Raw genomic sequence first — 72,089 nt, forward strand, 5'->3', positions numbered from 1 at the left:
GCGAGAGAGGGAGAGAGAAGGACCCGATGGGCCAGTGCGCAGCGAGGGACCGGCTGCCGGTAGCTCTGTAAACGGAATAAGGGTGCGGTTATACTGAAAGCAATTGTATACTTTCCTCGACTCACTAGTTCGCATTTTCAATTTGTCTGAGAATTGCTTGCAACAATCCATTTTGCTAAAAGTACAGTCTACGATAAATGTTGACAGAAATCGAAAATGTTCAACTCCTTGCCCTTCAGCCCTAAAACCAACATAAATGTGTCCTTGTTGGGTTCTTGAAAAAGCCCAGATTGCGTGTGTGTAAGTAATACACCCCTACTCTTCAATTCTTTTCCTACCATTAAGTTCATCCCTTCATTAAAAGCGGACATTTTCTTTGCTAAACCTAATGTTAAAGCCTGTGAATATATCTTTCAGTTTTTAAGCGACTGTGATCTACATCTCTAGCGTTTATTAATTCTGTCATTGTACACTAACTGTAAGACTACTGTAAAAAAAATGGTCAAAGCCGAAATAAACCTATAATAGGTTTCAGTGGCTCAATAAAAAAAAAGTTCATCCCTTATTTTAAGTTCAGGGGTGAAGCCACAGCCTCGAGTTTTCCGATGTCTGTGAAAAGAGGTGATCGCGAAATGGTATGTATGCACAAATGTTGATAAACAGATTGATCCAGATCAATCTCGAATCGCGTCTGGCATGACCGCAGCCTATCTCGGTTACTACCGGCTCGTTACCGTCGCGTTATCACCGACGACGCTCCGCCGTGCTCCGACTACTTAACTCGCCTTCAATCTCGTTCCACGCAGAAAAATCGACTCGCTGCGATAAACCGTTCTCTATTCGATTCCAGACGGTACTACGCGTCTATCGTTAATGCATTCCGCACTCGTCGAGTACAAGACGTTGGCATCCAACGAGGCACGAGCATTTTTTCGCATAACCGGGCCGAGCTTTCTCGTTCCACCCGATATTTTTCTCTAATTATTGGCAATTAGAGATGCTATCCAATGTAGATATTCCACGATCGCCGGCCAGATCGACGTAGAATGATCCCCGTAGCATCCTTCGTGATTTTGTAATTTGCTTTTAAGAAAAAGCAATATTTTAAAAGAGCCGGGCCTTCTCGTACCGTTTCAGACACTTGATGCACTATTAGACTGCGGCTGCTTTATGCAAAATAAAAATTTTAGCACTAGCTACATGTTTATTCTTTTAATATGTCTAAAATAACATATTGATATCTCTGAATTAAGTTCCACCTGCTCGTTTTTGTCATAATTACCATAGTTTTTGGGAAGTCTACCCTATCAACAGAAACTTCAATCGTAAACCAACAACAAGTTTTGTATTTTAGTGTGAAGGAATATTTTTTAAGTTTCCTTTTAATACAGAAATGCCTGTTAGTACGTTTCCGGTAGATGAAGCGTTCAAACCGAATTTTTATTTTTTGTCATTTGCCACTGTCGGAATTAGGCTCGTTTGCAGTTGTCATCGTCCAGACGTACAAAATCGAATGATCCTTCTCCCATGCATTGATATCTTGCGCGATCATGGTCGTCGTGGGTTCTGTAATTTTTCCGTAGATCCTGCAATCTTGATATAATAAATTCCTCGGCCGACGTGTTTTCCTCGATCGATGGAAGACAATGTTTCCCCGGGAACAAGTCGCCATTCAGAGACACGCCTTTCAATTAATCAACGCTAGAAAACCGTGTTCGCTAATTATCCGGCAACATCGATTACGACGCTCGGCGAGGAAGCGACGACGTCCGTTTAAAGCCGGTAAGAATTCCAATTAGCACTAGCGACCGGGAACGCTGTCTAAAATATATATTCTGTAACAGGAATATGTTATTCAATCTGCATTTATTCGATTCGGTGCTCGCGTTTTCAGCTTTTTTTCACCGATGCGAGAAGATCGGTAATTCCTAAACGGATGCCAAGGTTTATCTCGCGATGGCTGTCGTTATCGAAGAACCGTAGATCCTCGGTTGCAGATAGGTTTCAAGTTTTCCATATCTGCTCACCGGGACTCTTTTTTTCGCAAATTTTCTCTCGTGCGTTCTCTCTCTCTCTAGAACACCACCCGGCATAATTAACCGATAAAGAGGCCTCATACACGCGTGTCAGTCGAGAGCGTAATTACTATACGTTATCCAAGCCGGGCGTGTGCTAAACTCGGTAATTTGCGAGCGGAATCGTCGGCTAAAGGCGTTACACGTACGCGGCAAACCTCTTATCTCGTTCGATTACGCTGTGTTTTCCGATCGGAGCTGATACAGACCTTGCCCGGATATTTATTGAATTCGTTGCGACTACCGTCGCACCTGCCACCGACTCTCGCCACGGCTTATCTTCCGCCTCGGACCGTTCCTCGTTACCCTAAGAGGCGGAGAAACCTGCTTGCTTCGGTTAACCGCAACGCATCATCGCCCTCTCCTTTTAACCAGTCGCCAGACGGGAATCATTCACCGGTTGCTCTCGTCAGTTCCGAATTACCCTGCCGGAAAAACTGTTAGGATATCGATGCTTTTAACTCGAAGAATGCCACTGTTCGGGCAATCTACCTTATCACCTGGCGAACCGCTCGGAAACGAGTATACGGGTGTCCGAGGACATCATCAGCTACAATGCCAGGCGCCTCGGACCTTTGCAAACCATCGCCTAACTGCGTACTAAATGCTGTCATCTTACTCTAAAATTGTTCGACATCACGCTATCAACCCTTCGCACTTTGAGGCACCAGTAAGAATTGCCACACCATCACTCAAAACAGTTTTAATGTCACTAAATTCGTTCAATCTGAATAATTGTTGTATAGAAAAACATTTTCTAGCATCTAAAATTTCATAATGTGAGTAAATTTTAAACGCCTGGAACAATATTAGAAATATTTTTGTGGATAAACCTTCCGCTTTGAAGATTGAGAATCTCTCCAACGATTTTTTGAAAAACGTACGATTCTTTTTGGCTGTTTTATCGAACAAAAACGAGGAACAAGTTTGGCTTGCTGAGGAGTACCTCGGATTATTGTCAAGTTGGCAGTACACCCTGTTCAAACCTTGACAAGTCGACCAAAAAAAATCGTGGATCACTTTTTCATCGTTGTAAAGAGTAAGCTTCAATCTTTAAATCCGTGATGTATTCTGCTATAAAAAATTTGTTTGATCCTATTACATATTATCCTTATTACTTAAATATTGCACCACATTTCACAAATATGTATCGACGATTCCGATTTTACTAGTATGTGGGATGCAACATTTATATTTGCAACCGAACGAATCGATTACGACCGATTCAAAAATGGACTTGAAATTTTGCAGCAAGGAATTTGATTAACCATAATTTAATTCAATTCGATTAAGAAACTGTAACCTCCTCTAAATGCAGAATGTATTGTCGACCGAAGCGAACAAGCGAATTCCTGGGCGGAACTGGAGGAATTGAAATTTCCCGGGGGCGAGTTCCGCGATATTCCCAGAGGAATGAATTCGGCTTGCGGGTGTCGGAGGGTGCGGGGAACGCGGGCGAGAGGCGGGTAAGTGCGAGTTAACGACGTAACCAGCGTTCGCGTATATTTTATTATTTAATTTCAGCCGACGGGGGCGTTATGAGACATGAAAAAAGTCTTGGCGATATTGTAGGTGGATTTCCAGCCACGAGAACACGCCCCGCTCCCCTGCCCCCCTTTTCGGGGGGTGCCACGGTGACATTATTATTCGTTATGAACGGGTTTACGAGGCCGCAAATCATAGCCGTGTTCATATTTCGAACGGCAGCTCTCCTCGTTATTCAGTTTAATGGCGGCGGTATTTGAATTCCCGATCCTCCTACCTCCCCTCACCCCTTTCACCCTCTCGACCCGTTCAACCTCGGTTTTCTACACCCGTCTCGCACCCTTCGAGCTCTACTGTGCCCCTCTCGCCCACGCGTTACAATGTTAAACGATAAAGAATGAGGCTGCGCATTGCGGACGTTTCCGCGTCCCGTTCCTGCGCCCCTACTCCGTCGATTTGACGACCTTGTTGCGATGAGACGTCTCCGCGAGCTGCTGCGATCCTGCGTGGATGGCTCGCAGAATGCTCTTGCATTGGTCGTTTCGATTTTCGAAAGTTCTCGACGGCCCCATATTCATTTCATTCGGACTAATCACACTTTTTATGGTACGATACATCGATTCGATTAGCTTCTTACGACGTACAGTGTGCATTCATTTGCCACCACGATTTGATTGTATATTGCAGAATGCTATCGTCAATATGTTCATTTTCCATTAACTTTCCACCATACATTAACTTTCCTTAGGAGTAAAATTGGACATCTAAATAGAAACTGAGAATAAGGTGATTAATCTGTTTTAAGGATGTCTCCCAAGGATCGGAGTGCTAACAGTTGCCAAGAAGTTTCCAATTCGACCAGAATCCCCAGAAGAGTCTTAGCAAATTTTACTTACTTAGAGAGCCTCTGCTAAGACCTCTAGGAGTGTCGGGTTACTGGAAGCCGTTGTGTAAGAGTAGCGGTTCCTTTTGGAAAAGAATCCTGTCCCCGGTTTTACCACTGGTAAAAGGTGCCGACAACGCCTTCCGAGTAGTATCGCGAGCTCTGCATTCCTTTGAAAATGTTTGGTCAACGTCATCGAACGTTTCCGCACCTGGGAAGGGGTTGACGTGGTGCAGTCCTTCCTGTCGTCGCTCTTCCTTCGAAATAGCTGGCAAGTATCGCTGGTATTTTCGTCTCGAAGACAACACTCCGTCACCAGTGATTCCAATGAAATACCAGGCGCGAAGAACATATTAATATCGACTGTGAATGTTTAAGAGGCTCTCATCGGATGATCTATTGGACATTGAACCGATCGGGCCGACGATAGCCAACGCTTGAAGCGTTTGCAGCAAATTGGAAACGCAGGCGCGTGCCTCGCGGCGCGGTGCGAAAATTAAAGACCATAAATCATGCACGCGTCCCGCTTCGGCGGCCCATGAATATTAATGGAAATCATTGCGCCGTTTACAGGCCTATTAATCCGGGGTTAAAGTATTCCGTCTTCGGTGGTGTGTTTTATCAAGCGTGCGAGATGGGGTTCGCCCTGGCGCGGCACGGCGCGTTATTAATCCTATCAATCATTGACACTGCCGGTTAATTCTCTCACCCCGCCCTTCGACACTTATTCGCTCCCGAACGGATACGTTAATCGGCGACGAAGATCGATCACCGTGATCGACGCTCCACTATCTCGTCAAGAATCTCCTCGCCGGGATTAGGGGAATTACAAACCTTTCTCTTGCATAAACAATTTCATACATTTTGTCGGTGGCTTGACCAACTTCTCTGTGTCCCCTCGTCACACTTTGCTGTTTCAATCCATACTATGAGAATCCATGTTTTGATAAATTATCCCGATTTTTGATGATAGAGTTTCAAAGTTTACTGAACACTACAATATTGTTTTCTCCATAATTGTGCCAACCCCATGCTTCTATTCTCATTAAGAAAGTGTTATGTTATGCCGCAAGGTTCCTAATTACACAGAAGCTTCCCTCTTGAATTCCTGAAAATTAAACAAAAATATTAAAGCAAAGTCACCCATTTATCATTATAGCAGACTTAATAATTTAGTTTTTAAAAATTGTAGTATTGTACCTCTAGCTTCAGATGCCGGTTCAACGTGTAAAGGGTGATACATTTGTAATTAAGCTGTGCATTTCATGCAATCTTCACTTATTGAAATGATTAAAATTATTGAAAGAAGTAATACATTTCTATTTAGCCCACTGTCAACCTGTTTCTTGGGCATGAGGATTAATCGGAAGAGGATGGAGTAAAAAATCGGATCGCAAACGACTGCTCAGACCACGAGCGAGACATAGATCCCCAAGATCAGTGGGGAAGCAATAGAATCGCGAATCTGCAGCATCGAAAGTCAAATATCCGCGAGGATTTGAGCGTCGGTGGCCCTCGAGTCCAGCAGGCTTGGCGTGTTCGCATGCCAGGGGGTGTCTTTGGAAACAAAAGCCATTGTTTAACGCAACGGCGGCCGTCGAACAGTGTATTCCCGGATTTACATGTCCCGGTGTGTCCGGTGTACGCGCACGAATCCCGGCCGCCGATAAAATTCAATCTCGGACCGCCTATCCTCTCTGCGAGAGGGATAAAAGCCAAAACCGCGTCCGCGGGATCCGGGATGACCGTAGTGGAGTCCAGCCTCCTCGGAGGACGTCTTTTCCGATCCATTCGCACAGAAATCGTTGAATTACGCTAAACTTTGACCGCTCGCGCGACGGTCCGGCTCTCCTAGAAAGCTCGTTAAACGGCCAACGGCTCGTCATTTTATGGTTATCCTGCCAGATTTCCCGCCGCGGCAGGAGCATTCTACAGAAGATCGATCGACGGAGAACAGTCGAGCCCTTTTACGGCTGACCTGGCTCGATCGAGCTCCCTTCTGGCCACTCGATCTGCCAAAATATTGCCCGAAACGATGATTCGCCGTGATCGACGACCGGGGCAATCTCACTGGGGGCCCTGGAAATACCACTACGGAATCGACTGAGAACCTGGAAGGAACGCCTATTTCACTCTGTTTGGTCCAGTGCCCCTTGTAGATTTGTTCCTTGCAGCCTCCTGTGTCGTTAGAGACCGTCAAAAATTGAATTCAATCATCTTTCGTACGGCCACTTTACGCATAGGTTATATTCATTTTGATCCTTCATAGTACTTATTTTCAATCAACATTTTTTGCGTAAAGTACTTTTAATATGGAACTGTCTATATGTAGAAAAAATTGTACATTTGTACCTCTAAATTGAGATGTCGATTCAATGTTTTTAAAGGATGCACTCGTAATCGGACTGAGAATTTTACAATAGAATAGAGAAACAATGGGAACGTCAGAAGAATGTAACAATATTATCGTGTTATATATTCCACATGACAATTATTAAAACAACAAATAATTTCACACAACGGTATGCAGTCTATCCATAATAATAATTAGTTGACGAACTATTATATGAAGGAAGAGGATTGTAAAGTACGTTGTGGAGTGTCTTCTATTCGCGAAAGGCTCGTAGAACAGCGGCCATGCAACGTTGATTTTCGCGGATTCGCGTCGCTGAAATAAATAAATCACGGTGCAGGAAAAGTTCGTGCATACTAGTCGGAACGTGTAACCGGTTCTTTCCACAAATCACGGTTATTTTCACGGGGCGTCCCTTTCCGAACCGTGCGTCCGTCTTCGAGGAGAGCGGCGGGGTTGGACGGGGAACGAACACGGGGCCGCGGCTTTTCTCGCTTTGGTTATTACCCCGGAGCATCTCTTACGGCGTTCCCGGCCCCGGCGACAGTTATGAAATTTCTTTAGAATTATTTCGCTCGCCTAATGCCGGCCACGTTGGAACTTCACCCGGAATAAGAAATAATATTCACCCCCGCGACCCGTCGCCGTTAGCTTCTTGGTGTTCCCGCGCCAGTTTCCCTCGAAGCGAACGACGACGCGGCGCGACGTGCCGCCCGGGATTTAATGCGGCTTTATGAAAACCGTCGCCCGAGAACCCTTAATTGCAGCCGGAGAGACCGAAAAATTATGCGCCCTTATAAAAAAAACCCACCCCCTACCAGACCGACTCGCGCCGACGATGTATACACGGATTTACGCGGGGATATTAACGCGGGAAACTTGAATTTATTCGTCAATCGTTCTCCGGCCTCTTGATCCTTATTTTCTTCGTTCAACCACCCCTTCTTCTCCTTCAGAAGGCGTTTTAAGGACCACTCCTTGATTCGTTACCTTTAGATGAGTATCAAGCAGATCAACATTTTTATTAAAGACAAACATTAGTCTCTTTTACAAATCTTTACAAAACAATTTTATATTTTAGTACTTACTCGATGATATTTTTAGAGTTTCAAGGAGATTTCTAGTTTTACTAATGATTAGACTGCGGGTTTTGAAGAGCATCAATACAGTAGATTCGAGCTTCAAGAATGATTAAAGAAGAAAGTAAATCCGGAAGCGACCACTGTTCCTACTAAAAGATGCAGACAATTTTTATTTTGCATAAAAACTTCATAGATCATCTCTGTTCTTCATTCAACCCCCTACTGACATCTTTGCCAGGCGTGCAAGGGGTTAACACCTTGAGTGAGTTTCAAGAAAAGAACAAGTATAATATCCTTCCAAACTTAATAGTCCTCAAGGTACTCCATCACAAACGTGTTTCTCAATTCCATTTACAAGGGGTACAGCGACGCCTTGATACAACCAATTCCAAGAGGAAGATTGGTTGAATTAGAAGTGGAAGTCAGTTAAAAACCATTGGCAATGTCCCGAAGCGCCCGGTATAAATAAAACATGAAATTTCGCCGGGTCTCGGGGAAATTTCCAGGTGTTATCGAGTCGCTCGAATTCCGGTGGAATCCCGTTGTACACGGGGTTGTCTGGCCCCCGTGGGAGTAGCTCTTGTCCTCGCACGATCTTTGCGACGATACGGAGCGCCGTGAAACTCGTCTGCAATCGTATGGAGGGCGAGAGAGGGAGAGAGGGAGAGAGTGAGGGAGAATGAGAGAAGAGGCGGCCTCTTAAACAGGCAAGAAAAATCGTTTTATAAATTCCATTCGGCTGCCGGTTGCATTTCCCTTCTGTCCTAGCTTCCGCTCTCATTTTTCGCCCGACCCCCGCGTCGGTCTCTCATCCCTCTCCCTCTCTCTCTCTTTCTCTCTCATTCTTCTCTCCCGCTTCGTCGTTTTCCCTCTTTCGGTCTACAATCCGCAGCCTATTCGCTCGATCTCTCCATTCCGTTTTTCGTTATCGCGTCCAATTCCGGCGTTGAAGATATCTGCGCGGCGATAAGGGCGGGCTGAATTTAAATAAAGCGAATCAATATTCAAATCCGCCGCCCCCGCGGCCCTGCCCCCGCGGCTCCGACGAACCGTAGTCGAGCCACTTTCTTTCTTTCCTTATTTATTTCACCGTCTCCGGGTGCTTTCCACGTCCGTTTATATCGACGGTCTCATTTATTCGAGTCCCTTTGTCGGACGAGCCGATCTCCTTCTTCCGGTCGCCCTCCATTCTCCCTCTCTCGCTCTCAGCTCTTTCTGTCTCTGCATGTCTCTCGCGGGAAAGCCTCGACTCCAATAGCCCAAATGATTGGTTTGTACTCGCCCAATCGCGTTCGCTCGAGTCGATTCGCGAGTCAGCGAGCCGCGAGCGGAATAACGCCGATACTTTGCCTAGACGTTTCCAATTATCGGAACAATGGCAATTCCGTCCTGTTTCCATCGGTCCGGATTGACAACCGGCCGCGGGAACAGGTGTTCTAATAACCAAGCCGGCCAATGCGTAGGGGGATTAACCCTGTCGATACCGCACATGTGAACGGTAGGTATGATCCCTGTGTACGAAACAGCCTGTCGCGATTGCATTTTTTGAACACATAGAAATGCCTCCTACTCATTTTTCTCATATGTAAAATCGGCAGTCATTCATTAGTAGACTGCGGAAAATAAATGCAAAATAAAAATTGCGTGTGTCGATTGCAAGAGACTACAGTTGACTTATCTGTATGAGAAAAAGATGATTCATCTTCTATAAGAAATTCACATACAGATACATACTACAATTAATTAGCGAATTACGACTTCTGTTGCTACAGCAACGTTGAAAATGTATGTATAAAGAACTCTGTCACACAATTGTTATTCTCCGTCACGAGAACAAAGTATCGCTCAAATTTCGAGAGAAAAATGATTTTCCAATAATTGGAAAGCCAGCCGGAGTAGGAAAGATTAGTCGCAGTTTTTCTCCCGGTACGTTCGCCGAGCGTTTACCGCAATTTCCTGGCGCGTGACTCGATCGCAGAAGTGCGCAGGATGCACTTTGAATCCGGTAACCTGAAAACGTCTCGCGGTTTGCCGGGGAAGCGGGGAGATCTCTCTGCGGAGCGTAACGGATGTGACACGCGCGGCTCCGCTCGCGGAAGAAACGTATCTCCATGTTGGTACAGCGTTACGATTTCGACCTTGTCGAACCATCCGAAATAATTATTCCACGCGACGCTCCGTCGAAGCGGAAGAAAGAAGGTTTTATCGTTGGTGCGGCGCTTAGCTCGTCGTTGCGCGATCCACCCCGCAGCCTCCGCGGGATTTATGGTCGCGCGGCGGCTCGAGCCTCCGTATGAGATAATAAATCTCGATAAGGGAATCGTACGTTAAAATCCGTTGCCTCGAGCGAGTCGGTTCGGCTCGTCCACCTTTCTTGCTCGCTTTCAAATGCTCTGAAACGCTCGCAAACGCTCTGAAACGCGGGCAAACGCTCGGAAACGATCGAGCCGCGGTCGAATCGAGGAGGAAGTCTCGGAGGCGCCATATTTCCAAAGGGGCGTAGCTGCGCCGAGGGTGGCAGAAGGATTCTTTTCGAAATTTCCTCTCGACCACGTAAGCAACTCTGTCGCGCGATCTGTCAACCTTCTCTCTCTCTCTTCGCCGCTCTTTTTCTCTCCTCTCCATTCGCCCCCAACCCCTCCAGTTAACCACTTTCTCCGTCTCGGTTTTTTCACCGAGCTCTCCCGGTTCTCTTTCTCTCTCTTTCGCTCTCTCCCGCACGCTGTTTCCGCCTAGCACGGACTCTCGCCCGCTCCCGAGGGCGTTTTATTCGCATTCAAATGGCAGCAGTTTAATTTGCATGCTAAGAGTGCTTGCCGGCCTCCCTGCCACTCTCCCGTCCGGATTTCCATTTAAACTCACAAAATGGCGCTGACTCCGCGGGGCTACAAAATTTTTTATTGAAAGATTCGACGCGGATAGCGCGAACAGCTCGACGAAAAAAAAAGGAGGGAAGAGAACGAACCGGTGGCGCGAGGGTGGTGGCAGTGGTGGTTGGTTCGTTGCGAGGGTGGAGAAGGAGGAGGTAAGAAGCCGAGAAACGAGGGAGGAACGAGCGACGTTGAAATGAGGAAGAGTTCACGGTTATGCCTCCAGATAAAGTGCCCTTTATCTACCCCACCCCCTGACGCCCGCGATAATCGCCTGTATTTCACCCCCGAATCAGCTTCCTCAGTTTTTTCCGCGATGCCCCCACTCTCCGGCCCCCGTAACACCCGCGAGTTGCCCGCTAATTCGTATTCTTCTACTTTTCTTGGCTTGAAAACGCTGCCATTTTGTTTCCTTTCCTCTGTTAAGGGTATGTAGTTTCGAGCAAGTTCTTAATATAGATTCGTTTAATTATTCCTCGCGGTTCTTGCCCCTCGCTCGATAAAAGAGAATTTAACTTCACACAAATGCGTAAAATTGACAGAATAGGGAGATCAGGGTTGCAGAACCCCCCCATAAAACAGAAAATACTCCAACATTTTATTTCCACCAGACAAAAATATTGCAAAGAGAAATCGAATACAAAATTTAGTATATTATCTAACGAGATTAATTTGTCGAACAATATTGACGTCACCTCCGTTGCGTCTGAAGCGAGTCGATGCACAAGATTTTACGAAAATAGACTTTTCAGATTGTCAGAGCGGTGTAAACTGATTTTACACGACTTGCAAGGTTTTCTCGGAATCTGTCGAATCGTTTTGGTCCATTGATGTTAATTGCTTTCGATCCGGACAGTAATTGGTGGCGAATTTCCTATTGGAAACCAGTGTTTTCATTATCGAGCGATTAACTCGCCTCGGAATCTCGGAGTTGAACGTCGAAAAAGGTGTGCGCGGCATGTACGGTATGGACCGCCTTGAATCGATCGAGCTCTCGACACCGACAGAAGTGTGGCAATCCGCGAACGGTAATCGGGCCGAACCGTGTCAATTAGATGCCGTGGTTCTTCGGAGACCTTCGCACAATGGGCATTCGGCGCCGCCTCACGTATTTATGCGAATTGCAACGTGCGCAGTTTCGATGCGGAGACAATGAGGCCCATTGTTTATGACAAATTAACGAGGGGTTTGCGCAACCCGGTCGGCCAAGTGTCATAAATTAATTTGTAATAGCCCGCGACAGATCTTGCTTTTGTTCTTTCACGCGGGCTTGATAAATCTCGCGGAACCTCGCCTCGCCGCGAATCGTTTGCTATCGAGGGAGACAGTAAAATTCCGATCGATGGGTGAGTTGGTCATTTGCCACATCGATTTGCTCCCTCGTAACATAATGGTCACGGATAGTTGATCAAAATATGTACACTATCCTTGGAAACTGTTTTTCACATTGGGTGACTTAGTTCTCGTAAAAATGTCGATTAGGAAGACTGAATGTCGATTAGAAACAATAGAGTAGAGTAGAGTAGAGTAGAGTAAAATATTTTTACAGTTAAATAACGAGTCCCATAATATTCTACGGATGGTAGTTTGTTAGTTGATGATATTAAAGTTTATTTCTTGTAGAATTGCTTTTTTGCCCACCCGCAAATTATTAAGGTTTATTTCAAACATAAAGGGTTGAGTGCTCCAATATTATATTGAAGTACATTCCAGAGCACACTCGCATAAATTGAAACGCGCACAGTAAAATTAGTCGACGATTCGTTGGTGAAACGAGCAGGAATGCGTAGAAATATACTCCACGTGTGAAAAACTGAGGTGGGCCCGAAGGAAACCTGGAAAACGGCTTGGTCGCAGGGTAGTTTGTATTCGAAACGGCTCAAGCAGAAAGATTTGGGAAAATAGAGCAGATTTTCCGAAAGCCGGGCCCGCTTATTGGCCCAACTGGGCAAACACAACCCTGTCGATAACCGTGGAAGTGGCTCGGATCCAGAACCCCGCTGAAACAATAAGCCGTTGACTCAACGTTATCCGCTTACAAGTTAAACTCGGAGCGGGCGTTTCCGTTCCAGGATCTTCCCGAAAAATTCGGAATCGCGCTCGACTTCAAAGCAGCCCTATTGTTTACGGAGCTATTAGGGTGTTTAGGCATTAGAAGGAGGATCCGACGGGGGATTCCGTGTTGCTATCGCGTGAAGGGAACGCTGGATTTGTCTGCTGCCACTCTGACAGGATCACCGACACCCGATACCTTGGTCCCGACCCCTCAATCACGAATATGAATTGTTTCGAATCGATCTTAACACACTGTTTACCCGAAGCGTATTAGTAGACAGCGGATCTTTACGCAAAGTAAAACGTTTTTACATAAATTGCAACAGACTGGAGAGAAATAATTTATTTTAAATTCTTCTGATGTGTTTACTGGTTTATATTACACCTACTGATTATTGTCATAAATGCATAAAATAACATTCTTATTGATTACGTTATATCAGAAGGAAACTAAAATTCCTTTTTTTAAATAAATAACAACATAAACTTTTAAATTATGTAAACACGTTTGTGTGTGTGATTTCTTTTCGGAAACACAAACGGATCTGAAACTAACGCACGATAAAAAGCTTTGCTAATTTGGTGGAATGATCGATTGTAACCCGAGCAGCGATTCGCAGAGGTTAAAAATTCGATTACGACTCTTTAAAACCGGGAATCGAGGTTTCCAGCTCGGGCCAATTAATAGAATCGCTGCTCCGGTAAATGAAAAAGCCCATTACAGTTCGGTAGGGGTGAGCGACCCCCCCTGCATCCACTTACCATCTCCGTCAGTAGCTTTGAAATAAATGTACGCGGCGATACAGGGACGATCGTGTGCCGGGTTTTCGATTCGAGGGTTGAACGAGTTCAATCCCGAGCGATCGTGGCTTTATCGCAGTATCCGTGAGAACTCCGAGGGTTGCGGTGGTGGGGCGGAAACTACACGAATAGGTGTAAGGGTTGGCGAACGGGGGAGAGGGTGGCAGAGGGCACGGGAAAAGGGGGAGGTGAGGGCAGAGAGAGCGTCGGTCTCACCCCAAGCGATGGATCGTCGAAAGAAGATGTATGAAATTCCGGCGCCTCCCAGTCGGTTTTCTCCGCCGTTGGAGTAGAATATATTGGATTCTGGTAGTCAATAGAGGCAGTTAGGGGTGGCAACACCACGCCAGAGGCCGGCGGCGTTTTATCACGCGCCTTGATATACTGGGCGGCCGCTGTTAGAGGGGTTAATCTCTCACGCTCGGTTAGCTCCTATTTCTAACCTCCCCTTACCTATTTCGTTCTCGTCTAGCCCCACTTTTACCCCTACATCCCCCAACACTGACAACCCCCTCTCTTTTTCTTATCGTGACCCGTTTCTTTCCCCACTTCCCTATATTCATGTATATTAATGGCGCTGATGGAATTACTTAATCGCGGGACCACCGAAACGCTTGATCCACTTTTGATCTTCGTTTGTTGTGTGCTGTTGGTACACGATTATTGCCATGGGAATTCATAATTGTGCTGTACCAAGAAGAAGCTTGGAAATGTTCTTTTACATTAGAATCCTTAATGCAAATATTTCTACTCCCTTTAAGCACTTTAAATGTTAATATATGTGAGAATTGTTTGAATAAACATGGAAATTGGTAGTCGTACAATTTGGGGATTTCGTTCAAAATCAAGTACGACGCAGTTCAAACGAAATTAGGGTCTGTTTAAGTGATCGCTCGTCCAGTTTCGATCTCCTTGACGAAACGAAAATAAGAGTCGGCAAAACCCAATGCTGCGCACACGTTCTTCAAACAAGTTCGAAGCCAAGGAACACAACTCGAACTCGACCCAGGTAGTCACATCCGAGCTCTCCATTTTGATAATGCACCGAGGATTCCCGAAGGCAGCTCTGTAGACGAGCAAACAAACCGGCCGGTCGATTCCTGAACAAAGCATCAATTATCAGCTCGTCGCGAAGGTAGATGGCATACCTCGGCGATCCATCGGAGTGATCGCCGAACGGAAAACCGCCGCGGCGGATATTAGCGAGGAATATATGTATGTTTATCCTGGACGGCGGACATTACCGCAATTACGGCAAGCAGCAACCGTTCCCGGTTTCTCGTCTGTTCGAAACAAGGGAAGCCGAAGCTTGAAAATCGGCCGGAGGTGTTAAACGCGGCGAACGAGTAGCAAAAGATCGAGAAGACTAGGGGTTGGAGGAACGAGGGACGAGGTTGGAGGGTAACGAGGGAGGGAGAGAGAGAGAAAGAGTTTGGCAAGAACGAGAGAGGGACTCGTTAGGATTTTTCCGCGGGTGCTAACCGCTCCGGCGAGAAGAGAGCGACGAACAATGCTGTCCTCTGTAGAAGCGCAGCGCTAACGAGACGACCGAACACACCGGCTGGCCCCCGTCAATTGTTTCAGCAAACAACGAAACAATGGACAGTGGCCGAGCGATACTAATGGTCGGTTTATACGCTCCTTAACTCGCCGAGCTCCCTCCAGCCCTCCAGCCCTTCAGCCCTCCAGCCCGCGGACAGGAACCTCGCCTCTTCCAGGCCAACGAGGCTGGAGCCATATTGGGCCACCCTGGCTCTCTCTCCGCTATCTGCCCTCCTCTCCCGACTCTCTCGCTCTCTATCTCTCTCTCTCTCTGCTTCTTTCATCGAGCTGCGAGGCTCGAGCCGCGATCGATATTTAGATACTTCGGCCTTGCTTCGAACGCTTTCACCCTGTCCCACTCGGCGAACCGACGCACGATGCCCACGTTAATTAACCGCGCGATAAGGGATGATCCTTTGTGCCAAAACAAAACTACGCTGCCCCCCTGCCAGCTTCACGTCGTTTTTGGACAGTATTCCTCTGGCTCGGAGAAGAGACGTTGAACACCCCATTAATTTTAATATGAATAAGAAAGTATCGAAGCATTTAAACGAACCAGTGTTAGACAGCACGAGAGACCGCATCCTCTGGCTTTGTGCAGCCTCATTGCACTTGCTCAACGGCGGAGGATCACATAAGAAGTGTGAAAGATAGATCTTCCAAGCACTTGACCTACAAATAGACTGCAGATTTTTTGATTCAAAGAATCTAAGAGTTCATTATAATGGGAGCAAACGGGTTCATAATTATAATGGGTTCATTAGATTTATTAGAACGGCATTGGGCATGCTCGATGCGGTAATAGGGGATGTTTCTCCCTGCCAAGTGATTCGAGGTACATTTAATTAAGGGATGTCGAAGCTTCATAAAAAATATTTCGAATGATACCAACTCTAACTCTAAGCTACCCCTTTCTGGTCCATCTTTACCCCTTCTCTGCCCGAATATTACAACTATATACTCTGGGACCGAAAAGGGATGCTGACCGGCGCGGCGCGGCGCGTTCAACGATCCCAAACTCGATCGGAACGACTCCGGGCTCCGTCTAACCGGAACCTAACGGCCGTCTCTCTTGAGCAGATTACCTAATATGTCCGTTGGTCTGTGCGTCCTGTGGACGTGGTCGGCGAAGCCACCGGCTTCAGTTTCTCCGGCCCCCGAGAGCAGTAAATATCGGACGAGGCGGCAATTACCGGCGATGCGCGAGCAGAAAAGTCGGCTCGCGTTTGGTGGGCAGCAGGGACCGCGGCGCTGCTCTACGCTCGGTTAACGGAAGGTGAGAATTAACGACGGCCATTGAGGCGATACCGTTTCCGTCCCGCATCGCTGCAGAAGAACAGTAAGCACAATTCATTGGCAGGCCTTCCACCGTGGATCGTTTGTGAGAACGGCCGGGAACCGCAGCTTGTTAGAGGTCCCGCGGTAAGAAACCGACGAGGAGGATTTGAGGGAACCGGCGCGGCGCGCCAACGACACCGCGGATCGAGTTTAGCTATACGGGAAAAGGACGACCAGTTGTTAAGTTCGGCCAACGTTGTTGGTCGTGTGACTCGAGCCTTGTTTCGTGAGGCTTTGCTAACTTCGAAGAAGCTTGTACTTCTTGGAATAGGAATCGCAGGTGATCGATGACGGTCGAAGTCGTCGTCAAGGGTGGTTTCTAGCGTTCTTCAGGTCGACCATCCATATTTCTTTGGAGGAAGATATGAATGTTCAAATTAGAGATGATTCTAATGGAACAGATGATTTCGACGATTTAAGGGAGCTTTATTTAAGATGTTCACTGGTATTCTTCATGTCGAAAATTTTATATTTCTTCGGAGTCAGATGTAAATGCTCAAATTAGCGATAATTCCAACCAAACTAACGATTTCGACGATTTAAGGGAGCCATGGATATTCACTCAAATTCTTATGTAACAATTTTCGGTGGTGATCTAGTGTGCCAGTGATTTAAATTAGTTACTGAAACATTAGAATGTAAGTGGAATGTTTATGATTCTAGATCAAAGCGGACCCAAGTTAATCCTAGCCTTGGGTTAGAAATGTCGAATCGTAATTAAAATATCGTTAGAGGAGATCCTAGGCAGTCTAACGATCATTGCCATTAAAAAAATATTAGCAAGTACTAAAATGAAAAATAAGGTAACCAATGATGGTTACAACATCGTCAAGGGGGGTTTATCTTTCCTCAGAGCTTAACCTCGGTAGCTAATAATTCAACTTCGCCATTAACACTTTCAGTGGCGCGTCTCCCAAAGATGAGAAACGAAATTATCTGTCCAGATTTGTAAATTTATTTTCGCGCTGGTGTATCGGGTGTAGCAAATTTAATTGTGCGATGTGCAAGAAGGTTCAAAGGGTACTTTCTGTATCTTAGGCTTTTAATTGTTATTTCGTGAAATAAATAGCTTTGATTATATGGAACTGTTTAGACTGCTGAGGAAGCATTGAAAATAAAACATCAGCATCACCTAGCCAAAATAAAGTGAAGTCTCAGGATTCTGGAGTCCATAGGAAATTCAGACCGCTTAGCCAGTCCAATCTGAGGGCGCAGACGCTGGACCGGACACTTCATAATTTCTCCGACCATCGTAGAAGTGTCGGTATCGCCGGACAGGATCTCGGCAGTCGTTTGCGTCGCCGGTGGCAAGGGGTAGTTTTACTCACCTTGGAATACTCGTCACCCCCGTCGATGCTTGATACCCCGAAATTGTTAATAACACTTCACCCTCGTCGCGGCTCCGATATCGCTCGCATTACCATGTGAATATAGCGGTGTAGTTCGTCGAGGGGCGAGGGTGTCGTTTATATGCGGGTTGAACATACCCCCGTCCCCCGGTCCCGTCGCGCGATACATTATTCTACTACAGGCGCTAATGTAATATGACGAAGGCCGGGGAGGGTCGAGGCTTATCGTTCCTCGAGATAAGGAGACCCCGCTAGTTATCCAGTTAGCGCGTCATTGTCCGATGATTTTAGATCGGCCGCCGATACATCGCTTTTAACGGCGCGGCGTTGGGGGCCACGTGTGGACGCCTCCCTTCGCTCGTTTTGCCCGGGCGCGTCGCGACGCTCGCACGGTCGCCGTTTCCAACCTAGCCAGATACCACCGGGATACGATGACAAATGACGAACGGGACGACCGATCTCTTCCAGCCAAACAGATTCTCATTCTACGGGAGAGAGGAGATAGCTGGGCCAAGTCACCGCGCCGGAATTACTCTTGCGGCGCGGACGGCCTTTGTTCGAATACCGAAAGCCCCTCCGCGGTGTTTTCTATCTAGAACGGGGGAATATTATCGGAGGCGAGGACGTCGGATTACGGTGAGCCTGAAAAAGAGAAGCTCCGGCACTCGGAGGAAACGCTGGATGGGGTTCAAGACGATCTTACATCTATTACATCACAGGATAACACACTAGGTGTACCAAGCGTTATTCTGTGTTAATTGCATCAGTCATGTTGGAGTGACGTAGAATCAAATATTCTTCATAGTCCAGTCGCTAGATACTTTTACCTGGAAAGTATTCCGAACTTAATGAAATTTTGGCACGTCATTTGGGGGTATTCTGGGGAGTCGAATCTGAGTTTTCGACCTCGAGGACCCTGTGCTAACTTGGGGAGGGGGAAAAAACCACGATTTTTATTACCTGTTTTTGGTATTTTGCCTATAACTCAAAAACTAGGGGTCCTACGAACTTTTTCTTTTCATTTTTGAAAAGAGCATTAAATTTCCTTCAAATTTCACTGGTTCACAGATTCGACTCCCTAGAGTTCTCTCTCTGATACGTGCGCGGCAGAAGCAGGCCGCTCCCGCGCGAGTTTCGATAATGTTTTATTTCATGTGATCCTATTCTGTTTTACCGCTCGCTTTTTGTCCGTGCAGTATACAACATCACTCTCATATTAAACTACGCAATTTACGTGTGTCCCTTTTTTTGGAGTAACCCAGTCCTCAAGAAGTCAATGGGTGCAAAGATTAGTAAATACTCGAATGGTTCAAAGAGTGCAAAGTGTCCAGTCTTTCCAGGTCCTTGGAGGAACACAAAGTACACCAGTATCCTCCTGGATAGTCTTAGCTTTGAGGAAAACTACAAAGGGAGAAGAAACGGAGAGTCCAAGAGGTCGAAAATATGATTAAACGTAGCATAAGAAAACATAAGAAAAGGGAGCAAGTAAACGAGCTCTGGGAACGGAGTCGAGGTCCGGGTGGTGCGTCTCGGGACACGCGTGCAGCGATCCCGGCGTGTGCACTCGTGCACAAAGCGGTCACTCTCTCTCTCTCTCTCTCTCTCTCTCCTTCCCTGTTGCTCGTGTAGACGCGGATGCAAGGCGAGTTCAGCGTGGAACCGAGAGGCGAGCGTATATACGATCCGGGGCCGGTGGTTCATAACTCGAGGGCCGGCCCGAGAGCGCACGAATGAAGTTGTCGTCGTAGGCCTCTGCCTGCCGCGGCGAAACTTATCGGCGAGAGACAATGCGACGCATAAATATCTCACGAGCCCTCTCTCTCTCTTTCGCTCCTTATCCCTCCCTCTATTTCTATCTCTCTCTCTCTCTCTCTCTCTCTCTCTCTCTCTTGCTCATGCTTTGTGTGTAGGAGAACGTGTGCAGCGTATACGTGCACGCGCGAGCGTTCCGCAAGCCTGGCCGAGAGCGGGTCAAAGTGTCGGGTCCGGCCCCGAAACCGACGGCCCAGAAAAACTGGCGCACGATCCGCGGCCCCCACTACCCGACACGCGTCATGTTCCGCGAGAAGATCCTCACGAAACTCGTATTTATGGTCGTACTCGGCTCTTTGATGCCGGGGCTGCACGTGGATCCGCGCCGGAACCGCATGATCAATAGACTGCGGCTTATTCAGCATGGTATCGAGACGTTCGAACCAAATTTCCGGAACTCGATATCCAATGAAAAACGTGTACATTGCTTTACGCAGTTAGATACTTCGTAGAGCAGTATGGGAGTCGGAGCAGCTCCTAGGATTGATCTAATTTATTGTCACTAAGCCAAATCCAATGCAGTTCAACAATTCAGTTCATCATCCTGCTGGTCCGAATTTGGTTACCCTCTTCTAAACGCATCAAGATCTGCAGTGTCTAATAACCAGACCACGGATTTCAAGCGTTTATGATAAAAACGGGGCGATGTAATTTAACCCTCGTCCGTCTCTCATTTTACAAACTGGATCTGTCCGTCGGTGTCAATTTGACACAGTCGGTGAACTCGTTGTAATAACGGTGAAATCGATGAAATAACACGGTAAACAGTTATTTTTCGATGTTTTTTTATTCAAATTGGTGAGTTAACATTTACGTCCTAGGTTTTTCGATATTATGTGCCGCATTAATAAGAAATTTATCCAGAAATAACAGAATAGTATAATTTATTTCGGGAAAATTGACACGAGGGACGGATGAGGATTAAAACAGTGAAGAGATTAACAAAACTTAAAAAGGCTAATATATTATTTTCAATGTTTCAATCCATTTAACTTTCCAGTCCGTTCACTGTTTCATGCAATTGAGGCTAATGACCAATAAATCCTAGCTCCTTGAAGTCTACACACGCGTATAATTGAAGAGAGGAGGTCACAAGTTTTGGAATTTTGTTTTTTCTGAATGTGTTACGCCATTAAGGTTCCAGGAGCACGAATCCCGGCAAAACACAGTAGCAGAGAAGATCCCCGGGCCAAATTTTAGCGCGACCACAGCACAAAAAGGATTAAGGAAGTGGGGAGTTCTTCCATTCGAGTTCCTTGATCCCCGAGTAGAGCGTAAACGGCGTCGCAGCAGGCTCGAACCGAGGCGGAATTTAAATAGCCGCCCCCCGTTCGGGATTAACCGCCATTTTGCGCTTCCACCCTCCGAGCCGTCGGCAAACCGGAAGGGGAGAGAGACGGGGAAAAAACAAGATGGCGGTGGGCGAAGGGTGGTCTTGGCACTCGCGGCAATTAAATGCGATAATGGCGTTAATTATTGTAGGACGTGGCGCGCCGGGGATAGTTTTGTCCCCGCTCGGAATCGCCCCTGTAATTTACCCTTTCTTCCTCGCCTTTCCGTTGTTGATACTCCGCACGGGGTGAAATAACGACGACAGGGCTTGTAAACTCGCTGAAGCGGCTTCCTACTATGATAGTAACACGATCTCCTTATCGATTCGGTCTATCATGAGATTCACTCGGTCTCACTGAGTGAACGATTTACCGTTCACAGGCCGAACCGATTAATTATGCTGTCGCGTGATTAATATTGATGGTATATTTTGGATAGCCTAGATCTGTCTTGATCCGGCTGTTTCTTCAATCAGTTTTAGCTAGTTTTTAACTTCTCAGTCGACTTGACAAATCTTGTGACACGTCATACTGTCAAACCTACTGCTGATCACACTCTACAATTTGCAATTCTTTCGCTTTTCAAAAATTGACAAGTAAACTGCAAAGTAAACATGTTCTATTTTCAATTACAAAAACAGGGACCAAGTAGAAATTTCATTCTTTCTTAATCTTTATTAAATTGTTTGTATTTTACTGCGCTTTGAAATTGCACCCTTTCATTTGTTCCGTAAATGCCTAAAATCCGCAGTTTATTGATAAGCAAATCCATTTTTCTGATACCATAGACTACGAATAAAAACAGAAACAATTAGAACAAATGGATTTCAAACTAACTTCTGTTTCTTATAATTGACTCGCACAATTTTATCTTGCCCGAAGACTTGCAGTCTATCAAATTTTCACTTTCAACTGGTCACAATCGGGTTGCCACAATATGTAGAAAAAAAGCTATGACAACTGAACACAATGGAATTTCTGTTATTCTATGAAATGTCATTTGGGAAGGAAGGCAGGATCGAGGAGGAAAACTGGAAAGAAAATTGCTGCCGGCCGTGTTTCACGACAGGCGACGTATCGACTGTGCCGCGTCGACGACGATGTCAGAAAGACGTCTGGGTAGCGACGGGGTTCGTTTCACTGTCGAAAGGAGCCCGTGTAATGGCTGGACGGAGGCATTATTGCCGGGTTCGTTTGTAACCGTGGCCCCGACGGACAGAACTTTCGCCGTCGCGTCGACGCGGGCAATTTTGGTTCGAGTTTAATTACACCAGCCCCCGAGGGACAATCAGATAGAACCGGCGTACACGGCCGACCGCCTTCGACCAAGGGATGGCGAAGTGCGCGGAGAAAATGGCCGGAGCCCGGTGTCGGGCTGACATTATCGGCGAAAAACGAGTGAACCCAGCCCCGGGGCCGGCAGCCTGGGTAATTACGAGTCTTTCTTAACAAATTTTTAATTTAATCGTTTTTTCTGCGCCGGTCCACACCCCCCGCTGACAATGCCCGAGATAAATAATCGTTTATCCTCCCGGATCTTCTTGTTGGTTCCTCTTTCGGCTCGATATTAACCCTCGGATGGCCTTCATTTAAAAAGAATGTTAATGACATTCATCCTCACTCGGATTAAGTAAAGAGAACGCACAAAATTATTATACAAATATGCGTTTAAATATGATTACTAGACTGCGGATTTTTATGCATTTCTGAAGAAATTAGCTGAGTGAAATATGTAACAGTGAAGGATTAGAAAACTTCAAGAACATTCCAATGTTGTTTTTAATGCAATGAAGTCATTAAGGGATGAAATCAATTTTTATTTTATTCCTGCTTTTCACAATCAATGAAGAACATTTTTATTTTGCATAAAGATCCGCAGTCGAATGATTATATTATGAAGGGAAATAAATTTTCAAAATATAAAAAATTTATTTTGGAATATAATGTATATTTTAATTATTTCCTCGGGTCTCGATTATCCATCGGGCCTTAATTTATCCGGGCTGTTTGTTTCCCGATCAAGCCGGATAATCGAGGTCCTACTGTACTTTATTATATGTATACTCATTAATTATTATACTGATAACTTTCTTTGCACAGTCTTTGCATCAAATGCAATCAATAGATAAAATGTTACAATATTTTAGATTTTTCCTAACTCTACTTCAATCGGATAATTATGATTCGAATTTTATTTATTGGTCATTTCTTACCCTCGAAGACCTTTAAAGAATTCTAAATCGGGTATGATTAATCGAGGGGTTGGATTAAAAATTGACAACCTGAGTCTGAAAGGAGGCATTCCTTCGCGTTTACAGCCACCGTGAGAACTTGGCTCGCGCAGATAGACTTCATTCCGAAATTCAGCGGGACGCAGGTCCAAGATCTCGGTCGAGCGGGTAACTACAACGGGTCCATCGACTCGTGCACGACCCTCCCGGTTGTTACACCCCCGCTTCCTTTTTCCGTCGAACAATCGTCGAAGCCGGAGTTAATATCGTTCGCAACGCGAGATGGACTCTGTCGTTCTGATTCCTCGGAATAAGACGTTTCATCCCCTGGAACACGGCCAGCATTCACGGATTCGAGGCACTCGAACTGGGTCGTGCCTCGAAATCTCTTGAATGGGGCTCACTCTCTGTCTCTCTCTATCTCTCTCTCTCTCTCGCTCTCTCATACTTTTTCTCTCGCACTGCTTCGGTGCCACAATGCCTAGGATGGACTCTGCTCGCGGGATTTTCAGGTGAGCGTTGTGTAGACTCTTTATTATCGCGGCGACTTTTCACGGCAGCATTCAGCACCGATGAACCGGTCGCTGCTCCCTTTACGAGTCTTTCTTCACCGCAGCACAAAGCTGCGACAGCTTCTTTTTTCTTTCGACGATGCTCTACAGATCGGGACGGGAATGTCATAATTTACTGGGCCACTTCCATCCCGGGCCGTTGATGAGATTCCAATCGCTGCTTCGAGAAATATCGCTCCTCCGAGGACCGATTCCACCCTGAAATACTTGGGGAAGTTCGTTGCTCTTCAGGCTGCAGAACGCTGGAATGTGTAGCACCGTGTTTGCTACGAAAACTTGTCATTTTCTTTAACCCCTCGCTGTTTCTTCCACCATTCCTGCAACAGATAGCTTCCTGAAAGACAAAGAAAGTTGTGATTTGTACTTGTTTCAATGCCTACGCGTCTGAAAATTCAATGCTGATAGACATTAGTGACTAGATTTCAATCATTTTAACTTTCTCTCTGCGTATAGGGTAGTGAACGCACCCCGGACTAATAAAAACGTACATGAAAAGTTGGCGAGTTTTCAATGTTCTCGTAGAAATGCTATCTGTGGCAAATTTCACACATGATTAAGAAATATTGAAATTATTAAATTTATTTTTTCAACTAATAGATAGACTGCGGATCTTTATGCAAAATAAAAATTTCTTACCTGAATCGCAACAAACTGGGGTGAAATAGAAATTTATTCTCTTCCCTATTATATTTATATTTATATTTATTTCCATATTTTAAATTACACCTACTCATTTTTGTTATAAATGCATAAAATCCGCAGTCTACTCATAGAGAATTTTTATGTATCGAATTAAATTTTTGAATCTTTTCATACCTAGCGTAATGAAAGTCAACAAAACTTCACAAATATGTACTTACGCAGTCTAAATTTTTTCTTTTCATTTTGCACTGAAAACGCAGAGTGAAGGGTAACAAGCCTAAAATAACGTGAAAATAGTATAATGTTTATAAAATACAGTTCTGCATTTCATCGCTTCATTTTTAACTTGAATGCATGAAATAAAAAGAAATTTATCGCCGTTGTATTTAATGCTTTAGTCTACGAAATAAATTTTTCTGGAAAGCATATTTCAGTCCATTCATCTTGTGAAAAGTCAAGAGGATAATATTTGTTAGTTTGCTTTTGAAATTTCACACTCGATGATGAACAATATGAAGCACAGGTAGCCCTCCAACAACACGACAACCTAGAAAACACTGTTTCGCTCTAACACGGTAATAAAATTGCGAAAACCTTTGTACAACACACTAAAAAATGTTTATTTTTTATACATAGGTTTTCGGAACGTAACCCCCCTTTTTAGCTCCCCTTTTGTCTCATATAACACGGTTTCACACAACACAGCATCTTAGGAACCTATCTGCCATGTTATAGGAGTGTTACTTGTATCCGTATTCTGATTTTCTTGCGGAATGAGGAAACCTGTTTAGAAAAGTGCGTGGATTATTGCCAAGAGGGTGGCACGGTGTTTACGATGCTTTGATAATGATGGACCGTAGTCTTGATTCCGGGAGGTTTTCCCGGGAATTTAGTAATGCGGAGGGTAGCTCCGTGGACGAAACAATAATAACGCTTGGTTTACGACACGACCAAGCTTTCGTATCGGCCACCTACGGCCGGCTACACGGGCTACCACTTTGCGCTCACTTAGGCGGTGCACGGGTAACAATTCAGCGAACGTCCCTGGTGTCGAATAAATTGCGCGAAATTATGGTGGCGCGTTATGTCGCGTAAATGGCCCGATAGAAACTTGCCAGTATCAAGGAGGCCGGAGCCCGTAGGACGTGGGACGTGTCGCTGATGGATTCATTGGACCAGCTTCCAGCTTAACGAAGATCGAAGGGGCTTGGATTGGACTCTATGCCTCCCGTGACCATTCCCGCTTGACGTTTCCTCCGAAAAATTGTTGTGAAGTCGCTTTAAATCCTCCGATACGAAGACGAGACCTTGAAGATCGCGCTGTTCAACAAGTCTTGCGCGAATACGGAAGTTTCTAGTCTTCGCTCTCGGTTCCTCAGAAATTTCATCCTGACCTATCAGTAAGAATCGTTCGTATAGCTTTCACGGTTCAAGCAGGAAAAATTCTTGAAATTTTTTTAATGAATTTACGCCAGAAATGAACAAATAAACTACAGAACAAATTCACTGATCTCAATTTTATGCAAGTTCAGCCTCCTACAGTTAACTATCACAATTTCTATTTTGCATAAAGGTCTAGAAATCTATCCACAGTCAATAAATTCATTAAGGATTGCGAGCTATGATCGCGATGACGTTTCAGTTTGTCGGGGACGCGAGACGAGTGGTGTTGCAGGTTCCACGGTTAACGGCTGCGAAGTTACATTGCGTTTTCCGGCTACTTAATGCACAGATTGTACGGGACGGCTGTGTTTTGTAAGTTGATTTACGATGGAAGCGATCGTCACGGTCCACCAATTTAACAATTAACCCTTAAGTGAGTCGTCTCTCTTGTTTCTTCTCGACGAAATATATTTGTCTTTGATCCTTCCAATTAGCAAGTCAAAGATATCACGATGATCAATGCGTTCATAACCGGTTTAGGATTAACTTAGACCGGGGCCCGTTTGACGCTCGCCGACGCGACGCGTCCCTCCTTTCTTTTCTGACTAACATATCTTGTCTCCTTGTCGTTCGCACTCTCTGTTGGCGGCATACCACGCGCGACTTCCCCTTGTCCTTTAACAAGAGCCTCGCTGCGACGAGAATATTAATTAACGCCGTTGATCGATTCACGCATGCCCCGACCAAATTAACGTTCATACAGAGCTCCCGATTAAATCGGCCGTGGCCTGATAAATGACTTGCGCGCCGACAATTCTTTGGAAACGATTTAGCCACCAATTAAGAGTCCTCGACGCTATCAGATAATCAGTTGGGGAATTTTAGGACCTCAAGCACAACTCAAGGATCCTTCCGAAGGTCCTCAGAATTCTCGAATAACGCCGAGAAGCCTCTGGAGGACTTGAGGGAACCTTGGGAGGTCTTGATGACTTTCTAAAGATTGCTTAGGGCACATTAATGAACCAGAGGACATTTTAGACATATTGAGCGATTGTTGAAAGGTCCTCTGAGTTCTCTAGGCACTCCAAGTAACGTTTGGGAACTGTAGGGCCTCTAGGAGCACGGATGAATCCTTGGGATCCTCCGTGGATATAAAATCGACTCTGAAGGATCTTCCAATGGCATCAAGGACTCTTTAAAGGATCCTCATGATCTCCCCGAGCTACTAGAATTCCTAAAAATTTTCACAGAATTTTTAAAGTGATCCAAGGAATCCATGAAGGATCCTTAGAGTACCACGAGTCTTCCAAGGTCTTTTATAAAATTTACAGGACCTCTGATGGGTTCCATGTTTGCTATAAAGAATATCTACGACTTAGGATAGTCTCTAGGAATCTCACAAACGTCCACAGAATTTATATAACGATCCAAGAAATTCTTGAAGAGTCTTTCAAATTTTGCAAAGATGTCAAAGGTCCCTCGGAGGATCGACAGGCCCTCCCAAAGATACGATGAACCTTTTAAACGATCTTCACGATCTCCACAGTTCCTACAACCCCTTAGGAGCTCCTAAGATTTCCGAGACGATCCAAGATACCGATAAAAAATTGTTGAACAATTTCGAACGATCATCGTGACGCTACGAGTGATCCAGAAGACTCCCTTTCACCGGAGAAACGTAACAGAAATGTGTTTTCAACGATCATAACTCCATCGCGAGAGAAACGTATTCCAGAAGTAGCCTCGGCAGGCGAGTGAAATTTGCATCAATTAAAATTGGTGATTGAAACGGAGACGCTCGACCGTGCGACACCTTATCGAATAAATATTCCGCAAATAAACTGCCGTGCTCACTTCGGGACGTCTTCTCGCTGCCATACACAACATTCGCTTTATCTCTCGGTTCTTTTTTACACGGTTATCGTCGCTCGTCTATCAAACGTATTCGAACGGCATTTCCGAAAACGAGAGATAGATGGACGGTTTCACAATCGCTGACGCGAAATTGTTTACACCGTAATTAACGTAAGCGAGAATAATTAGCGAGCGAACCGGCAAATGAGCTCCGCTTGATATTCCTATCGTTGGCTGTCATAAGCGGCATAAAAACACTCGTTACATAACGAATTAATATACATCGGTGTGTCGAAGAAATCATCTTTTTATTCGATGCCTGTTATCTGGCCGACTCTGTCACTTTTTCTTTCTCCTGATCTCACTCTCTCTCTCTCTCTACTTTGGCAACTGTTTGCTTCTTTTCGCTGATCGGAGCCAATCAAAATGCTAATTAATTTTTTGCTCGCCTCTTCACCTTCGACGGTTTCCTCGCCAACGGATCTACCGGGGTCTCGTTAATTAATAAGAATTAGCAGCCGGGGTTGCGCAATCCCCGACTGTTCCTCGCGAGCATAGCTCACCGGTTCCAGGGAAATTACTTTTACCGGTCGATCGACAGAACCAATTACAGCGATCTACAATCACATTGGCGATTGCGGGGCGGAGGAGGGGATGGTTGCGCAATCGACAGTCGATCCACGTTAATCAATGAGACTTTAACGAGGTTAGTGTGCCGATAAATTACCGGTAGAAGCCGGTGTTTGTTTTTGCAAATCGCGCTTGTGAAATTGGTTAACCGGCGATGTCGGTGCTTCTTATCGTTCGAACATTTTTCTATAATATCTTACAACCGATGTTGTTTATTTAATTTGCCACGGCCGAGATATCGCGATCGTTCTCGCTTCTTTCCGCGAATTAGTTTTCCTGCTCCAATCGACAGGCGACGATTATTCATAATTTTCCGCGCTTTTCGATCGATCTATCCCGCGGCCTCTGGAGCGCAACTCCGACCCAGTATCTAGAATTATTTTTAAATGAACGCATTCGAATAATCAATTATCGATTTAATATAATTGGTTGTTAACGCGAAAAACCTCCCTCGGGGATTATCGCGTTAATTAATAAAAATTGAGGGCCCTTTGTGTTAGTTCTACGAGAGCAGCGTCACACACTACAAAAATAAACGGAGATAACGGCGTACCGGGAAGCCGCAGATACACTATCTTCCTTGAAATTATTTTCTGTAAACATATTCCCATCGCGGACGAATAAATCGGTCCGAATTATTCCGCTGAACGATCCACGGCCACCGAAAATCACTAACGGGCAGAAATCGACGGGTTCGTCGAAATAAATTTCAGGTGGAATCGCGAGTCCGATCTCCGATCGTAAAGCCGGCGGATTCTAAGAATTTCTAATGCTCGTTAAATTTCGTCCCCGAGGAGCGGGAGCATAAATCTCTCGGCTCGCCAAAAATGCCGTCGTGCACGCTGAAATCCGAGGAGTTTTTGACCGATGTCTGTGTCGGGCCATCAATTTTCTCGGGATTCGTCAAAGTACACCTTCAATTCTACGCTTCTATCAGAGTGAAGTCATCGGAACGTAAATCAAAACCGAGTTGACGCAATCGGCTCCCCGGAAATAGAATCGACGCGCGCCAAAAGTCTATTCGAGAAATTGTTGCTAACAATTCGTCTACGGGAAGTTTGTTAACGCTGCCGAGAAACAAGCGACCTCGCAAATGTTAAGGTAACTTAACCCTTTGCACTCTCGAGTGGCGACTCGGAGGCGCTGCGCCATTAATATTATAATTCTTATACCATTATTCAAAATATTTGTTGCATTATTAAATTTGTATTCAGTAAATTACTAAACGTATTTGAATATTTGGAGAAACTGCTGAAACTATTGTACGAGGTATTATATCAGTTTTATATCGAAGAAGAAAAATTCGGTGTTCGAATTAGATTATTTAATTAAAGGGTTAAATGACTTAATTAAAGGGTTAACAGTTATTGCTTCTATGATCCTGTCGCGTCTTCGAGGTTCTAATAAAAAATTAGGTGTGCTGAAATGCAACCACGATAAAAATTAGTTTTCAATGATCCACCATTAGATTGCCCGATCGATTCCGCGACCGATATTGTCATCTCGATCGAGACGTTTAGCAAGAAATCCTCAGCTGTGAGTCATAAATGTTTAATTGGAACGTATTGCTGGCAATTACGGTGCTAACTTATTCGAGGTTTTTGTTCCGTACGATCCGTGTCGATAAAATTTCATGCAAACTCCCATTAGAGCAATTATTTCCGCGAATTGTAAATGAATAAGCGAGCAGGTTTGAGCCGTCGAGAAAACTTACGAAGCGTAAGTTAACACTAAACCTACCGAGCCTAAAAAGTAACTGGAACATGTTCTCTTATAAAAATGACAAGATTGTTTTTATTTAGACTTTGTGCGGCTCCTACTGTAATGCGTGCTCTACTAAAGATATCCATACAATATTTCTTATGAAATCATGTTTATTATTGCAATAATTGTAAAATAAAAAATCTGGAACAGGTCATTTTGACCGGTGGTGGTAGGTTCAGTGTTAGTAATTTGTTAAATTATTTAATGTTAGAGGAAGCGTGGTGTTTTCGCTTTGGCAGACGTCGATATCGGAATAAAATTGCGCCCGTTGTCGAATTAAAGCGGCTCGAGCTCGGGTCGGGCATTAATGATCGATTAAAGGCGACGTTATGCAACGAAATTAATTATCTGCCGATAAATTCCTTCCACGGAGGGTGTATTAATGATCGCGATAAACCGCGTGGCAGAAAACACGCGAGGATACAGATTGCAGATTATTTCGGCGCCGTGCTGCGTGTTGGACGTTTGATCGCGTGTACGTGCACGCGAGTACAAGCGGCTCTTTCGACGTCCACGTCCGTTATAATCGTCCATCTAGCCCGTTGACGGTCAATTATGCATCTCGGGAACGTGACTTTAAACTTTATTGAGGTTCTAAAAATCTTATTAACGATAAACCCCCGCGCTTTCCTCGATAGACATTCCGCGGTTCTGCGGGAAAAAAAACTGGTCGCATTCGTAATGCACCGGGTTTTATTTCGCGTGGATCGCGCACCAGCCACGCCAGATAAGCGTAGTAACATAATTGGCTGTAAAATATAATACTCGAGTTTAATCGCTCAAACGTATACGCGAAATTAGCGAGAAATCGCAGCCGCCGTGACGCCAGCTCAAGACATTCTCCGTGCTCCGGCTGTTTCATTTTTATTATTAATTTGTCGACTGTGCTCGAGACTCCGATCCAGCAGTTCATAAATATTTAAATTGCGGAGATTGCGCATTCGCCGTCATAACAAGTGCATCGAACACGACCAGGTGATAACAGTGAAATAATCTGATAATCTATTATACAGTGGACTTCCTTTTAATCGGACCTGTAATGGATGCAAAATGTATTTGAACACTACATCTCCTCTCAAATTGTTGATATTTAAATTGTGATAAGGTCGTAAACACACATGGTACAACCACAAGCCTGGACTCATTTTGAAGCTCGAAGCCTCTACTTTCGCAAAGCAGTGTTCATTTTTTTCGGAGACGGTTTTACACGATGAGTGGGTGGCAATTTGAAGTCCTGTTTTCTCCTAAAAAATACAGCAAATTCAAACGTCTCCAGAAACATTCCAAAACTTTTATCGTAAATGAAACTGCCGCAGATTTGAAGATCGGAGCCACTTCTTCACAACGCCTTCTTAAAAATTAATGTAAAATTTTTCGTCGCTGTGTTTAACGGAACGAAGTGAGGAACAAGTTCGGTCGCATTTCTAAATCAGATTATTCCCAAATTGCGTCCTCGTGTAAATTTGTAGGGGATGAAAGCCGGCATCGCACCAATTAACGGTGGCTAAAATCGCGCCGGATCGAGTCCACGTTTCCTCGAGCAGAGATCCGCTCGGAATTGCTCGGGTCAGTGAGAGTTGATAGTCTAAATCGGTCGAAAGCTCGGAGCGGAGGGACGCGAGCTCTAAGGTAAATCATCTTATCGGTAATTAAGCGGCGCACAACGAGGTCTGTCGCACGATCGGCCGCAGAACTAACGAGTGATCCCGACGCTCTTGTAATTATGTAATTATTCGAATCGCGAGAGGCCATCTCGCTGTTCCGAGGGTTATTGAGCGGCCGCCGCGGCGGCGGAGCAGATTCCAGGAATCCCGGCGACGACGTCGTGACCCGAGCTACAGCGAATTTCATACTATCCCCATCCTCCTTCTCACCTTCGAACAACTTATTAAGCCGGTGAAATCGCGGAGATCGGCGCATCGATGCGGTTCTTCGAGAAAGATCGATCCGAACGACGATTTTCCAGATCCGGAGATCCGAGCAGATAAAACTAGCGCAGCGGTCTTACCGGGGGCCCGCGAGGGACCCGAATCCCCCTTCTTTTATCTCGCACGAAAGTAATCTTCAGGAATCCTCGGGAGTCGCGCGAGAAACGAACGACCGAACCGGACGAGTTGCTCGTCGTTAGGGCTAACAAGCTACCTGGTAGCCGATACCGGGGCAGCAAACAACGGCCATCGGCTAATTGTACGATTTAAATTCTGATAGGTGTTATGGCAGCCGGGAGAAACCGGCTGCCAAAGCTTGGTGCGTGGGAATGCTAGAGGAAACCGAGAAAAGCTCGATGATACTCCTAGACATGTTATTGCCTTTGTTTCGGAGAAAATAAATTGTGTATTCGCGTGGTTTGCCCCGTGGGGCAGTACCGTGGCTCTGGGTGACTCCGGAGCAGCGAAGTCACGCCCATTCAGAACGCTCTACATAAATACTATAATATCTTTCGAGGATATGAAGGCTACAGATCTAGATAATGTGGAGCCTAGGTAAGATGTCAGCACAGATTACACTATAAGATATTCTTATGGCTCTGGGAGAGGCGGAACTAACGAAGACACGCCCATCCGAAGCGTCTTGTATAGAGAGAACAAAATTTTCAGAGAATATAGTGTTTTTCGAGCTGGATTTTCATGGGGTGCATATCGGGGCCATGCGTGGGATTATAAAATTCAATAACATACTGCTCTGAATCGCAAGGAGGCGGGGGTAACAGAGCCACGCCCACTCGAGGCACTCTATACAGAGGAAAGAAAATTCTTATGGGATATAGACTCATAAGAGTTCAGTTTTCGAATGATTTACAGCCTGAACGAAGCATCGTCTCTTCTTGGGTCTGTATAAAATTGAGAGCAGCAAAAACCACGCCCACTTGGAACACTCTGGGAACGAGTTCGAAGAAACCAAACATTATGGAATGTTCTCCAAGCGCTACAAAATTTTAGGAATGTTAGAATTGAAGACTCAAGCGTCTCTACATCACTGATCGGAGATAAAATCGTGGAATTGTCGTTAATCGAGATGCGCCTACACGGTCTCTAGCCAAAATCCAATTGCTCCACGGAACTAGTCCATCCAGATACAATAAGACGGTCTCGGAACGGTTTTAGCCGCGTGAAAGGCGCAGAATAATCGGAAGACGTTGTTAATTAGTCGGGGGCCGGTCGGCGCGCACCTGTAACGACAGAAACGGACAAAATTCCCGGTCGCTCGGTTATCGATCGAGCGTGTAGCCTCTGGAAGATAATGCGGCATTAACTTGAACGGATGATGCGCGTCCTATGGCTCGTAGTTAGGCTTAACAAGCGCGAGTCGGTAGCCTAGGCGATATCATCTGATTGATGTTATCTGGTTACATGAAACGGCGAGCAAAACAGGTAACCGGGCAATCTCTGGTGACCGGCGACTAATTACGCGATTAAAATTCAAGCGTACCGAGCGGAAGGCCGGAGATGACTCGCTGGAAACGAACTGGGGGAACCAAGGGGGTAGCAGCAGGTTCGATAAGCACGCCGATAGCAGCGCGAGACCCCTGTTCCCCGTTCATCAAACGGAGAAATTAAAATGTCCAGGGGCGAGCCCCCCTCCCCCGCCGATCTTTTTTTCAACCTTGCTCCTCTTCTGTGGACCGTCCCGACGCGGAGCTCGTCCACGGCAAAAAATCTGATTAAACTTGGAATCGTTAATTGGATGCTGAGATGCTTTTACCGTGAAATTGGGCAACGCAAACATTTCTCCGGCCGAGATTTAACGATCGATTAATCCCTTGATCCCTTGTTAATAAAATATAATATCGTGTCGGACTCGTTATTGGGATTCTCCATTTTTTAATCGCGTATCTTCTTTTGTTCGGAGGAATTTATTTCGCGTCGAAGCAATTGCAATCGTTGTAGATTTATTATTTTACAATTAATGTGATACTGCAGAAATGATTTTCATTCACGGAAATCAATATTAAATGAACCGTGCGAGCTGTTACGATTTTCTAAGTCAACTTGAATGACCACTCGAGGGTTAAACTCGGACAGAGAAGTTCAAAGTGTTGGAACGATCGATCAATTCGGAACCGTCGCCGAAGATTCATGATTTTTATCAATCCTAATTCAATCGTGACTGGTATCTCTTGTGAAACCGAACGCGGCTAACAAATCATGCCTGTTTAGCTACTCGATTAGCGGTGACAGTTAACGTCGAGTCTGAGGATAGGGGTGAAAGGGTCCGATTAGGGTGCTGGTAGAAGGGCGACACAGAATAGGGAGCTGGTTAAGAACGATATGATGGTCGTGACTCTAAAAATTCAACTAGCAGCCAGTCCTCAATCAAATCATTTCATTGATGCTTAACCTCTCCCATTCCACATAAATCCTTCCAATAAATAGCCTTAACCGAATAACACAAATTGGAAGAGAACTTTTCTAAAAATCTGTGCTTGATAAGCTTTGCTTTGTTAACCCTCATAATTTTGTGACTTTGCTCAAAGAAATTGCTCAGCGAAGAACAAGCAGTAGGAAATAGTAGAGTTAAGGTGGTCAGTAGTAGAATTAATTGATTGGTATTAATTGATCGCGAGATCGAAATTGAATAAATGCATGAAGTCCGTGTGGTCTACATATGCATAATTCAATACATATTTATAGTACAAGATAAATAGAAATTTATCATTCAGGAATGTAATGCGAATCAGGTTCGACGAGGAAGGATTGATCGATTTAGCAAATGGTCTGAGCGGGTCAATTAATATTTCGGAGAGAGAGCTAATTCCCCAAATAAAGAAACCATAAAACCCAGTCCCGTATCAGTAATTCCCCGTTGAAATCCTCGAGCGCGTAATTTGATGCTCGGAGGATCGCGAGAGGAGGCAGCGACCGTGTCCAATTACAAGTAGATGAGATCGGCGGGGAGGCGAGCTGGCGTGATAAGATAACAATAAGAAATTAGCGAGCGATCGAGAGAGGATGCTGCCGCAAAGAGAGAAACAGGAACAACGTAGAGAAAGAGAGAAGGAGAAGGAGGAGAGGGAGAGAGTGAGAGAGAGAGGGGAGTTCTCGAGGAGCGGACGGGCCACCAGACGAAAAAATTCGGAATATTTATGCTCGGTATTATTAGCGTACGTTGGCGATATCTCGGTGGGCATCGCTAATTAGGCCGCGCGAACGGCGCTCGGGCCTTTCGGCAAACAGTGCTGGCTACTGTCTTTAAAGGTTCTCCACGGGCGCAATCAAGATGGTGGCGCCGGCCGCCCGGGGTGGCTCGATTCCGAAACTAATTGCCACGGCTAATTTATTCCCGCGACATGTACGCACAGAGACGCCATTCTCGGCTGCCCCGCGTAATCGTCGCGACGTAATCGCCGGACAACAGAGTGCCACCGAAACGGGCCAGACGTTCGCCTAAACGGGCTGTTCGCCACGGCGCCGATTGCCATCGGGCCCTTCGTCCACCAACAAATCCCAATCCTCCTTCTTTTTAATGCCAATTACACCGTTCGATAACTTTTATCGTTTTCCTCGCGCTCCCCAATAACCCACAGCTCATCCTCGCGAAAATCGCTTTCCGCTATTGGCCTCGGTTCCGGAGAAATTTTATTTTCGAACGAGAAGTGACATCTTCAATTTTTATTCCCCACTGATCATGTAGAGAAGATTTCATATAGTTCAGGTTAGGATTAATTCCATGAAGTTTTATTCATTTAAATACACGGAAGATGGACGAACCTACCTCACATAAAAATATTCTGCACGAGCTCCCGAAGATAACGGTTTAGTTTTCAGCAATGTTATCATCGTTTTAACTTGTTTAAGAAATGTTTCAAGAAAAAGTGCCATCTACATCGCATAGTTTTCGACACATTTGCAAACTCAAGGATCTCTGATCTAATTTCGCTTCGCTACGTTAACATTATACCGTTGAATACAATCACAGTGAAGATTTCTGCAGCATCAATCGTCCAGTTTCTGCACCGAGATCTTCAATTTTATCTTGAGGTGCTTCGACCGCGGTTTTCGATGAACATAGCAACCACAGGATCAATCGTTCAGTGAGGACAGTGACGTAAGATTAGCTTGAACTACACTTCATTTATGCTAAACGCGAAAAAAAGTTACGTAAACAGAGATACTGAAATGTTTCCATTCATAGCTGCCGGGCAGCAAGAAAACGTTCTCGTTTCCAAGGTCGGCGTACTATCTTGATAAACCGTGCCACTGTATACACGCTTTCAGGGAAATACTAATCGTCAGCATCGATATATCATTGGTTGGGTCATTTTATTAGCGCATCATTTATCGACAGTTGCATCAAACACACCTTTTTAAAGTTGATTCATAGTCGAGTCATAGTTTTGGTTAGGTCACTTTTAAACAAGAAATCTTTCAAGTTAACTGTCTGCGTGCTGGGTTGTTTATGTTCACGAATTATTTTTTGACTGTTCTAGGCTTCCAAAAAATCTAAAAAAATTGTGGAACATATTTTAATCGTTGGAGCGTTAAATGGGAAAAATAAATTTCTGAGGGTTAATGTAACAATTATGATCGCCGATTGGTTCGACAACCGATATCCCAGTATCTGCAAACTGTCCAGAATGGTTCGTCGATCGTTGGTCCGAGGATCGCCGAACCTGTTCGAGAAGATCGAAGTAGTTTCGCCGAGTTCTCCTCGAGTTGCGTCATCAATGCGTCCATTGAAAACGGCCCACGGTTGCGCGACCGTCTGATTAGCTGGCGTTCGAGGTAGGACCTAACGAATCCAGCTTGCCAGTTGAGAAAGACAAATTGTCGACGTTCGTACACGGAATTCCTCGATCGAAAAAAACCGATCGGAAACACCACGGCGCGTGTATGTATCTTCCATCGAATTTCTCGGACTCTCTTGTTAAGGCTCTCCCTACGCGCGGATGACCAAAACTCTCGTGGATAGTTTGCCGTTGCTCGGGCCCGTCACGCCGGATTATTAGCCGTTAACGAGCAACTAAATTCGTTTGATTTATCGGCGATCGAGAGCCACGGGGGAACATCGGAGCCGTTTAATTGCCGCCGGATAATTTATTCCGACTTTCTAATCGCGGGCCAATACGGAAACGGCCGCCGCCAGCCAGAACAGCTGAATCGACGAGCTTTTCAATTAGCTGAACCGGCTGGCGAATCCCTCGTTGACACCGTGTCCCGAGCGGCAATTAACGCGATCCACGATTTTCGCAACGCGATTCGCTCCCTTTTTCTCAAAAGACAAAACATTGAACGGTAACAGATTTTCTCATGGAAGTTGAGGCAGTATCTTCTTCGGAACACACTTCAACATTTACTGGATAGTATGCGAGTCCAAATAGAAAACAATTTTTTAATATATTCTGTGCAACCAATTTGGCAAGGCTCTGCAAAATTCAAGAAGGTTGAAAGTCTCGACTGCTCAATTTTTATTGAATTCTAATTGCAATGGCCCCTAAACTGGTTTTTAAAGATTTAATAATTAAAATGTAATTCATTCAAAGAATTAGGGCCTCCGCAACTATAGAACAATTTCCTCATAATCGTCTTCTCCAAAGTCTTTGAATGAATCACTATAAAATTTGGCTATTTTAAAAAAAGATTAAGATCTTCAACCAAAAGAGAAATAAAAATCGGGACTATCAAAACGACAGAGAATCCGCAGTCCAACAATCTTTTGGCACTGTTAGAACTCAGTTGGCTGCGATCTCTGGCAAGGAGAGGGATCAAGATCGGATTCCCGGGATCGGGAGCAATCAACAGACGTTTCGTTCGATACGATTTATTAAATAGACTCTTCTACTCTCTCGGCGACGGTTTTACATTTATACAAAATTGGAAAACGGCACTCTCCGGTGCCGAGCTTACGCTAGGCTCGCGTCATACGCTCGAGCTTCCTCGTATTTACACAGGACTATGCTCGCGTTCGATTTGTTATTTACACAGTTATGTACAAGTGTGATTGGCACAGATTCACGACTCGCGAGGGACAAATCAGAAGTTCGATCGGAAGCGTGCCCACCACTTGGCACGGAAATTCCGACTTTGGGAAGTCTGAGAACTCTGGCGAGCGACCGTTGACGGCTCCTCTATCGACAGAGTTCGACATCGAACTCCTCTGTCCTAACTTTGGTCCAGTTCTTCGAGAACTCTCTCCTGACTCGACTGCTCGGCTCTTCTGCGCTTGTAGCCAGCCTCTTCTAGCTAGCCTCTACTCAGTATGCTTCTCTCTTGAAACTGTGTTCCTTGACTTGGCAAAGTTTTCATATTTCTTCGATCGTTCACAAAAATCACAGCTTATCAGTTCGTTCTCTTCGCATCATTCTTCTAGATTAAAATCGTGTTTCTCAGCAAAGACACATAGAAGCATATCCATTCAGAGTGGAATTGTTCACAGTCTTACTTAGACACCTTATAGTGCCAGAGGATCCGAAGGAAGTCTGCTGAGAACCGAGTTCGAGTCTCGTTCTGTTCCACAGGCACAGCCTCAACCGATTGCTCATCGAGGAACAATTCCTCGCGACGCGGAATCGTCTCTTTGGAGGGGATCTTGGTGGATCACTGCCGGTCCGGTGTGGCCCGGCTGCTTTCATTCTCTGGACGGGTGCTGAGAGATCGTATGATGCGGCGTCAGACCAGGATGAGACAGCATTCCGACCGGGTAGAGGCTCGCCGGGCCCAGCAGGCCCGGATGGGACCCGTACAGCGCCGTGTGATGTTGCCTGACCGCCGACATCCTCAATTTCTCGATCTCGGCTTCCTGCATGCGTTTCGCCTTCGCCCGCCGATTTTGAAACCAGATCTTCACCTGCAACAATCAGACGAAGCCCGGATTTGTACTCGACAGCGCTAAACCACCAACCAGCCTGCACAATGTCACGCCACTTTGTTGCGCTCGCGGTTTCGCGGACCACCAACCCTCGATTCTTTTTGCTCCTTTGCCAACCGAAGGCCCCCTTTCAATCGATCGCCAAAGTGGATATCGTCTTTGTCTCGGGCTTGTTGAAAGGGACACGCAAAAACGCTTCTTCCGGTTGCTACTTTGTTCCAGCCATCGGAAGTTGCGGATTTCAGAAATAACGGCTGATATAACGTCGTGTTCCTGTCACGAGCATTGAGTTTCGGATGTTACGCGGCTGCATTGAGAATGGGTACTGTCCACGGGAATTTGTGGGTTTTGATAGTGTTCAGAATTATACACAACTATCAATCGGATTCCTTAACCCTAGATGGCTAGCTATATGCTATTTAACATTTCTAAGCATTCATAAAAACGTGAATTTCACTTGAAATCAAGAATATATTTTTGAAAATTCTTTTTTAATTGAAGAACAGAGATACTTGATCGAGAGGAATGTTAAGAAGCCTTATGTAAGAGGCTATACGATTGAAGAACCTATATTTGATTGTTGAACACACTAATCGAACATTTTGGATGGTACATAATGCACGATGTAAAGAAGATAATTCTAAATATTCCAATAATGGTTTCCTCAAAGGATAGTTTAATGCTAGACCAATAAAATCGATGAAACTCGATCTCAACTGTGCTTTGAACGAGTTGTTTCCAATTTTCTGTAGTGGGCGATCTTTCGTGGTGATCATGCGAACATGAAGCATTCTCCGGTGTCTCCTAAAGTGGAGAAAAGCACGTTCGGCTCGAAAATATCCCGGCCATCTGCCGCTCGAACTATAATTTCGGGTAGTTTGTCCGCGCGGGTGGATCTCGCTGCCACCCGCCTTGTTTCACGAGACCTCGACCCCTCGGCAGGCGGTTTATTATCGGCGTTAGTTTTAAACGGTGTCGGTGAATCTCCAGAATTACGTTTTACGATCAACGTTTCTCATTTAGCAGCGGCGTTAACCGACTGGCCGGCCGGCTCCCTTTATTCTCACCGCTTTTGCGTTCTCTCTCTCTCCCTCCCCTCATTCTCGCTTGCATACATATATTCTCGTTCGCATACTCGCTCGGCTCGGCTCGCATGCTCGCACACTCGCGCGCGCGTGTTTCACGAGTCAAGGGTCCTGCACTTAACAGATCTCGCCAGATGCGGGGTAATTAGCGCGCGTAAGCGTGCAGTATCCGTCGCTGCCGGCGAAGAAACACGGTAATTTTATTAATAGACTACAAATTGCTTGAAACCCGTCCGACAATGGTCCGCGATGATCGACCAATTATCTCCCGACTGGCTCTCTATCTCTCTCCCTCTCTCTCTTTCTCGTTGCCGGACCCGATCCTCTTGCCCGACGCTATTTCGTCCGCGTGTCCGTCAACGAGGTGATTCATTTTACGCCCGGCATTGTCACCAGAGACGCCAGCAAACGGAGTAATACTAACTCTTGGCAAATTCGCTCGCAACCCGTTCGAAAACGCGTTTACCCCGCTCGCGAGATACCCTGACAGAATCGAGCCGAGAAGCTTTTAGACACCGAAAATTCTCGCCTGCGGAAAACGCTCTCGGGAGCAAACGAGGTGACGATTTCAACGAGTTGGAGTGTTCTCGGTTAAATTGCACCGGACGTCTTCGGCCTTTGGCTAAGTGTTTACCTCAGAGATTCGTCTGAAAGATCGTCCACCACGGAAACATTGAAATCGATCGCTTTAATGCACTTCATAGACAAAGGAGAATATGTTGGAAAGAATTTTTACTACAATTACTTCCAACACTTTGAATGCCGCATTGCCTAGAAATAGCAGACAAAGTTAGTTGTCCAAATATTTAGATTGTTTCTGCGTTAACGCGTTGAGTGTAGCGAATTTGGTTAGGGTCTAAATGCTAGAAAGGAGAATGAGCTAGGAAAGATTACTGGAAACGTGATTATCCATCACCGAAAAATTGAGAGAAATAATTCGACTGTACACCGATCATCTTGTGGAAGAGCAATATTGGATACAAATGGGTCATTGTTAGGTGAAGATGTCCGTGATATTTGAAAGCCACTGATGTTCTTGTGCCTTGAAATAGATAGAAGAGAAGACCTCGAGCTTAGAAATATGTCTACAAAGACTGCCCACCACAGGAAAAATTGGGAGATGTAATTTTAAATGCTCATTGTCCTGCCCATCAGCAATCTAGCTACTAATGAGCATATAAATACAGAAATAAATCTAACCAAAGACACTTACAATATTTTTAAGCTTCTCTGACATAGAAGATATCTGTTATAAGAATAAGTGTTAGATCAAATGAAAAACAGTAGGAGTATTCAGCTCAATTAAATCATTAAGAAATAAATGTGCAGCTGCTACCTACACCTTGAAAATTAATGCTAATCTAAATTAAGTCCAATCGTATGATTCAAGCGTTGCCTACAATTTCAGGTACCCGTAGATCATCTAAGTATATGTATATAAATCGTCTGTCAACAGTCTAAGCAGCCTGTTATCGATCAAGCCACCTCAAATAAAAATCGTCTAACCCCTTGCCCTATTATAATATCGAGTCAGACCGATGATAAACAATTCAAGCAAAATCTAGTAAACGTACAGATGACTCATTTCCGTAATTATCTTTATTATATTTAACCTTCAACCTATTGCACCGAATTGGAACAAACTGGAGTGAAACAGAACTATATTTTCTATCTCCACCACTTATGTGTTGTTAATTTCCATTAAATTGAAATGAAATTCTATTGATTAAGTCCTGATCGTTTTAATCACAAAGTACATTGTATTGGGTTGGCAAATAAGGTCGTTCGGTTTTTTACATTGGAATAAATCACAAAAACCGAACGAACTTATTTGCCAACCCAATAGTACAAGATTCTAAACAGGCATAGAAGTTCTAATGGCTGACCCGAAGACACGAGGAAAATCGTAGAGGTTTAAACGACTCGGAGCGGAACGATAGATCGTGGATAGCGTCTTCAAGAAGAGGTTCTCACCTGAGTTTCCGTGAGATGAAGCGAGGAGGAGAACTCGGCCCTCTCGGCGACGCTGAGGTACTGCCTCTCGGTGAACTTCTTCTCGAGCGCGAGCAATTGTTGCGTGGTGAAAGGCGTCCGGGGCTTCCTGTTCGGCTTGTGTTTCCTCAGGTTGCACTTGATCTTGGCGGGTTCTCCGTTCTCTGTAACCGAAAACGGACGACGGTTCACGCTCGGAGGACAGCTCTCTTGACCAGTTTCGCAACGGTGCGCTGCGGAGACGCGTTTCTACATAGACGCGGCCGAGCGTTCTTATTCTAGAACACTGTGCAGACCGCAACGTCCTGTTTTTGCCCGAGACCGGGATCGCGGGAGCACAGAACTTTTTAAGGGGTCAATTCATAATTTTCCCGGCGAGACCGGCCGCGGTGCCCGCAAACCGGCCTCATTACCTTTTTGCCAGTCGACCGCAAGATCCCGGCCGCGAATTGTTCCTCTAACGCCACCACTTGTATTCATTAGCGAGGATATATCGTTCCGGGCATAGAGGTGTACACGTAACAGTTACCCAGAGGCCTTTTACGCGGTCGCCGAATAATTTGCCTGCCGAACGATTTTCCCGAGAGATCACGAAGACCTCTTGCATCACCTGCGGAACGTTTTGCCCCGATACTCTACGATCTAGACGACGCTAGGAACAGGCTCCCTTAGGCTTTTTAGAGGGGTTTTTCCTCTGACAAAATTGAATTACTTAAGTATACTGACGAGCATGGTTGTGCTTTCATGTGGGTAAAGCTGAACAGCTCTGGGCCCTTCCCGCCATCAGTTTGAGCGGCGAACCAAAAAATAGGTGGTGGAGAAATCAGGGCACTCAAATTGTTTTCAATGGAATGTTATGGTTAATCCTTAACTTGTGAGATCACTTCGACCTGTTTCTTAGATAGCGACAGAACATTTTCATAAAAGCAGAGCTTCTATGTTGATATAGTCAGTATGATGGATCAAGCAACAATTAAATAAATGCTATGGGGGCTTGTTACGTCTCAGAAAGAAAATTGGCAAATGAGAAGCTCTGGAATTCATTCTACATCCAATAAATTCTCACAATTGGCACACAAACTAGAAAAAAGATCTAACCATCGAAAAGAAGCCTTGTTATTGTAGAAAGGATAGAAATCGAAAGAGAGGAATCAGGATCACAAATCAATCAACGGAGAAGGAACCCGAACTGTTGGCATTGAGGGAGGGATCGCAAATTGCGAACAGGACTCGATGACAAACCAAATCATCCCCGAGGATTCAACCGGAGATTCAAGAAGGCTTGTCATACAACGGGCCGAGACAATCGAGCGCGAAACACCGACAACAGCTCCCTTCTCTCGCTGATTCTCCCGGGGGTGGGAGAGGAGATCGCGTCAGAATATATCGGTTATATTCCCCGAGATTTGTCTCGAGACAATTGACAGATTTGTAGAACCGAGAAACGAGAGAGATCCGAGGCCGAAACAAAAGGCCACGGAGATCTCTCCGCATCGTTTCTGAATTTCAAATTCTCACCGATCCCCTCCCCTGGCCCATCCCCAGGTTCCATCTTGATGTTTCTGGGCTCAGAGACTCTTGGACTGATGGAGGAGGATCGTCTTTTGTGCATCGATCTCCGTCCGGGATTCTTAAAATGTTCTCGCTCTAAATAATCGCCCAATGTTTTTATAGACGTTGCAATTTGTTGCATTCTTCGGAAAAGACGTGTCTACAGCTCTACGTCTGCTGCACCACGCAAAAACGTCTTTTGCGAAGATAGAGGGTTCAAGTTTTAACACATTGTGTCCAGTATTATTTTCAGACTTATGCTAGGAATGTTGTGCTAGTAAGATTGGGATCTGCAAGTGGCAAGAAGGTTGCAAGAGTGCTCAGCATCGTACATCGTAACTCTGCAATTTTTATTTCATCAAATACATTACTTTGACTTTACTTTTTGGGGTTGCTGGCAGTCAACGCGTTAAACTGGGTTTATTGTTGAAATTCGTAATTCAGAAACCGATCATTTTCAGTAAAGTTTTTCAGATTCTTTTCTCTATGTCTTTTAATGGAAGTGTACAATTCCATTGAACTTGGCGCAACATAAACTATAACAGGAATCGTACGACACAACTATTGAATCCATAACAAAAACGAGGCTACAGTGTTCAACAATCTGCTTCTTCTCTCGTTCTCCGAGGATCCCAATTAGTCTCGGTATTCGAGACTCTCTCTCTCTCTCTCTCTCTCTCTTTCTTTCTGGCTCTTCGGCTCGTTTAGGTTTGTTTCTACGGCCGCCAAAAACGCGGCTCGCTCGATTTTAATCCGGCTCGGCGATCGGGAATGTGCATTCGAAATAATTAACTGATCCCCGCGAGATACCGTGCAACCGGCGAGATGATCAAGAGTGGAGGAGGACCCGCGTAGATCGTTGGTTGATCGTTGCGCAACCAACGTTTTGCAAATGATAGCTCCGCGATCCCATCGGCCGATCACCGGGTGCGTTTCCGCTCGCCTAATTGATCGCTAGATCGAGGGAAACGCGGACACCTCGTCTCGATCCTTAGAACGAGTCTCGAGGAACGATTGGAATCAGTGGAACATGGTTGGGATTCAATTATCCGAGCTTATCAACAAATTACTATTACGAATTGTGAGAATATTTGTATTTGTGAACTAGTGTCCTTCTTGTAGTAATATACAGTAAGTATATTATAGCTGAATATGTTTAGCATCATTCACAGGTTCGTTTATTAATTTCTTTCAATATTATATGCTTCATAAAATACCTTTCGGATTATCCGGGAGAATCGTTTATCGAAACACGTTTGCGATTAGTTCTAGTGCTTCCTCGCGCCATAATGAACCTATCAGCGTAGTAGAAAACCTCCCGGACGATTTAAATCTCCACATTGGAGCGTCTAATAACGCGATTAGAATTCTCCGACATTTTTCCATGTAGGGAACAGTAATTGGACGCGTCGACGGAAGAAAAGAGAAGCCGCGGTTTCGTGGAAGCTGCTCCAGTTGCTCGGAAAAGGATCGCGTTGAATGCATAGGTGGCCGGAATGCGCTGATTTATGCGCGCCGCGGTAAAAAACCAACCCCCTCGGTATCGATTTTCATGCAAATTACTGAAATAATTAGCTGATCCCGCGCAGATATCGGAAACAGTGGCGATTGTGAAGGAGAAAAAGGCAAGGTGAAATCCCGGTCGTCCGATCGAGCCGCCTCTTTGTTGCGTTGCGTAACACGTTTTCATGGACCACGATTTCTAATGCGCTCTTATTAGCCGATCGGCCACGATAACAAGCGGCCTGCGCGGATTTACTCGGCCCGTTAATAGAAATTTATGCCCACCGACTACGGTGATAACAACTCATAACCATTTTACCCTGACAAATGCGAAGAAACGCGAATATTGAATATCTGCGCGACGATTCTCATATGTAAACAGTTGTTCTCGCGACGTATACTGTTTCCAGATCTTTTTACAGGTCGGGTGAACATTAATATGCCTTCGGACTCGGTGAAAACAACTCATAACCACAGTAGTCGTGACAAGTGAAAAGAAACGAGAATACTGAATATTTAGATATCGATTTTTCTATAAAAACAGTTAATGAAAACAGCTATACTAAAGTCCTTTGAGGTCGTTAATAGAAATTTATGTCCACAGGCTAGGTGATAATAATTGCTTTATCTTGACAAATCAGAAGAAAATGAATATTGTACATGACAATAATTGTCCTAACCAATATGGCAATACTGTTTCATAGGCGTTCAACCGGTTATGTGGATTAATTGAAGTCCTGAATAGAAGTTTACGCTATTGGCAAATGAAAAGAAAAATGAATATCAAATATTTACACGTCGATTTTCGTATGAAACGATTGCCCTAGTCAACATGGCGACGTGTACTGTTCCGAAGTCCTTTCACAGGTTTATAAAGAGGCTGTTAGAGGCTCTGAGCTATCGCAATCCTTCAGCCCAGCCCTAAACACCGCCCCTTTTGCGAGAACAGTCAAGCTGGAGAGAGACGAAGAGTTTCAAGGGTTGCGCAATCTGCGGGAGCACCCTCCGCGAGAGGCCATATTTCAAAATTACGCGCGTTTCCCCCGTATCACTCGTCCCGGTGAGCCTTCGGGCTGGCTCGCGATTATGGTCGATTGTATTCCGCCCGCGGAGCTCCCTAAATAGCGGCGCGGTCGGCCAACAATGATCCATAAATTGATACCGGGACGCTGAATCCACGCCGCGACGCGATATTACGCATTGTCGCCGGAAAAAGTACGCAGAGCTTCGATTTTGCAGTTCTCTCGGGAAAAAATACTATTCTACGTCTCGATTATAAATTATTAACACTGGTGGTAGATCGTTAAACAAATCAGACTTGCTTAAGGGTCGTAAATTTCAATCTGTAAATTTTGGTAGGTGCATTGAAAGTTGACAGATCGTTCAAAGCAGAAGGAATGTTGAAGAAAGTTAACGTTCTGTAGAGTTTACTTTGGTTCGCTCAAGGCCTTTGCAGTCGTGCCTAACCCCTCCATGCTACCTATAGTGATCACGTATAACCTCCAAGTTCATTTGTATCTAATCTACAGGTTGTTCTAAATCAGAATCAGCTGGAATTTTGGAAAAAGAGAAAAAGTATTCGGAAACTGAAAAGTGTTGACTACAGGCTCCAAACACCAACACCTAAGCTACAGGGCATTTCAAACTAAATCTGAAGGCGAGCACTTAAACAAGAGAAAATATGTTTGAAAGTTTTAATTATTTTTAATAAGGTGACTAGAAGAGTCACGTTTCCTGTTAATTGACTCCGTGTATGCTATCTAAAGTAAAAGCTCGATTTTCTAGAATAGAGAGTAGATGTTTAAAGGACCCAATTAAATTGGCTAACGAGGCAATAAAATAGCAGATTTGTTGAGACTAGTGCGACCCAGTAACTAGGGGACTTGGTTGCAACACCTTTTTCCCAATAATCGTCCATTGTCCGTGTCGTCTGGATTCCTCGGCGCCTCGGCAAGAACCGAGTCACTGTTCGTTCTGCGTCGAGTCTGCGTGCGTTCGCCGCGCCGACGACGACGCGAGAAAACTTTGATTGCCTCTTTAACGAGAGCCCCTTCGCAATTATCAAGCCGCGACCTCAATAATTAGTGTTAACGATGATTCAATCGCGGCGAGTCATCCGACGGGACGCGAAGCACTAGCACGCGTGTTCCGAGAACTGCATTCCTTTCCCGGTGATTTTAGGTGAGTAGGTTTCGTGTCGCGCGAATTGAATTGCAAATACATACGGCGGCCAGAGAGCCGCGCGCGGTTTGATCGACAGTCTCAATTTATCAATTAGCGCGCGTAGCCCGTCGATTCTCTTTTCGAAACCGACCGGGGACCGTTTGAAATGTCGTCGTCGCCGCCGCGCTCGGAAATATTTCCGAGCCACTCGGCCGCGCGCCGTGTAATTGGCCTGGAATCCCGCGACGACGCGGTTTCCAATTAATTTCGAACCATTAACCTTTTTTCGCCTTCCCTATTTACAGGCTCCGCTATCTACGCGGCATTGTCTTCCGTCGCTTTTCCCGTTTACCCGAGATTAACGAGTCCGCTATTCAGGAGAAAGTTTTCACCGGCTGTGCTAGACGATCCGAGCGACTACATCGGTGACCGTATACTCGTTCAAAGTCGGAGATTACTTCATATGGAATTACTAAATATAATTATTAGACTGCGGATATGTTATGCATTTAGACAAAGCTATATGGGGGAGGGGAGGGGGGGCTCCGATAAAGAGGAAAGATCAAAAGAATTTATGAAAAACAGTATATATCATTTTCGACTCTTTTATTTGGCTTCTGTCTACTGCAATCGTAATTGCAAGTCTAGGAATTATTCATTTGAATGGAAAGTTGTGAGTGGAAGGACGATTGTATTCTTTGATAAATTAATCTTTACAGTTTGTGGAAGGTTAAGAGAATGTAATTAGTAGTAGTAGACTGCGGATTTTATGGATTTATGATAAAAATAAATAGGTGTATAAAAACAGTAAGGACATTGGAATTAAAGATATTATGAAAGAAAAATAAGTCCCCTTTTCACTTCGGTTTGTTGCAATTCAGGTAAAAAATTAATTATTAAAGCTTTGGGATGACTACACTGTAGTCCAAAATGTAGTACAAAATGACTAGATATCGATGCAAAAGGAAAGTTCTAGGTCACGTGGTGATCTGATTGGTCGGCGGACTGATCGAGAGAGAAGAAGAGGGGTGTATAATCGGTGAGCGGAAATGCTCGGCGATCGGCGCAGCGGAAATGGTGTGGTTCGGCGTTTGACGGTTACGCGAAAATAGACGACGAAAGGAATCGCGGGTCCGCGTGCGTTTGACCCGACTTCCGTCCGAGCGTGTCGGCGAGCGGTCCTCCCAAAAATACCCGGGTGTACGCCGAGAAAAGCAAAGAATACCGGGTGCCGTCGGGTTGTTCATTGAACAACGCATTCGCGATCAACGGCGAGTTCCAGACCGGATGGCCGGGGTCGGGGCCATCTCGCCTTGCCTTGCCTTCTACCTTGGCTTGCCTTGCTTAACGAGTTTACGATCGGACCAGTTTCGGGCCTGGGCTCGACGCGAAGCACGAAAAGAATCCCACGACAAAGATCGCGTCGCGATTGGCCGCCGGCCAGGGTGGTTTCAAAGGCGACCCGAGCGCGGTTGTCGTCGCCCTAGCAAATGGCAAATAGCGATCTCCAAAGACCGAGCTGGGCGACACCAGCATAACGAGCAAAACGAGGAAAACATTTCACCCGATTCGCATCATAAAGAACAATCAAAAATAATGCGAAAAAGTGAGTGTACACATTACACATGTGGCATACTCGTAGGTATTCAATCATTGAAGTAGGAACGTATTAGTCAGTCCAAACGACTATGGTGTAAGTCAAAATTCCAAACAAATTGATCTCTTTGCTTATTACGTTATGTTACGTCGATTGATTTTACTAATAATTACATAATGAAATAATTATAAGTAATATATCTTTTCACCAAACGCAAAGGTCTAAATAATATCCCGAAGAAAGAAGACATTATTTCAATTAATTGCTTGCAATTGGTACAAACAATTTTTATCTTGCATACAAATCCGCAGTCTACTAATCAATGAATGGCACCAATTGGCATGTCCCATTAACACTCGGATGACTCAAGTCCATTTTAACCCAGTATCTTGAAGGCATCGCCCAGGCATTCAGCTCCTGGCGATGAATTTCAATCGAAAGTAGTGCACTTGGGTGTAATAAAAAAACCAATGGATCTGAGTAAAATACCATTGCAAACATACATATTTAAAAATATTGATGAACTGTCTCAACGACATCGAATACTGCATAGTCTGTATAATTACCAAAACGGCCGGCCCTCAAGTGTTAACCCCATTCATCGATAACGTCACAATGACACGGTACTTAAGTAAAACTGTAGTGCTTCTCATCCGTTCTAAATAAGTTAATACAGTAACCCATGTGGATGTGCTACATAATTTTGTGACAAGTTCTAAGTAGAAGAGGGGCGATACATTGGACCGCAAAGCATTCATAATTCCGATTGGTGTTTCTGGTTCAAAAAATGAAAGATCTGCACTGATCAATCTCTTGTAACGATACGTTCGAAACGAATAAATAGGGTAGTATGCGTATCGAAAACTCACCGTTCAGGGGTGCATGATGAGAGAAGTGCGAGGGGAAGAAACCGGCGGTGGCAACCGCGGCAGCAGCGGCTGCGGCTGCGGCTGCACCCTGATGTCCGCCGCCCCAAACCGCCGGATGGAGGCTCGGTGGGATGCCAGGGATGTTCCCCAGGCTGGAAAATCCTCCGATGTACGCTGGCGTGGGTCTGACAGGCGTGGGACTGGTCCCGTGGTGCTGGTACTGCAGGTCCTCCACGTCGACTAGACTATTTTCATCTTCTTCTTCAACGTCCTCTGTCTCCGAGCACCTGGACCTGGCCTCGTGAGAGCTGCTTCTCGGGCTCTGCGATCCGAAATCAGGTTGACTGGCCGTGGACACCTTGGAGCAGGCGACATCGGACGTCGACACCGAGTCCGTCGAAGTCTGAGCTATGTAATCGATCGTCCTGGGCGTGGATCTGCTGCCAGGCGACTCTATCCTCTCGGATTCGGACTCGGAGTACCTGGAGATCAGTCTGGAATCGATGGAAATCTTCGTCTCGCACGCGTTATACTGCCTCGATCTTGGATCGTTGATTCCAGGAGATATAGAGAGGTATCTTGTCCTGTACTCGCCCGGATACCTCGATAGATTCGACGCGATCAGCTGCTCCTGTCTGACAGGTGAATAGGAGTTGACTGGCGAGGACCTGGGTGAAACAATGGACGTCTCCCGCCTGGTGTCCGGTTTCTTCGTGTCGGCCAAAAGTGCCGCGACGGAAAAACTCAGCCGATGCACCGGCTTCGAGGTCGGCTGCGGAGCCTGTGCCTCGTTCGAGCCTGGACTGGTCGATGGAGGCGTCACCGGGGAGGTCATCCTTATTACTGTCATTCTCAGACCGCGGGAGAAACCGTATGCTCTTCACTGAATCACTGTAGTCGTCGGTATTCTTCTGACTAATCTTTCATAGTCCCGAGAAAAATCGGTGCTCACAAACTGTCCGCTGGAGCTAGAATGTGTACTAGCTCCTGTCACCGTGTACAGAGTCTGAACGATGATCGGAGTGCACGGATCAACGGGCTCGGGTAAATCGTCACTGGGTCTGTCGCGCGTTTTGACAGGTGCCGGGATCGACGGATCGATGAATCTCCGACCAGCTGACCTGCTAACTAGCCTCTACTCGACTCGAGCTCTCCGTGTGGACTGACTTTGACCATCGCCGGTTGCGGCGCTCCGACTTTTTCGTTTTGCGGGTGGTGGCGCCGAGCTAGTGGGGGCACCGTTGCTCCGAGAGAGACAGAAAGGCTCCAGAGAGGGGGAGACGCCGTGAGAAAGGGGAAATCGGATAGTGGGCGAGGCCTGTCGAGTGAAAAGGGGTGGACCTCGCCCAGCCCCGCCCCATCGGATTCGCTTCCTCCGGCGGCGGAACGGACTCTACACCGATTTTTCCTGTCAGGGATAAGTTTCTTCGTCGGGAACGCCACCAGCCTGTTCTCAGGGGAGGCATAGAGGGCAGGGATTACCGTCGACCAGCCAAAGTGGGGGTTACTAGGTCCTGCGGGATCCGAGGGGAGAGGGAGAGATTTTATCGCGCGACTCGCTTCTCTACATCGGAGACGGTAATGAGCGTAATTGACCAATTAGAGCCGGTGATTAAGACTCGAAAAATGCAGACTCGCCGAGGGAATTTTCGATCCTCCTCCTCGGTCGCTGTTATTGATCCTGTCTCTATGAAGCTTTCTTGCGTTTTTATGGTGTTGTTCGAGTAGTGTTTCGGAACTACAGCTGCTATCGTAGATGAGCATCGTGTTCCAAGGGTCCCTGGAATCCTCGGAGAACCCTTGATTGGGTTAAGTTTGTGAGAGGTGGTGCGTTGTCCTACAGCGAGATTGAATTTTTGGAGTGTGTTTCTTTCAAACTTGGTGAGTGAGCGTGGAAGACATGGTAGGACTTGGTTTATCCAGACCTCTGATATCTGAAATCACTATTGTCTGAATATTTTGCATAAATAGGGCATTACAAATGTTATTTTTGGTTTAATACGAATTAGGTGTGTTCACTGGACATATCATCCTACCAAATTTGCTGAGGATCAGCATGATACAAGGGCCATTTTCATTAAACAAATGATTTCAACTTTGCAGAACATTTGAGGTTGCCAAAGTAAAACTGTTAATGGATTAAGGAATGAATCCAGGAGAGAGGGATGAAGTTGGGACTGCTCTTTCCCGTGGTATTTCGTTAGCCGTTGCAGCTAGGCGTACCGATTGGTCGTCGAAGCAGCGGTCTCGGCCCTCAAACCTCGGTACTGTAGCTCTCTCGGTTCTCGGTCGTTCATCCCCCTAAATCGAGCTAGCCGTCGAGATTTTGGGGGTGCACGGTCGCTCGTTTGTTCTGACGAGGTGGCTGGCGCTGAGATCCCATCGTTGCATCCGTCCGTCATATTTACGGTGGCTCCTGCGAACACGAGCATGACGTGAGCGGACTCGGCTCTCGACTCTGCCCTCCCCTCCCCCCGATAAGCAAAAACAAATGCCTGCCGATAGGGGATGCCGATAACGCGAGGTCCCCGAATAAAACCTCATAGATGCTCTTCCATTTGCGCGGAATTGGCTCGAGCCGTAAATTTCATCGCGCGAACTTCCGCCGCGCCGCTTCGCAACGCTTCGCAAAACGCTTTGCGCGCCGTCTCGCGCGCGCTGCCACCTCATCCGCCCAACGGCAAAGGGGATCGATATCTTTGCTGGGATCGATGGAAACCGTTCCGTTCGTTTCCATCGGCCGTTGTCTTCCTGCTCTCCACCGCGCCAACTGATCTGCGGCCCTCTCGTGCCACTTGTGTGTATATCCTCCTCTCTGCAAATTACGGGGATACCTGTGTTCCTTATCACGCTCCAACGTTTTTCGAACGTTCGCTGATTTATCGGACTGCCGGGAAATTAGTTTGCACGATTCTTTCGATGGACATTCTCTCCCAGAGGTAATACCGAATAAGGGGCTCTACCATCGCATTCCTGATATGTTCTGCAGATTTAAATTGATTTAGGCGATAAAACCTGAAGTGTGGCAAGTTCAGGTTTATCATAGTAATTATTAGTTTTGATTCTTGAGCCTTTAGATTGTTAAGCAATCTTCACTGGTTCAGAAAATTATAATATTTACATATTATAACGTTTTATGAATTATACAAAGAAAGGGTTTAATCGTCATTAAAGAAAAATAATTGTAATATAATTGTAGCGTGCCCCCCCCCCTTGCATCAGGCAACCGTAACATACTTCGATACTATTCTTGTGTTTTATACAACTTTTACTTAATTCCTCATCTCCATCATATCAATTATTCGGTTCTTCCTATCGCTATGTAAAATTGCAACCACTCGTTTTCGTGATAAATGCGTCAAGTCCGCAGTAGAATGATATACGATAAATATTGTTTATAGTGAATCGGTAAGAAAAGGGCGTCCAACGTGAGCCCAGGTGATTTTCTCGTCGGTCCGAAGCAGTGCGGCAATTAATTGTGCCTCGGACGCCGGCGACTCGGCGATAACCGAAAGAACGAAGCCGGAGGAGGCCCGATTGAAGCTGTCGATAGCGCCGCGGCGGAATAAAACCTCATAGACGTTCTTCCATTTGCGCGGAATTGGCTCCAGCAATAAATTTCATCACGCGAACTTCCCAGTGCCGTCTCTCCCCCGCGGCCGTCCGCCACCCTCTCTCGCTTCCCCTTTGTCGGTGCCGGTGTAAACTCGCGGGAATTTATGGCGCTAGAAACTGCAGATTAAAACGGTAATTGTACATAGTTTCGCGCGGACAGATCGCTCCGCGCCCGGGGAATCGGGATCGCGAGCACGTTATCGCCCGGCGTTATGGCTTATTGAATTTTTTTACGCTTCGCGTCTACCTAGCCACTCTAACGCTCCCTTGAAAATTTCGCGACCCACGCCGCTCCGTAAACTAAAATTTACCTGTTCATTTAATCAATTTATATCATCTCCATCGCTTTAGAGTTCTAATCAAGATTGCAAGTAGAGCAGTCGTTTAAAGAAGTTGCTTTTATTTCAGAGCCTAGCCAATATTTTTCGTCCATTTCTCTTCCCAAAAAAGAAGCAGAACACTTCTTTATGTTAAGGACGCATACCTTGATTTCGAAGCTATTATTTATAGTTGCAAAATCGACCAACCGATTTTTTCCACTAGTATATTTTTGATGTTCGATCAATTGTAGCGTAAGGCAGTGCATTTGTTCAAGAGATATGGATTTTTATTTCCGGCAGTGGATCAATCAATTTTTCAAAAAGCTATATTAACACTGCCCACCAGATTTTTCGAAATCTTAGAAGTCTTCTTTTACTGGGTGTGACTGTTGGTTCAGAATTGAAATTGTTACTGTTGAAGGATCCAATAAAAAATCTTTAGCTATGAATCATAGACTTTGAAAAATTATGAAGCAAGCGCCGTTAGGTAATGTGTGAACTCGAACTACTCGAATTTGGTCGAAACGAGCGATGCCATTGGCTGAAGCGGGCAGTGGTTTGGCCCGTATCTCGCATAAACGTGATGCTATTATAGTATTGTGTCATCGGGACTTAGAGTTATCTATTAGCGAGCGCAGAAGTCGATGGTCTGTAAAGTGTAATGGCTGTCGCTAACGAAAGATAGCGAAGTGCCCGGTTTATAACCGCTTTACGAGCTGCTTTATTGCCATCGTGATTTCGAGCGATTGACCGACGCAGGCCTTATTGCTCGCCGGGGAAGAAATGATATTAACAGAGCGGAGATTCCAAGTGGCACAAATCGAATAAATATTAATCTGCGATCGGTATTAATATTAGCTAAATTAAACCGAGCGGTCGACGTTCATTATCCCGTTGAAAAAGGAATCATCAATCGAGGAACTGACGTCGACGATCAGCGATTAATAAAACAGAGAAGCTAAATTGATGACATTCATTCTTTCAGCGAACTCCAACTGCTATTACGCTTGATTTGTCGAGGACTTATTTATATCGAATCGTAGAGGAATTTTTCTCGCGAGACAGTTTCGAATTTCGCCGGAAAGAATTCGCACCCGGGAAACCGTGACTCTCGAAACGCGAGTCGGATGGTATTACGCTCTAGAATTTTTAGGGACGGGAGTGAGAGCAACGCGAGTCGAAACTCACGTGTCCCAGGCCGGGCATAAATATTTAAGTAGGTCGCTATATCGCACTTCCTGCAGCATTATATTGGAGAATATCAGCCCAGTTATGCCGTGTGACGTTTACGACTGTATTAGAATTAGTAAATCAATGAGTTGCCATTGTGTACGATAATTCTGCAGACTTTTGCTAGCCTTGAGTCGATCGATTCCTTCTACAAGGTGGCCAGAAAATTATCAATAATCAAATAAACGGATCTACAATTTTCAAATCTTTAAAATTATTGAAGATGGAGTAACGTTTTTACTTGGTTCTTGTATGCAATTAGTGAAGAAATATGTTATGTTACAGAAAAATCCGGAGTGTAGTTACCATTAGGACAGCTTTGGTTCAGAATTAATTCATGGTTAATTCAGGCTTGCTCCCATCGCTAATCGTTTCTAAATATGAGTTGACGTTGGTCGTTGTTGATCGAGCACCCTTGACGTCACTGAGTCGCAGGAAACGAGTGTTTTCTATTAGAAGACGGCCGAGAAAACGACAAGTGGGGACGAAGAGGGAAGAGGAGAGAGAGAAAGACAGGGGTACGCGCGTTATTAAACATCGGCTTCCCAATAATTAAAGAGAACACGAGCGAGATCGGGAGATGTGGCTGGCAGCGCATAGAGAGGGATGGGCCAATTTGGATGGTTACCAAGGCAAACGATACGTTAAATAGATAGGACGGCCGAACGGTGGGGAAGCCGACATAATGAGGACCACCCGCTAGCTCCGCAAGACCTACTCGGTACACGTACTCGGTGTGTCACCGAGTTTCGCCAGCCTTTTCGCTCGTCGACCGCCATATTGCCTGCGAAACGCGTCGCGCGATACATTCCCGCGGTAACAACCCTCTTTCCCAAAAAGGCAAATCATTATTTTCAGCAATAAATCCAGGTCGAATTTGCACGCTTCCTTTAAAAAAGGTCCATTGCGGAATTTATGTGAAAAAAATATTATAAAAACTTCTTGAATTTAAAAATGATGAAATATAATTATAAGAATGTTTGTATGCACAGGTAGATTTTACAGATATTATTGGGCCAAGGGGTTGAAGCGTCTAAGAGAAATACATATCCACAAGCTTCAAGCAACATCGATTCAATCACAGTAATTATTTAATATCGTTGTAGTAGATACTGTGTAGATACTTAAATTGTTCACATTGGAGCCTACACAGTGAGACCATTTTTCGAACACGTCCCGCAGTCGACATCTTTTGATTCCTGCTGTACCTTCCAGGCCCAAAACTCGGATGAACCAGATACTCTCAGAACCTCCCAGAGCAGATTCGATCGGGCACCAAACTCCACCGATCTCGGTGATCCACCTTTCGCTAATTGGTAACCTTCCTTCGAGGTTTCCGCTCCGAGGAATTAGCTGGAAGATAATCAACACGCCTTGGGAAAGCTTCAGCATTGCACGTAGAAACGAGAGTGACCTCTGTCGTGTTATCGTGCTCGAGGAACCGCGATCAGAAGTAGATTTTTTCAGACTTCGGTAGACTTCTGGAAATCTGTTTAATTGTGAAAGTGTTGAAGGCCGCTCGAAGAACGCCGAGGTAGATAATTATTCCGGCGAGGTGTATTTGTTTAAAATTTATGAGGCGTCCGATTGGGATCTTCGGGACGCGTTCCGACACTTGTTGGATCGGGGCTCTGCTCCGGGTTCGTTTTCTCATGGCACAATGTAACGATAACGATTTTCTGGAATCTCGGAGGCCGGGAGAGCGAGTCTCAGACGGTAGTAGTGTAATTTATACGGATTCGTCGCACGTGAGAAAGAGAGCCGGCTTCCTGGACGCGTTACGATCGCGACACCCTGTATACAGAAACGACAAAGTGCCACGTCGCGGCCGTTAATTATTAGCGCGCCGCTATATTGAGCATGAAAACACTATTTCTTTCATCCCGGGGGGAAGATTCGAGTCAAATTGGCGTTAAAATTGCAATCACGGTGGTCCGTCTCCAGCCCCGCTCCCTCATACTCCCTCTATCCTCCCCTTTTCCACCCCATCTGGCCACGGAGCTGTTCCTCCGTATCCTCATCCTCGTCCACGAAATTAGATCGTCTATTCTCAGAGGCGCTCGGCACGCCGGACGTATCTAGCTAAGAGCCGTTTAGAGGGATAATTTCTCCCCTTGCGAAAAACGAACAGCGGGGGTGTGTGGTACGACGCGCGAAGCGTTTGTGATTGATCGCGCTGGCGATAATTTACGTCGTCGTTTCGACAAATCCTATTAGCGGGACTGCGAATGGTCGCTGCACCGCGAATCCTGTCCAAAGATCTACCTCCCAACGTTCCGCGGACTTGCAAACCATGAGCGTTAAAATTCGTTCTTCTGTACTCGGAAATTCGGCAGAAATCGGTGTTTTCTGATAACTACACAATTTCGTGAAAAAAAGAATTTTTCTACCTTAGAAAATATGTGGTAACTGCACTGTGGACCTCTGATGATTTCCACTTGTATAAAGAGTAGATTTCTTGTGGTATGAACAAAATAAAAATACCAGTATCAAATCGTCTACTAGTACTTGTTTTATAGGTACCACAATTTTATAGAAGAGCGACAGAACCTACTCGCAGCAATTTTACTGGCAGAAAATAAGGGTAGTGTAACTCATTAAATTTGAGGGTGCTACAGCTCTATTAAACATACGGGTATGTTTCGTGTCGACAAGATAGAAATGATCAATATACCATGACGGCATGTCATGAAGCAATTATTCAATCCTACAAATAAGGCGCGCGAATAAAATCATATTCACAGTATAATAACGGGACTGCGGATTTTATGCATTCATGATAAAAATGATTAGATCAAATAATTCATGTTTCATGTAATTAACGCAAATAATTTTTCCACTGTCTAAGAATAACGTAAATTTATTGTATACCAAAAAATAAATCGATTTGGAAAATACCTGGACTCGGTGATCGCTCCACGAGGTTCATCCTTATAAAAAGGAACTTCCCAAAAATTGTCTTTCAATTTTCCCAAGTGTCAGGCTCTGATAGACTCGGGAAGTAAATCTGTCTGAAAACCGATCCCCAACAGATCCAGCTCGATCTCCCCCCCTGTGTAAAGGGCGGTGGTTCGATCGAGAAATAAATCGAGACGACCAGGATCGAACAGCGCGTCGCGTCACTCTCGAAAATGAAACTTTACGAGCCGCCGTTTCTCTTCGATTGGTTCCAGTTCCAGGGCGTTCCGACTTAAACGAGAGAGCTCGTCCCACGTTCCAAGCAAGAGCAACACGATCCGTCTCTCTCGATCCGATTCCCCGGCTCGATCGCGAACCGCGACCATCCAGAGGGAGGCTCGTTTGTTTCAGAATTCTGCTGGCTGGTCCGCCGTCTCTCTGCTTGTATTTCCCGTAGCCAATAATTGAATATTGGAGTTGGAATGGCGTGGACGAGGACTGGCGTCGTTGCCGGGGATGAACGAGGATGTTGGGAAAGAGGGTTGCTTCGCTTTTTGACAGTGAATTTCCAACTGGAAAGCACAAAAATCGAATGGACTCGGAAGACACGCAATTTTGTTTTGGCAAAAAATTTGTAGTAAATTTTTCTGTTTCTCAAAGTGGGTGCTGTATTCTTTGTGTGCTCTCCACTTACACAGAAGAAAGTAATGGTAAAAATGATATCTAAAGGTCTCTAAAGAAATAAGAACAATGGAAAATCTTAGTGCAAACAGTTGCAAGTCTATGTTTCAGTAATATTGTACTTGTCGAAGTTCTAGGTATTTTTAACACTATTTCGATCAAAGGTGTCGAGAGACACCTTTTACAATCAAGTAAATATTAATCAAGACTGCTAAACTGCATTAAAGGAATATTATTCAATCTATTTCTTTGTATCGAAATAGGTATACATAAAACCACGTTGGAAATAGTGATAATACAGTATGTATATTACTGATTGTTTGGTGTATGGATCAAAGAATTTCCATATCTGAACCTGCTCGGTTCATTAAACATGCCCATACGGAATCCGTCCTAATTGAGACAGCAAATGGCTAATGATCGTCCAATCAGAGCCCGTGTAGGAGCAGAGGACCGCCAATTCAAGAAAAACCATTTGATAAACCGCCCGAGGAGGTAAAATGCAAATAGAAACGATAATCTCTTTGTCGTCGCAGGGCCCTTAAAAGTTGGCGTTCGCCTCTGTCCAGTGGGTGTCTGACAGAGAATGTGGTGGTGGGATGAAAGGGGCGGGGTGGGCTGCAACGCAGCAAAAGGCGAGCGTAGTCGCGAGAGCCGCAATGGTGGAGAAAATCGATATTTTAATTGGACAAAATAATTGGAACGAGCGAACGAATGGAAGATCGTAATCTCCGGGCTCCCCTTTTGTATTGGCGAACCTGCGCACCCCGTCCCCCTTCTCCCACCACCCTTCGCCGATTCTCTGCTCCAGCCTACTCAATCCACCCCCGGCTCTATCCCCATTCCACAGCTTTCCACCCCTCGCTTTCTGCGCGAGCCATTTCACGTCAAATCGCGCATCGACTAACGTCCTGCTTTTCGATTCCAATGTTTTAGGGGTGGATTTTGCAGGTGAACCGGTGGTGGAAATGGATTGCAGAAAATTCGCAGAAAACTGCGTTCAATCATACGTTTCGTTGTTAAATTTATTCGATTAACACGTGTGGGAAAAACCACCCTTGTGAGTAACTAAGGCTGACGACCCTTATCGATCATTCGTTCTTCACAATCTAGCTAAATTCATCGTGCAAATTTAGCACGATTTTACAGGAAAATGTTAGTACTAAATACGAGAAAACCACCCTAGTATTTACTTGAGGCTACCCTTAATTTCTTCGATTCAAATAGCTGCAGAGGGATAAATCATCGGGGTCTATAAAACTTTATCAATATTTTATAGAAATATCCCAACCATTCTTTTCAACCCTCTGGAGCAAAGATCGAATCCAATCGAAACAAAAAATATATTCCAAATCGAAGGTATTTCCGTGTTCTTCAGACCTCAGTTAAATCAACCCTAGAGCTTCAGAGCAGTGTATTTATTTTTACAATGATTTATCAATGCCTCTCAACTCGTTGGAGGAAGAGTAGAGTCGACACGAGACAGAAATTCTGCGGATCGATTTCCGGCGGTTCGCAGTAACCGCCAGCGCAAGGGCACGCGGGCGCCGCGTAACGCTCGATAATTTCTCGTTGTTTCCAGTTAATTAAATTTCATTTGGCCGCCTCTAAGCCGCTTTCGCGTCGCGGTTGATCCCCCGCCGGCTCGACAATTGACTCTCCTCTCTCTGGCCGGTTCTACGTCGACGCGGTCAATTTCATCGCGACCCAGCCGCGAAATTAGAATACGCCCCCGCAGAAAACCGCCGCCGCGACGGTCCCTTCTCGAGACTTCAAAGAGGGAAATTCTCGAGTAACTGGCTTAAGACGTCCGAGACTTTCCTCTGATGCTCCCCTGAAGACGAGCCCCCTGTCATCCGAAATCGCTAATCCCTATTCGATTTACAGTTTCCTCTGCAACCTTCTTCTCGTTCCAAATTTTGTTATTCACCACTCGTCGATTCGTGAGAAGAAGTGGACAACAAAAACCGAGTTGGCCAGGTTAAATGTTAAATGAGCCGTTTGACACGCGGTCGGCCGTTTATAAAGTGTAATTAGCTAACTGGTTTGCGAATTAAATCGCTACATGGCGCTGGCACGACTGGTTCCGAGATCGCACGTTCCCACATCTCCCCGGCCTTTAGACTTGTAAAGCGAGGGTTTTGAGCATGAGAACATGGCGGATGCTGCGACGCTTGGAAAAAGCCGCTGCTCGTCGCACTAACCGCTTACGGGATGTACAAAAATTTTGTGTACAAGGAAATGTGCTCAACATTCCTTGAAAATGAAAGGGGTTGGAGAATAATTGAGTCTTATAACGATTGAGGCTCTTGTTTGTAAGATGTATTCTTCATTTCACCGTCACTCAGTCATCACTAAACAGCGGATTTTTATGGAAAATAAAAAATTTTCCGTACCGCTTGTGCAAGGTTCAGGAGGTATTACTTAGGAATTTCTTTCTTTCTTAGGAAATTCTTTTCTAATATTTTCAGAGTTCCAACTTGCAGCTACTCATTTTTATTATAAACGCATAAAATCTAGTCATTAATGTCTATTTCAATACATTTAGGAACCCGCAGTCATAATAGCTGTCCGTCCCACTCTTATATTGCGCGTTTAAAGTAATAGAAATGGGGTGGACAGCTATTATGACTTCGGGTCTCGTCTTCTTCTTCTAAAATATTTATAAAAGTTCGTTCTATGTACGTATCAATGTTACGACAAGATTTCTTCGGCTTCGACCAAGAAATTGTTCCTTAATTTTAACTGTTATAAGACAAAAGGACCGCAGTATAAGCACACCTAATTAACAGATCCGGTAATTAATTATTTCTGAAAAAAATCACGAGGCGCCCTAGTAGAAAATTACAGGGGGAAGCTGGGAACGCGTAAATCTCTCGAAAAATTCCTAGGACGAGCGGTTGGGGTCTCGGCCAATTGCAAGAGGCGCCCAAATATTTTCGCTCGGATTTCACGCCGTTCGAAATGGAGCGTCTCGCGCGGCTGAAGGGCAAAACAACGGAAGGGAAAGGGAACGTACGATCGTAGTTGGGTGAAAGAGGGCAAGTGGAGGGTTGGAGAAGGATCGAAAGGGAAAGGAGGAGGGTCACGGTCGAAGGAAAGGGTCGCGGCGAGGGCGCTAGGGCAGTCGACACCTCCACACGTGCTCGCCATGCGTGGCTAGTTAGAGAGGCGCCTAGAGGGCTAACAAGTATACCATACACCGCGTGTTGGAAACACATATACTTGTTAGCCCTTAACTGGTCTACCACCCGCCCTCTTCGCCCAGATTCTCTAATAGTTCATTTGTTTTTGCCCGTTTCCGCTGCCTGCGGCGTCCTTTTCCGAGAGCCTCCGGAACTGCCGGCGCTAGCGGACAGGAAATGGGCCTGTTAAAACGCTACCAGTCTTTTTAGAACCGAACAAGGTCTAGAGAGGACGATTACGGAGCTGCACGACCGACAAGTTGCTCGAATTTGGAAGCAGTGATTGCTTGTACCAGAAAACTACCAGGATTTCAGAATACAACGGAATTTGCACGAACTTAACCACTTAGCGCACCAATTAAACATTCAAAAGTGGTCGTTTTCCCACCAATTTTTTTATGAGTTTTTTCGGCTGTATTTATATAGATTATTTGCATAGAAGACCAAAACTGCAGGTCTCACGAGTTATCCCGGGCGCGCGGAAAAAAATCGTTTCCTTAAACCTGAGTTAACTCGGACGAATGCATTAAGTGGCTAATACACTTCAAAATGGTTAGCAAGTTTCCCATCTTTCCTACATACATACATATAAAACAGAATGGAAGAATCGAACATTTACCACAAAATCCGCAGTCACTTACCAAAATCTATTTATAACTTACTAACACCCATGGGACAACAACTACAACAAACTGAAGACACTTCTGGTATCCTCTATCTTCTAGTGCAAAGCAATTCCAAGGTGCGAGGTTATGCAGACCTAACTCCATCGACTCGAGTAGATTGTTCGCAGCTTCAATCTCTCGAGATCATCGAGAGCGTAAGCTCGTCAGCCTCTTCTCCAGATCATAAAGGTCGATTTCAGTAACGAGGAGCGATCTTACAACGTTGGCGCAGCTGTCAGAGGCGTTTTCGAGTCTCCGGAGGCGGCGGATCAGAGGAGTGGTGAAAGGAGGCTCGTGAACTGCTCTTGATCGGCGCGAAGAGTTTTCACACGGCTCGAGAGTTTTGGGAAATCATTAATATCGTTTGGAGAGGGTGTCCCCTCGGAAACGGGCTTGCAGAGTGCGCGACTCGTTAATGGCCAGGCCACGGAAGCAAACGCGAGGCCGAGAAGCGAGTATGCGGCCGCCACTTAATGCTTCCGCCTGGAAAAGGTTTTGTTGCCGCTTTTTAAGGCGTCGCCGCGCCGAGATTTATCGCGTGTTTAGATCGCTCGACGCCCCGCCAGATTAAAGCATTAAATATAACCGGGCCGCGGCAAGCGACCAGAAAATTACTGCCGTTCACGCGCGCCCGGAGAAAAACTCCGAGTGCTCCCTTCGTCCCTTCGAACTGCTGCTCGATGCAGTCTAGGATCAATCTAGATGGTTTGTTCCGTCTCCCAGAACACTTCGGTGCTCTAATTTCTCCGAGTTCTTCGGGGATCACGAGATGTCCCCCAACGTTTCGTCAGATTCGTCACCGACTGTAAAAAACGCGTTCTATTTTCTTTGACATTTTTTAAGGCTGAACTGTCATCGGGAAGCCGTTTCAACAAGATTCACCGTATGCATTACAATTTTTATTCTCGGTAGGTATGGTGATTTTTTACGGCGACACCAGTCATTGAAACACGGTTTAAACACTTTAAACTCACTGTATATGTATTAGAATTTTTTCTGCGAATAAATTCAGCTTCGCGTGGTGTAATTCGCAAAACATCCCGAGTTCAATCAAGCCAAGTACTCGCTATGGAAAACATCATTATTACGCTATAAAACCGAAAATTACCATTACGCTAAATTATTCATACAACTTTATGTTAATTTTCCTTCATTACATATGTGAATGAAACTTCTAATCACCTACGATCCCACATCACTTAATAAAACCATCTGAGCTTCCTACACACATACTATAAATGCGTTTCTTTGGCTGCGGGTACTTTCGCATCTGACTCGATACATAAAACCATCATCAAACGAACTCTATCGCGTAGTCGGTGCCACTTATTAGCGATTGAAAGTAGCCGGTAGCGAGGCAGTGTGTGCGTTTGCACGTCTCATCGGGCTACCGTAAAATTCTTTTCGAGGCCCGTAGAAAAACAATTTTGCTCCGGCGGATATCTACGGAGTACAGTGGGGTTGGTCGAAGGTGCAAAGACTCATACGGGTTTAATTCGTTATACGTATTAATCGCAGCCGCGGGCAATTACGCGGTGTTAACGACCAGGCTGGCGTACGAGCCGTCGAGTTTTCGTAAACACGTTTACGGAGGCGTAACTGGCGCAGCTGCGCCGGCCGCTCGTGTTTCTTGAATTTCATGGACCGCCTCGACAGTCATCTCGCAAATTGCACCTGTCACGAGACGCTGCAATTAGGGGGCCTCTGTTTGAAACCCAATCGGACCTCTCTTTGTTATTGTTACCACCGTCGATTGTGCGACACGACCTTCTATTCCGCGATTTATAGAAATTCTCAATCAGACTGAACCAACTAGACCCGATTATCCGAAGATTCACATAATATTCAAGCTCCTTTCTACGATTTTGCAAGTCTTCGAAAATTTAATCTTTCTGAACGGTTCAATTGAAATGAATCAATTAAAAAGATATTTTCATTTAAGGATGGCAGTGCTTAAAATGCATTTAATTCTTTTAGTGCAATCCATGTGCATGATCCCGAGAATAGGGATTGTAAGTGCACAGTAAAGAGCAAAATAAACTGTCCTACCCTCGTTAAGCAAAGTTCACAACTTCACAAAAAGATAAACGTGCATAGTTCGGAATGAATATTGAAGTCTGGTTGAAATTACATTAGCTGCACGTTCACTCGAATATAGGATCGAATAGGGTGTATGAAAGTTGCTATTTCGCGACAGCGGATAAAGCACACAAATTTAATCCTCCCTGGTAACTGTGAAATTACGGTCGTCAATCATACGTGACAGTGTTTCGCAACGGTCCGGGACGACGAGTGAAGTTCGCAACAACGGCGGACGACGACTGACAGCCGTAAAAAACAATAAAAACTTGGCGAGAAGTAAGTAATATCATTAGGGTGTGTTCAAGCCGGCGAAACGACTTCCGCAAAATTTCCTGAAGCCGCGTGATCGCACGATCGGCCGTCGTCGTAGTCGTTGGCTCTTTCTCTCTCTCTCTCTCTCACTCTCTTTCTTTCTCGCAAAAATACCACGCGAAAAAGAATACGAACGCGCGAGAGCTAATGAAGTGGGGCCCCTCGGGGAGGATAAAAAGAATTCGAGGCCGCTGCCGAGCTCCCCGGAGCCGCGTAACGAGGAAATTAACGCTAATGCGACACGGTCTAGCTCGGGCTCGCGCTTTTTCCCCGCGTCCCAGAGAAACGCTAACAAGCCGCGGCAAACCGCGGTTTGCTAAATCACCGGGATGAAGTTTCCCCGGGACCGTGCTTTCCTTTTCTCTAGCAATTAACACTTCATTACCACTTCCACCGAGGTCCCCGCGCAATCCGAATGCCTCAATCGTCTAAAAAAAGCTCCCGCCTCTCGGAAATCCCCGTTTCTCGCTCCGACGTTTGTTAACTCAACAATTCACCTCCGCTCGCTATCATTTTACCATTCTCGCACCGAGAAGTAATCAGCACACTGCGGACTTTACGCTTGTCTGCGCAGAAATGTTAAAACAACGGACGAATTAAAAGAAATTCAGAATAGCGATATAGTAATCTCAACTACTGTATTTCTAGACTATAAGTTTCAAAGATAGTGACAATATTCTTCACAGTTTGGTATTTCAGCTCGTCATTTTTATCGTAAACGAATAAAATTTGCAGTCTAGACATTTATATTCGGATTCCTGGTTTGGACAATCGATACAGGCTATTTTCACACAAAGATTGTAAGCAGAAATTCGGAAATTCGTGTGACGCTATACCGAAAATTGTACGATCTAACTCTAAACCTACCAGGCACTCAAAGCGATTTAAATGTTGTATAATTATAATTTCAATAATCGTGAGGGAAAAAATATGAATTCGGTCACTTGACCAGTTAATGTTAAATATGTTTTTGCAATGTGTCTTGTAAACAAGGAGACAAGAAATTTTCTGAGCGGATCGTATCTTTATGTTTCGATCATACATGACGGCCGCTTGCAGGACAGTCGCTGTCGAAGTGTAAAAGCACGTGTCGCCTCCATTACCTCGACGACTTCAAAGAATGCCTGTTGTTCCGTTATCGGTGCAAGATAGCCGGGGTGTGCGCGGCTCGTAAAACGCGACCCACCGCTCGTTTCGAGGCCTATGTTTAGTCCGGACGTTTCGGAGATGAATGGTCGCGCTGCGCGTCTCTTGCAGCCTCGTTTTCAATGCTTTTTCTACTGAGGTCTGGCGCGGGACACGCGAGCTGTTCTACACTCATTTGCGGGTAGAAAAGGCTGCTCGCAGAAAACGCTCGCCAGAAGGCTCATGCTAATTAGAGGTGTCAAGCGACGACCATCTGGTAGCTTGAAAAGCTACTTAAACGACCGAACTGACACGTCGTTGACTATCAATTTCCTTTGGTAGTGTTGAACACCTTAATCGTCTACGAAATTCCACTCGAAGGCATGGTTGCTTTCTTTTCCTATTAAATGGAAAGAGAAACGATTAAATTTGTGTGAGCACCTTCGTTGGAAACGAAGAGCTCTGATGAGAAGAGACAGGGATGTCCTTTTGTATTCGATGTAAAAAGGATTGCAGGTTTGCAGCGTCAATTTGAAAAGAATTGAAAATATTCATCATTACGACTGCCAATTTATCAACCTGGGACAATGGGAAACAGCAAGTCTGCCACTTTCCTGCTGGTACAACAATTTTGTAGACGTCAAATAATTCTTGATATGTGAAACACCATCTTCACAAGAACATTTTTAGATGCTTCTTGACTACAATCTTCCCGTTACGAGCTAACACACATTTGATGGGAATATTCGTGTCGAGTGGCTGTGCTGACTGAGATGCACTTTCGGCGAAATCAAGAGCGCATCTAGAATTTTCTGTTCTGAGATCCGTGAAACGAATTCGAGGCACGAGACGGGCTGCTCGCAGACAGGGAGGAGCCGGCCACGCGTAAACGCGAGTATAGTTACGCAGACGTTTAACGACAGGAAGCGTTGAGCGAGAGAGGAACACGTGTTTCGGGTGTTTCGCGCGCGCGTCCATAATGATTACACTCGCGTTCGACAAGTCCCTCGTTATTTTTCTCTTAATTATAGACCGGGACGCTTTGCTGGTGCTGCCTCTTGCTTCTCGCTCGACAGTTTAGAATGCGATTAAACAGTTGGATGTGAAACCCGGTAACTAACTCCGCGCTCGGCATCACGTCTTTTTGCCGATATGTACCTTGCTGATCGTTCGCTCAACAACTAACGCCTCGTTTAATTTATTGAACAATTTTATTACCCCCGGAGACTTCAACGGGCTTCTCTCGTAACCGCATTTTTTCATTTTCATCGATTGCTGTGTTTTAATTGAACAACTCGCTGCTGGAGAAAATATTGTTAGGAGATCCTTGTCTGCAAATAGTTACAATCTGCACTCGCATGTGATAACAGTACCTAAGCATTTAATTTCCATCATTAGTCGAGCGAGCACCGACGACCGTAATGCCAGAAAATCCATGCTTCGCGCTCCACTTTGTCCGATTATCGTTTAATCGGAGAATCGTCGGCGAAGTGACGATTTCAACGAGACGAGAGAAGGTTCGTCCCGTTGAAGCTCGCGCAGTTTGGGGCTCGCGTCGGCAGAAGTCGAGAGCAGGATTTATAACGGCGATTAGGGAGTTTACGGCGATAACCTTATTAATGCGCTCGCATTTATCTTTCCGTAAAAATTCATTAAAACGAATGCGGCGACGCCGAGGATCCCCGGCGTTTTATCAAGGGAATTATGGCGATGACACCCGGACTTATCTACCGTTTATCTCGATTATGGTAATAAGCGGCGCCGTACTACGCCCGGGGCACACTCAATAAAATCCTCCGCGATAATGATGTAAGCGTCGATATCGCGTCGAGCATCGTACGGACAATTTTCATCGACGTGATTCGCCGTTTAACGCTCGATTCGATGCACCGTAAAACCCGAAACTGGCAATTGGTGCTCGACAGTGTCAAAAGGAGACGACAAGATGGCGGGGTTCGGCTGATAAATCGGCTCGGGAGACCGTGATATTGTAAACGTCGGCCAAACACGGCGCGCGTCGAGCCGGCTCGAGTTTTCCTGACTGCGAAAGCAGAGAGGAAGAGAGAGAGAGAGAGTGAGGACGGAGGGGACAAAGAGAGGAGGCCGTTTCGCAATTTAAATTCTGCCAGACACCCTTAAACGTCCTCTCACGGACGCGAGCAGGGCGAGAGAGGGCCAGCGAATGGCGAAAAGAGAGCAAACCGAGGTGTCCGACGCAGCCAGTGGTGGCTGCGACAGGAGAGTTTGTTTTTTGAAGTCTGTATTGCTTACAAATGTCTCGGTGTAAAAAGCGAGCAGCATGCTCCTAATGAGTCTGGTTGTTAAAAGATCTCTCCCGCCTTTTTTACGCCCCAGCCGCCTTTCTTGTTCTCTCTTTCTCTCCTTCCCGTTTCTCGCTCGCCGACCGCTGTTTCGTCGGTTCCATTAAGTCGACATTGTAGCGGGGAATCTTAATATTTTTCGGCGACGGAATTTGTGAGCGCAACGACGCGCGGCGCCCGTCGATTCGTTTATTTCGGGAAAACGCGACCGCTTCGATCCCGAGACCGCCGGGAAATAAAGTCGCCGGCAACTAATGGCCGTTCGAACTCAAAAGACTCCACGATTTTTATGCCCACGGTATCGGCCGACGTCGCCCCTCTGCCAGACGGTACAACTCCGAATATCCGAGTGATGCTCGCGCGGATCTATAAACGTGGCGCAATTAGGTCGCAGCGGACGCAGCCCCCGAAAATAAGAGCGACAAACCACCGGGAGCCTCTCACTGAATTTTTAATATCGAAACGGCTTGATACCAATTTGTCGCACTTTTACTACATTTAGATGGCATCTAGAGCAATGTATAAAAAAATTTTCAGCTTGGAAAATTAATTTTCTCTTCTTGGATAAGCGCAGGCATCTTTAAGAAATTTTAATATCGAAATATGTAATGTAGATTTTTCAAACTGTTACTATATTTAGGCATTGCATCAGAGAATATACATATAAACAAATTTTTAGCTCGGAGAATTAATTTTCCAACAAGATACAACAATTTATACGAGTAACTTCTCTCTCCTTCCCTCGCGCGGCGATCTATCAAGCGTGGAGACGGAGGGCTCAATAAATTAGTTTAAATTAGTTGATCGGTGAACGAACGAGGGAAAGAATCATGCAAAAGTCACGGGACCCCGAAGACACGGTGACCGAGAAGCGAACAGTGTGTGCAAGAGCGAAATGTCGGCCGTGGTAAATGGTTTCTGGGCGCACTTAAACGCCCATTTCCTTCGAAATCCGGCCAAATCGCTTAGGCCGAGCAAAGCGTTCCAATTAAGAGGTATGCGTCTCGCTTCTGGCATCTCGGCAACGAGACGATATATATTTTTTTCTCCATCCCTCTGGCAGCCTCTCCCTTTGTCTTTCCTGTTGCTCGGTGAGACGGCCCCGTCCTCTTCTCGACGTCCGCAACAGCGAAACTCGCGTCCACCGGTTAAACAGATGAGAATCTTTCGGTCTATTAGTGGAGCTGCCACCGTTTTGCCGCGTAAAGAGAAAATTGATATCTTCTCTCGCTCCTTCTACGTCTTCTTTTTCTATCTGGACCTCCCCATGGACCTACCCTTTATTTTATATGCGCCTGTGTAACTTCGAAGATTTTCTTATCCATTGCAAAAATGTATTTTTCTTCTCGGAGGGAAAAGACCGTATCGCCTGTATCGAAATGGCGAGATTGGGTTTATTTAAATTTTTTAATTTTCCTCCGAACGAAATAAACATTGTCCTCTTCGAAATTATTTAAATCTTTTCGCTGTTTTATATTTCACACGAGTATTCAGCCAAATAGATATAGACGATCCGAAATCTCAGATTAGCCAGGTTCGATAATTCATTCGAATGTAGAAAGAAGAATGTGTACTTGTGTAAAAAGTCTTATTGTAGGGAGTAAACAGCAGTCATGGGGAATGGAAAAATGGGCAAGGTGTTCCGAAGGAGCATTGTTCAGCGAGTTGTGCAGTCTCCGAAATGTGGCAGCGTGCAGGGGACTTATAGCTCGCCATTATATTTAGATGGTGGCCAGCAAACGTCGAACCCGTTCCCTTTGTCTCAGAGCCGATCACGTGCAACGCGTACGCAGAAGATTCGTCGCGGAGTTCCGGCGACGATTCGCGGGGATCGTAAACCTGGACCTAGACGTCTCTCGAGGAGTACTTCTTGGAAACGGTGCGTGAACACGTGTTTAGAATTAGGTGGCTCGACTGGTCCGTAGGGGAACCTCGATCCTCGAACTTCGCCGCGCTGTTGCGTACCGTTTATGCTCTCGAGGCGCAAACTTCGCGCGTTTCTGCCATCAACTTCATTTTCGTAAACATCGCAACTTTATTTATCCTACGTCGTAATATACCAATTTATTCACGAGTGCGATGATTTCCTTCTGTTTGAGCATCGCAATCATTTAATTCTTCCACCGGAATTTGGAACTTTGAAGTTATTGTACTAAATCATGGTATACTTATTCATTTGTACTTTTCAATTAGCAATGTTGCACATAGTAAAGCTTCTCTTTGCTTATTCAACTTAAATTCAACTTCAGTTTCGTCTAAATCAGGCTTGGACAAAGATTACTCTGCGAGGCACTGCTGTGGCTCCAATAAGACCGAGGGCCAGGAGGCCACGCCCACTCGAAGTTCTCAGATAAACAGTTTCCAGATTCTTCTATGCCGCTAATATTTCTGCTGCTCCTAGGACAATCTAAAGTACTTAACTAAAGGGGCCTATTCACGATCAAGCACGTTGCGCAATAATTATCGTGCAGCATGATGTTACGCAAATCCAAATTGCATTCAAGTTGACCATAATTTGAGCAATCGTTCAGTTTCTCACAGTACAACACAGTACAAACGCAGCCCGTAAGTTTGTTGTGCACAAAATATCAGGAAATTCTGATTTTACACAACAGGTTGCGCAATTAGTCAATCACTATCATTCACGATCAATCATGTTGCGCAATAGGCATTGTTGATCGTAAATAGGCCCCTTAACACAAGTACATAGTGTTTAACTACCCTGAAGAGTAAAATGAACACAAGGAACACCAAAATGTCTGCTAATCTCTCTTTCCAGCAACCAAAGCTCACTAATCGAAGCAGCGATGCGTCTAAAAGTCCAGGGGCCGCTTTGTCTTTCAATTAAGAGGCGCGAGGGAAGATTAAGTCTCCTGAGGGGACGGACAGGAAGAAGGTTGGTCCTGGCAGACCGAAATTGCGTGGCCGTGCAAGAAGCTCGGCCCGGTTCGCTCGAAAAAGCTTAAATCACGCAACAGGGAGCTAAGTGGCCGATGTCGTTGCCTGTGACTCTGGTGGAGGGCTGTGAAAAGAGATGCCGAGGGAGAGAGAGAGAGAGAGAGAGAGAGAGAGAGAGAGGGACGCGAGAAAAAGGATAACGAGGGAGGCAGAGCCCGGTATTCGCATTCCGGGAGCGCGTGCCGCGTTGTCAGTTTCGAAAGCGAATGATACGTAATTTATAACGGCGTGGAACTAAATACCCCGCGTTGGGAGGAGGAGCGAGAAGAAGAGAATGAGAGAGAGAGAGAGAGAGAGAGAGAGAGAGAGAGAGAGAGGGAGAGGGAGTCGGTTGAGGAACAAGGGAATCCGAGGCCGCAGAAGACGGGCCGGTGTCTAAATATCGAGCACATGTCGCGGCTCCCCCCTGAAACCGAAATAGAAGCCACCATCGTGGACCACCGTACGTCATCTCGCGCGCGCTACGCCTAGTTCCCCGCGGTTTGTTTGCTGTTACGCGGCGCTGTTTTCACGCAAGGAGCCGTCCGTCTTCTTCCTGGTTGCCCCCTTTTTATTTTTCCCGAGGGATCGTGTGAAGCTCTGGTTCGCTTTGCTGTTCGCCCCTGGTTTAACTCTGGTTCGCCGCGAGACAGTTTTTGTCGGGCGCATCGAATTGATTGATTCCGAGTCCGAGACCGCGGCGAAAAGAAACGGAAATAGACCGTAGGCTCTGGTAAGTAAGGGGACCAATGGTAGCCCTCTAATAGTCTCCGCTGTCTTCTTAATTGACCGGACCCGGCTCGTAAGTGCGCGATGAGTTACATCTCGCCGAGCGGGGATCACGGCCCGTAAACTGTCACCGGAGAACGGCTCACTCTCCGCTTTATATCGCCGACGCTAAATCAGAGTCTCGATGGAACGGGAGCCACGTAGTCGATAGGTTGTGAGACTGAGTCGACGCACAGTGGCCAATTTACCCAAAAATGTGGACAAACTTCAGTAGTAAATAGCGTGTAACAGTTACAAGAACGTGTAGCAAAAACAGTTCTGGCTTGAAAGTTTTAATTTCACCTCCGGGACATTCCAAGGTTTCGTTTGACC

The 72,089-nt window shown here is 45.5% G+C and overlaps 1 protein-coding gene across 1 annotated transcript; it reads right to left on the minus strand.

Moving 5' to 3' along the window:
• Positions 1 to 38,466: 38,466 nt before the first annotated feature.
• LOC143208651 (uncharacterized) lies at positions 38,467 to 50,799 on the minus strand. Its single transcript, XM_076423243.1, has 3 exons — positions 49,618 to 50,799; positions 41,917 to 42,098; positions 38,467 to 38,836 (listed from the first exon to the last, which is right to left on the minus strand). The coding sequence occupies exons 1-3, from the start codon at positions 50,465 to 50,467 to the stop codon at positions 38,618 to 38,620; spliced, it is 1,251 nt and encodes a 416-aa protein (XP_076279358.1). The 5' UTR covers positions 50,468 to 50,799; the 3' UTR covers positions 38,467 to 38,617.
• Between the last annotated feature and the right edge of the window lie 21,290 nt (positions 50,800 to 72,089).

The sequence above is a fragment of the Lasioglossum baleicum genome, chromosome 5 (genome assembly GCF_051020765.1).
Source record: "Lasioglossum baleicum chromosome 5, iyLasBale1, whole genome shotgun sequence".
Taxonomy (NCBI): Eukaryota; Metazoa; Arthropoda; class Insecta; order Hymenoptera; family Halictidae; genus Lasioglossum; species Lasioglossum baleicum.

Excerpts from the sequence above, each read along its gene's own strand:
- LOC143208651 (XM_076423243.1), bottom strand. The coding sequence starts at position 50,467 with ATGACAGTAATAAGGATGACCTCCCCGGTGACGCCTCCATCGACCAGT. Across the intron at positions 42,099-49,617 it reads TCATCATGCACCCCTGAACG|AGAACGGAGAACCCGCCAAG; the intron begins GTGAGTTTTCGA and ends TTTCGGTTACAG. Across the intron at positions 38,837-41,916 it reads TTCATCTCACGGAAACTCAG|GTGAAGATCTGGTTTCAAAA; the intron begins GTGAGAACCTCT and ends TGATTGTTGCAG.